General features: G+C 49.3%; 2 protein-coding genes across 3 annotated transcripts; one reads left to right on the top strand and one right to left on the bottom strand.

Annotated features, from left to right (window-relative positions):
• Positions 1–21,417: 21,417 nt before the first annotated feature.
• Positions 21,418–27,180, top strand: TMEM106C (transmembrane protein 106C). The gene is made up of 7 exons (XM_049783234.1): positions 21,418–21,604; positions 23,356–23,419; positions 23,854–24,013; positions 24,112–24,252; positions 24,701–24,750; positions 25,232–25,285; positions 26,480–27,180. Exons 1-7 carry the CDS (start codon positions 21,418–21,420, stop codon positions 26,574–26,576), a joined length of 753 nt encoding a protein of 250 aa, XP_049639191.1. The 3' UTR covers positions 26,577–27,180.
• Positions 27,181–32,104: 4,924 nt separating this feature from the next.
• Positions 32,105–65,498, bottom strand: COL2A1 (collagen type II alpha 1 chain). 2 transcript variants are annotated; one of them, XM_049783194.1, is made up of 54 exons: positions 65,414–65,498; positions 60,190–60,396; positions 58,792–58,808; positions 58,540–58,572; positions 58,412–58,444; positions 58,244–58,297; positions 58,017–58,118; positions 56,963–57,040; positions 56,140–56,184; positions 56,000–56,053; positions 55,604–55,657; positions 54,977–55,030; positions 54,551–54,604; positions 54,378–54,431; positions 54,107–54,151; positions 52,970–53,023; positions 50,571–50,615; positions 49,059–49,112; positions 47,273–47,371; positions 46,751–46,795; positions 46,564–46,662; positions 46,354–46,407; positions 46,015–46,122; positions 45,609–45,662; positions 45,429–45,527; positions 45,238–45,291; positions 44,757–44,855; positions 44,368–44,421; positions 43,936–43,989; positions 43,657–43,710; positions 43,413–43,466; positions 43,237–43,281; positions 42,955–43,053; positions 42,649–42,756; positions 42,469–42,522; positions 42,242–42,295; positions 41,833–41,886; positions 41,450–41,503; positions 40,692–40,799; positions 40,180–40,233; positions 39,551–39,604; positions 38,671–38,832; positions 38,260–38,367; positions 37,972–38,079; positions 37,591–37,644; positions 37,342–37,449; positions 37,173–37,226; positions 36,941–37,048; positions 36,641–36,694; positions 36,143–36,250; positions 35,509–35,797; positions 34,568–34,755; positions 32,912–33,154; positions 32,105–32,426 (listed from the first exon to the last, which is right to left on the bottom strand). In XM_049783194.1, exons 1-54 carry the CDS (start codon positions 65,496–65,498, stop codon positions 32,280–32,282), a joined length of 4,464 nt encoding a protein of 1,487 aa, XP_049639151.1. In that variant the 3' UTR covers positions 32,105–32,279. The 2 variants fall into 2 exon arrangements, with proteins under 2 accessions (XP_049639151.1, XP_049639152.1); XM_049783195.1 differs by lacking the exon at positions 60,190–60,396.
• Positions 65,499–69,654: the final 4,156 nt, after the last annotated feature.

Below are 69,654 nucleotides of genomic sequence, written 5' to 3'. Positions count from 1 at the left end.
GGACAGTTCAAAATGTAGTTATTTCTCTAACTAAACTCATCACTCTTTGTGGTGAGCTTCCTGAGGTGAGCTGGAACTTCCAGCTCTTTTCTCTTTTGTGTCTGAAAATTATTATTGCAAGAATGTCTTTCATTTTTCTTAAAACCCATAGATGAGACAATTCTGTGTTTCTCTCTCTCTCTCTCTCTCTCTCTCTCTCTCTCTCTCTCTCTCTGACTTATTTCACTCAGCATAATAGATTCCGTGTACATCCATGTATAGGAAAATTTCATGACTTCATCTCTCCTGACAGCTGCATAATATTCCATTGTGTATATGTACTACAGTTTCTTTAGCCATTCGTCTGTTGAAGGGCATCTTGGTTGTTTCCAGAGTCTTGCTATGGTAAATAGTGCTGCAATGAATATAGGTGTAAGGAAGGGGTTTTTGTATTGTATTTTTGTGTTCCTAGGGTATATTCCTAGGAGTGGTATAGCTGGATCGTATGGGAGCTCGATTTCCAGTTTTTGGAGGAATCTCCATATCGCTTTCCATAAGGGTTGAACTAGATGTCATTCCCACCAGCAGTGGATAAGAGTTCCTTTCTCTCCACATCCCCGCCAACACTGTTTATTCTCATTCTTTGTGATGTGTGCCATTCTCTGTGGTGTGAGGTGGTATCTCATCGTTGTTTTGATTTGCATCTCCCTGATGATTAGTGATGTGGAGCATTTTTTCATGTGTCAAACAAAGACATTTTCAAATAAACTAACTCTGAAGAAATTTGTTTCCAGAAACTACAGTCTAAGAAATACTAGCTCTTTAGGTAAAGAGAAATTATATAGGAGAAACTCCAAATTGAATAAAGCCTGAAATTACATGCCATTTACCATCTCTATTTGTAGATCTATATATACACTAAAATATGTGTTAAAATATATAGTAATATGCATGACTGTCTATATAAACTATCTTTGATTTATCATGGATTGTATCCTGTGGTATTTATTCACTTAATCAACAATTTTATTAAAAAGGAGGGTATCAAGCCTCCTTCCCCCTGGAGCCCTGAAAGCTCCTCTCCTCCAGGAACGGTATGAGTGGAAGAGGGCACGAGGTCAGGAGTCAGCTGGAGGCTCAACGCAGCACTATATTGGAGCCTGAATTCATCATCCTACACTGTACACTGGGTGGGGACTTGATGCACCACTTGCTCTGGGGGCTCACTGAATCTCATCCACAGCCATCACCAACATCAGGGTGGTTGTCAATGCTAGACATAATATATACATTTTTGGATATTATTTATTGAAATATTGATTTTAAAGCAAAAATACTATAGGCAGTCATTATATACATTAAGTTAGATTACATTAAGAAATGAGAAACAGGAGTAGTAAATAGAATATCAGTTTGTGACATAGTAAAACATTTGAAGGCATTAAAACATTTAAAATACACTTTATTTTTAGCTTCTGAAGAAACAACAGAAATAACATTAAAAAACACAGTTAAGAGCCCGGAGAGATAGCACAGCGGTGTTTGCCTTGCAAGCAGCCGATCCAGGACCTAAGGTGGTTGGTTTGAATCCCGGTGTTCCATATGGTCCCCCGTGCCTGCCAGGAGCTATTTCTGAGCAGACAGCCAGGAATGACCCCTGAGCACCGCCGGGTGTGGCCCAAAAACCAAAAAAAAAAAAAAAAAAAAAAAAAAGGCACAGTTAAAATGGCAATGGTAAAACTTGAATGAAATATTGAATTTATTTGCAGAATATAAAATATGGACAACCGAATAAAATACAAAAAGGCAGATCATCTTTTAATTTAATTTGCCAAATAAGTGTAATAGCTCTTTCTGTAGAATACAGAGATTGACAAGGATTCATAAGAAATCACAGGAGAAGAGGAGAGAAGTTGGGAGGAAAGAGGACAATGTATATATAAATAAAGAAATCAAAACAAAATAAAGGGGGCTGAGTAAAACATTTTTGTTTTGTTTTGTTTTAATTTTTTGGTCACACCCTGTGGCGCTCAGGGGTTACTTCTGACTCTGAGCTCAGAAATCGATCCTGGCAGGCTCAGGGAATCATAGGGGATACCAGGAATCAAACTACCATCAGTCCTGGGTCAGCCCTGTACAAGGCAAACACCCTACCGCTATGCTATCCCTCTGGCCCCTGGGTTAAACATTTTTTCTTACATCTGGCTGGCTGGAGTTTGATCCCCTGCATTGCATATGGTCCTCCAAGCTTGCCAGGAGTAATTTCTGAGCTCAGAGCCAAGAGCAACTCTTGACAGCTAGTAGGTGTGGCCCCCTCCCCCCAAATAAACAACCCCCCCAAAATATATATATACACAATCCTTTTACATCATTGAAATTTTTTAACAAGCTCATCTTGATTAGCAGTCATGTTTTTGTTAGTTTGTTTGTTTTGGGGTTTTGGGCCACACCCAGTGAAGCTCAGGGTTTACTTCTGGCTATGCGCTCAGAAATCGCTCCTGGCTTGGGGGACCATATGGGACGCCTGGGGTGGGGGGTGGGGGTGGGGAATTGAGCCCATTTCCATCCTGTGTCAGCCATGAGCAAGGCAAACGCCCTACTGCTGTGCTATGACTCGAGCCCCAGCAGTCATGCTTTTAAGAAATTAGTAAGACACACACACACACACACACACACACACACACACACACACACACACACACACACACACACGGAAAACACTAACATCTTGGTCAAAATTGTGTTTTAACCAATCCACTCAATTTCATCTAGTGTTTACAACATTGCAGAGTAAACCAACCTTAAAAAGAAAAAACAATCAGTTATTTCTGAACACAAACAAATTTTAAATCAACAAAAGAGAGTGTGTTTATGGTGAGACCCAGGTGCGCCTTCCTGCATCCAAGTCTTACACCATCTAAAATAACTTGGGGAGAGCCTCCCCCTCGAGTTTGCAGGAATGGGGATAAGCATCTTTCCTCTGGGAGATGCAGGCATGTTGAGTCCTGTGACTCACTGGCTTAAGCAAATGAGGGTAAGCTCCTCCCAGACTTCCAAACTCATGTAAAGTGGGTCCTACATCTTAATGTTTACAGTGCCATTGAACTAGATTTTCTCAAAAGTGTGGTCCATAAAATGACAAAATGAACTTGCGACTAGACAGACACAATCCTGGTATGCTCCGAGAGTTGGATTTAAACTTAACTAAGAGTTTTAAATAAAACATTTAACCTAGAAGCAAATAGGACCATCCAACTTGGAGGAGTGGTGAAATCAACACTACTTAGCTCAAAGGCAGTGTCAGCAACTCAGGAAGATCATGTATAATCCATTCTTCATTATTAAATAATAAATACCAAAATCTGTTCAGGAGAGTAAGAAAATTTGAAGAAAAATTTTGAAGAAAATATTTGAAGAAAAAAATAGTTGAAGAAAAGATATTTTCAGAAAAAAATTATTTTGAGTGGTTATATTTGAGTAAAATAAAGATTAGAAGAACATCTGTCATAAAAATATAGCTTTAGGGGCCGGAGAGATAGCATGGAGGTAAGGCGTTTGCCTTTCATGCAGGAGGTCATCGGTTCGAATCCCGGCGCCCCATATGGTCCCCTGTGCCTGTCAGGAGCAATTTCTGAGCCTGGAGCCAGGAATAACCCCTGAGCACTGCCAGGTGTGACCCAAAAACAAACAAACAAAAAAAAATATAGCTTTAGAAGCTTAATAAAAAAAAGACTAAATAAAATACAAAAATTGTTGAAGTGTCTCAAGGGGACCCTTCTTCAGAGCCCAAGGGTGGACACAATTAAAACATTTGGCAGGAACTTTTTACCAAAGAGACTCAGTGACAAGAGACTTTTTTGGGAAGGGTGCTCAAGCAGAGAGCAACCAACAGGGCAATGGAGCAAGGGAGCTTTCTCTGCCTTGTGGTATGATGAAAGGAAGTTTGGGGGTAATGGACTCTCCTGACTGGCATAAGTCTAACAATTGTGCCCAATATTGGTCTTATTGAGGTGGAGCAAATATCCCAGTCAGGACTGATGATAGATAGCATGGGAGTTTCCAGAAGGCTTGTCAGAATCCATTATGGAATGCTCCCTCTGCTTTTTTGAGCTTCTCTTAGTCCTTTCTAGGTAGTTTGTGTGGGCAGGTCTTGGTTCCAGAGTTAGCATCAGAATATCCATTTATGAAACAAGTCAGGCATGATGTTATTGGGTGCATGTCAGAGGTGGTTGATTTTGAACAGTAGTTCTCTAACAAGTCCCTCTCTGAAAAATTTTACACTCAGAGTGCTTCTTGGGAATCTGAGTGGCGGTCTCTTTCCTCCATAGCTACTTCCTGCTGGGAGTAGGTGCTGTCCTGCCTCTCTCCATCTGGTTTAGATCAGAAGAATCTGTGTCTGGGATAAGTTTTCATCCTTGTAAAACATTGATTTAGTTGAAAGTTTTTGAATCTGTCAGAGATTCAGTGAGTATTTAGAGTAAATGGGGACCAAAAGGAAACCCAATAGTCCAGTCATTTTGAACACCAGCAGGGAAAAATCCAAGAGAAGATTCTAAGCATCTGTTGGACTTAACTCTCAGTTTAGTTACCTGTTCCAGTAGACCTTTGATGGCTTCCTGAACTTGCCTGGATTGGTTATAATAAAACAATAGAAATAACATTCCTCCATTAAACAAGTGCCTTCCTGTCCTGCAGTTGACAGACCTAGTAGAGGCCTGCAATTTTGCAGAACTAGGACGGAAAGGGAATTCAAATGGGATTCAACTCACTGAAGGGCTTTAGAGCTCCCTTTCTTAACTGGGTGCAAAGTTTCTCTTGACAATTTATAGAACTTTTGCGAAGAGTACACTGAGTGGCTGCGCCAAACGTTACCTCTTGCTAGCCAAAGGTTATCCCCGAGACCAAATAATAAAGAAATAAGCATGACTGCCTGAGGCACCTGAAGGAGAGATAATACAGGAAAATAGGAAAGCATTATTTCTGGTAAAGTTTATGTGAAGTGAAAAATAGGATAGAATCAACTGATCTGGTGGAGAAAATATTTCCTACATTTCGAGTCCCTTCCATGAAAGCAGCATTTCCCTTAAGACATATTTGTGAGTAGCTTGTTAGTCCCATCTTTGAAATTTCTCCAGAAGTTCCATAAATCATTGATGTAGAATAAAAGACAATTCTACAGAGACAAATATGTGTGTGTAAATAAATGAAAAATTCAGTTGAGAGTTCTAAGAACTTCCAATGTAGGTGTCGAAGCATCTTAAAATGACAGTGTGTCCTTAGTTTGAGTAACTTGGATATGCTCAGTAATTCACTGAACTAACAAAGATTCTGTCCAAGTACAATATTGGTGGCCATAAGTTCTGCATTTTAATGTGCATAGTCTTAAGTAAAGGATGGGCTCAGTTGTAAGTCGATGCAAACTAACTCGCAAAAAGGAAATGTCAGTTCAGAAAGCCACAGTTATTTGAGATATTAGAGAAATTCACTTCAATTTAACAAAATCTTTTATAAATTATTTAAAGAGACTGAAGAGATGGTACCAAGGGTAGCATACGTAATCAGTTTTCCAACTATTTATTATAATGAGTAAAGTTTTTTCATGGATTTTATACAAACAAACACATTGCTTTAAAATATAAAAATTCTTACAAGATGGTGTTAGGAAGATAGTTCTACTCTGAGTAAGATGTGATCTACCAAGCTAAGATTGCTTCCAGGCACGAAAATATGAATCTCCTGCAATTTTATGTGTTCATTTTTTCCCATAGACTATGCAATTTTTATTTTCACTTCGCTGGCAAATCTGTACTTCCAAGTATTTGTCAAGGTCTTTTCCTGTCAAGTTCTCTGAACACAAAGTATTGCAACCATTGTGTATATGACAAAGGCTGTAAAATGACATAAATTTTTTAATATCTTTATTTAAACACAATTACAAACATGACTATGGTTGGGTTTCAGTCATGTAAAGAACACCTCCCTTCACCAGTGCAACATTCCCATCCCAATGTCCCAAATCTCCCCGCTCCTCACCCCAAAAATGTCATAATTAAAGATCTTATAATATGACTGACAAGGAATTTGATCCATTTTGTGAAGTACAACTTTCTATAATAAATCCCAGAATTGATCAGTTCATGTCTGATTTTCAGAAATTTTTTTTTTTGGCTTTTGGGCCACACCCGGTGACGCTCCAGGGTTACTCCTGGCTATGCACTCAGAAATCGCTCCTGGCTTGGGGGACCATATGGAACGCCTGGGGGATCGAACAGCGGTCTGTCCAAGGTAAGCCTGTACAAGGCAAACGCCCTACTGCTTGCACCACCGCTCTGGACCCTGATTTTACAGAAATTCTTATGTTGATATAGACACATTACTGGTCAGATGGGTGACAATTGGACTATACCCAGTTGCATTTGGGGCTCACTCCTGGTTTTGTGAGCAGGGGATACTTATGGATGTGGTCAAGGGACCATATGTAGTAACCAGAGATCGAACCTCAGTCAGCTGCATGCAAGACAAAAGTCTTACGCCTTGTACTATCTATTGGTCCCTCATAGTATTACCCAAATATGAATGAAAAAACTACATATTTCTCCTTACATTTTAAAGTTTCTCATAAAGATTCAACACATTAAATAGGTCTAATTCATATGCATTTTTCTTTCACAGGGTAGAGAACAATTATTATGAGATGCTTAGAGCTTCTTTTAAGATTTCCTAGATACTAATTTTTTTCTTGTAATCATTCAAGATTTTATTATTTTCTTAGAATTTTGGTTTCTAAGAAGTTTTGTCACAGCCATTAAAAGTGTGAAAGAAAACTTAATGACCCATTTAACCAAAGTAACAACGATTTTGAAACTAATATAAACACTTGCATGGTTCCAGTTCTTTTTGTTTTTGTTTTTGTTTTTGAGTCACATCCTGAGCTGCAGTGCTCCGGGGTTATTCCTGGCTCTACGCTCAGCAATCACTACTGGGAGGCTCGGGGGACCATATGGGATGCCGGAATTCGAACCACTGTCCTTTCGCATGCAAGGCAAACCCCTTACCTTCATGCTATCTCTCTGGCCCCAAGTTCCAGTTCTTTTTAAACCAAGGCTTAAGAAATGGAAAACTTGGTGATAAAAATTGACATATATAAAGTCATTTTAATAATGTAGCTGCATTTTCGAGACAGATTACTTAAACAATTAAGAGTCTATGTTTGAGAGTTTGATGCCTGTCACTTGTACAACCCATTTTTGAGTGTCTGGCACCTCATTTCTCATAAAGCCCATGTTTATTATTTCAGCATTAATTAGTCAAATGTTCATAGTAAGTCACCATAAATTAACATAATGAAGTTCAATCATATTAAATAGTATTAAATTAATGTCAAATAAAACTGTAATAATTGAATCATTGACTATTATAATTATCACAATTACTTTAGAAACAAATTGATAATTGAAAAATAAAAATGCAAAAATATTAAATGGCAATTATTTCTAAATTGGTATATATTAATAAAATAACAAAACTAGCACACTATTCATAAAATTACTTAAAATTCTCAATAAAATGGGGCTGGAGTGATGGCACAGTGTAGGGCGTTTGCCTTGCACACTGCTGACCCAGGAAGAACCGCGGTTTGATCCCCTGGCATCCCATATGGTCCCCAAACCAGAAGGGATTTCTGAGCACATAGCCAGGAGTAACACATAAGTGTCACCAGGTGTGGCCCCCCCCAAAAATCCTTCAATAAAATTACTATCTAATAATAATAGATTAATCACATAATTAATAATCATTAATAATGATGACTCCCTACTGAATGTACATGAAATGCTGCCCAAAATTCCCATTTATATATTTATATATGTATACACACACTTGAGAGTCTAGTATCTCTATCTCTCATCCATGCTGAGGTTTGTTTCCTAATAATTCCTCACAAGAGGCAGGGAAATAGTTGTGGAAATAACTTGGGTCTTCATATGATTTAGGGTTTTTAAGATCCAGTACGGAGCATAGCATTCAATATTTCTTGTTGGCTTGTTTGTTTGGGGGGGGGGGGAGGTTTGGGTCACATCGGCTGTGCTCAGAAATTGCTCCTGGCAGGCTCGGGGGACCATACGGGATGCTGGGATTCAAACCAGGGTCTGTCCTGTGTTGGCCGCATGCAAGGCAAACACCATACTGCTGTGCTATCACCCTGGCCCCAGCATTTCTAACGGTGTACATGCCACCTGGGGAGGCTGGAAAGAAGCTGAAGTCTTCTGCTCCCTCCTATATGAGGTAAGATGTTAGCCAGGCGCAGTCACCCCCTCTCTTAGGCGTGGGGCTTGCCATTGTGACTCTGTCCTGGTGGCGGTGAAATAACCTGTCTGTACAGTTTTTCCAGTTTCTGAGCTTCTGGAAAGAAACCATTTTCCAGAAAGAGGCCAGCGGTTGCTGCCAGATGTTTCTGCTCACGATCCAAACTCCTCAGTCAGACCAGACGGAGTATCCAGAAGAACTGATTTGACTTAAATTCAAGGAATAAGAATTTCTTTGTGTGTGTGTGTGTGTGTGTGTTTCAGCAAAACTTTATTTTTGATGTCATTTGTTGAATCCTCCAGAACAAATGCAGAATATTAACAGAGCATCTTCTTTTAGACCAGTAATATAGTCTTGCTTTTCTTTTTTTTTATTTTAGTTTATTTGAAACTTTTTTTCTTTATTTAAACATCTTGGTTACATATATGATTGTGATTAGATTTCAGTCCTGTAAAGAACACCCCCTTCACCAGTGCAACATTCCCACCACCAATGTCCCAAATCTCCCTCCATCCCACCCCACTGCCACCTGTACTCTAGATAGGCTTTCCAGTTCCCTCATTCATTCGCATGATTATGGTAGTTCTCTGTGTAGTTATTTCTATAACTGCACTCACCACTCTTTGTGGTGCTTCATGAAGAGAGCTTGAAGTTCCAGCCCTCCTCTCATTGTCTCTGAGGATTGTTGCAAAAATGACTTTTATTTTTCTTAAAACCCATAGATGAGTGGGACTATTCTGCATCTCTCTCTCCCTCTGACTTATTTCACTCAGCATGATAGATTCCATGTACATCCATGTATAAGAAAATTTCATGACTTCATCTCTCCTGAAGGCTGCATAATATTCCATTGTGTATATGTACCACCGTTTCTTTAGCCATTCATCTTAACCAAGGGCATCTTGGTTGTTTCCAGAGCCTGGCTATTGTGAATAGTGCTGCAATAAGTATAGGTGTGAGGAAGGGGTTTTTGTATTGTGTTCTTGTGTTCTTAGGGTATATCCCTAGGAGTGGAATAGCTGGGTCGAATGGGAGCTCAATTTCCAGATTTTGGAGGAATCTCCATATCGCTTTCCATAGAGGCTGTACTAGACGGCATTCCCCCCAGCAGTGGATAAGAGTTCCTTTCTCTCCACATCCCCACCAGCACTGATTGTTCTCATTCTTTGTGATGTGTGCCAATCTCTGTGGTGTGAGGTGGTATCTCATCATTATTATTATTATTTTTTTTTTTTTGGTTTTTGGTTTTTGGGCCACACCCGGCAGTGCTCAGGGGTCACTTCTGGCTGTCTGCTCAGAAATAGCTCCTGGCAGGCACAGGGGACCATATGGGACACCGGGATTCGAACCAACCACCTTAGGTACTGGATCGGCTGCTTGCAAGGCAAACACCACTATGCTATCTCTCCAGGCCCTCATCGTTGTTTTGATTTGCATCTCCCTGATGATTAGTGACGAGGAGCATTTTTTCATGTGCCTTTTGGCCATTTGTATTTCTTTTTTTATCAAAGCGTCTGTTCATTTCTTCTCCCCATTTTTTGATGGGATTAGATGTTTTTTTCTTGTAAAGTTCTGTCAGTGCCCTGTATATTTTGGATATTAGCCCCTTATCTGATGGGTGTTGGGTGAATAGTTTCTCCCACTTGGTGGGTGACTCTTGTATCCTGGGCACTATTTCTTTTGAGGTGCAGAAGCTTCTTAGTTTAATGTATTCCTATCTGTTGATCTCTGCTTCCACTTGTTTGGAAAGTGCAGTTTCCTCCTTGAAGATGCCTTTGGTCTCAATGCCATGGAGTGTTTTACTGACGTGTTGTTCTATATACCTTATGGTATCCGGTCTGATATCAAGGTCTTTAATCCATTTGAATTTTACCTTCATACATTATGTTAACTGGGGGGTCTATGTTCACTTTTTTGCAAGTGGCTAACCAGTTCTGCCAGCACCACTTGTTGAAGAGGTTTTTCCTGCTCCACTTAGGATTTCTTGCTCCTTTGTCAAAAATTAGGTAATTGTATGTCTGGGGGACAATGTCTGAGAACTCAAGCCTATTCCTCTGATCTGAGGGTCTGCCTTTATTCCAATATCATGCTGTTTTAATAACTATTCTTTGTAGTACAGTTGGGGAAAGTAATGCCTCCCATTTTCCTTTCCCTAGGAGTCCTTTAGCTATTCGAGGGTGTTTATTGATCCAGATGAACTTCATAAGTGTTAGATCCACTTCTTTGAAGAATGTCATGGGTATTTTTTTTTTTTTTTTGGTTTTTGGTTTTGGGGCCACACCCGGCGATGCTCAGGGGTTACTCCTGGCTGTCTGCTCAGAAATAGCTCCTGGCAGGCACGGGGGACCATATGGGACACCGGGATTTGAACCAACCACCTTTGGTCCTGGATCGGCTGCTTGCAAGGCAAACGCCGCTGAGCTATCTCTCCGGGCCCTGTCATGGGTATTTTTAAGGGGATCGCATTAAATCTGTATAATGCTTTGGGGTGTATTGCCATTTTAAGGATGTTAATCCTGCCAATCCATGAGCAGGTTATGTGTTTCCATTTCCGTGTGTCCTCTCTTATTTCTTGGAGCAGGGCTTTATAGTTTTCTTTGTATAGGTCCTTCACGTCTTTGGTCAAGTTGACTCCAAGATATTTGAGTTTGTGTGGCACTATTGTGAATGGGATTGCCTTCTTGACTTCCTTCTCTTCCCTATCATTATTGGAGTATAAAAAGGCAATTGATTTCTGTGTGTTAATTTTGTAGCCTGCTACCTTGCTATATGAGTTTATTGTTTCCAAAATCTTTTTGGTAGAGTCTTTAGGGTTTTCTAAGTAGAGTATCATGTCGTCAGCAAACAATGAGAGCTTGACTTCTTCCTTTCCTATCTGAATTCCCTTGATATCTTTTTATTGCCTGATTGCTATAGCAAGAACTTCCAGTACTATGTTGAAGAGGAGTGGTGAGAGCGGACAGCCTTGTCTTGTACCAAAATTTAGAGAAAAGGCTTTTAGTTTTTCTCCATTGAGGATAATATTTGCCATTGGCTTGTGGTAGATGGCTTCAACTAGATTGAGAAAGGTTCCTTCCATTCCCATCTTGCTGAGAGTTTTGATCAAGAATGGGTGTTGGACTTATCAAATGCTTTCTCTGCATCTATTGATATGATCATGTGATTTTTATTTTTCTTCTTGTTGATTTGTGTATGATGTTGATAGATTTACGGTTGTTAAACCATCCTTGCATTCCTGGGATGAAATCTACTAGATCGTAGTGTATGATCTTCTTGATAATGCATTGGATCCTATTTGCCAGGATTTTGTTGAAGATCTTTGCATCAGCATTCATCAGGGATATTGGTCTGTAATTTTCTTTTTTGGCAGCATCACTGGTTTTGGTATCAAGGTGATGCTGGCTTCATAAAAGCTGTTTGGGAGTGTTCCCGTTTTTTCAATTTTGTGGAAGAGCCTGGCTAGGATTGGTAGTAGTTCCTCTTGAAAGATTTGAAAAAATTCATTAGGAAATCCATCTGGGCCTGGGCTTTTCTTTTTGGGCAGATGTTTGATTACAGTTTCAATTTCCTCAGTAGTGATTGGGGTGTTTAGATATGCTACATCCTCCTTGCTTAATTGTGGAAGGTTATAAGTGTTCAAGAATTTTCCCATTTCTTCTAGGTTCTCATGTTTAGTAGCATAAAGTTTCTCAAAGTAGTCTCTGATTACCCTTTGGATCTCTGCAATATCTGTGGTGATCTCCCCCTTTTCATTTCTAATATGGGTTATCAGATTTCTCTCTCTCTTTCCTTGTGTGTTTTGCCAATGGCCTATCAATCTTGTTTATTTTTTCAAAGAACCAACTTCTGCTTTTGTTGATCTTTCGGATTGCTTTTTGAGTTCTTCATTGAGTTCTGCTTTCAGCTTTGTTATTTCCTTCTGTCTCCCTATTTTTGGTTTCTTTGGTTGGTCATTTTCTAATTTTGTGAGCTGCGTCATTAAGTTATTCAGGTATGCCCCTTCTTCCTTCCTGATGTGTGCTTGTAGAGCTATAAATTTTCCTGTCAGGACAACTTTTGCTGTGTCCCATAGATTCTGGCAGTTTGTGTCTTCATTATCATTTGTTTCCAGGAAAGTTTTTTTTTTTTTTTTTTTTTTGGTTTTTGGGCCACACCCTGTGACGCTCAGGGGTTACTCCTGGCTATGCGCTCAGAAGTTGCTCCTGGCTTCTTAGGGGACCATATGGGACACCGGGGGATCGAACCGCGGTCCGTCCTAGGTTAGCGCAGGCAAGGCAGGCACCTTACCTCCAGCGCCACCGCCCGGCCCCTTTTCCAGGAAAGTTTTAATTTCCTTTTTGATTTCATCTTAGACCCACTGGTTGTTCAGTAGCAGGGTGATTAATTTCCAATTGTTAAAGTTTTTTCTGTGTGGCTTTGTAGTTCACATTTAATTTCAGAGCCTTGTGGTCAGCAAAGGTAGCCTGCAAGATTTCTATCCTCTTGATTTTATGGAGGTATGTTTTATGTGTCAGCATGTAGTCTATCCTGGAGAATGACCCATGTACATTGGAGAAGAATGTGTATCCAGGTTTTTGGGGATGGAGTGTCCTGTATATATCTACAAGTCCTCTTCTTCCATTACTCTTTTCAGGGCCAGTATGTTTTTGTTGGGTTTCAGTCTGGTTGACCTATCAAGTGTTGATAGGGCCATGTTGAGATCTCCCACAATGATTGTGTTATTATTGATTTCTTCTTTCAGATTTGTCAGTAATTGTATTAGATAATTTTCTGGTCTCTCATTGGTTTAATAGTCTGATTTCTTCCTGTTGCACATATCCCTTGATTAGTACATAGTGTCCATCTTTGTTTTTTACCACTTTTCTGAGTATAAAGTTGGTGTCATCAGATATTAATATGGCCACCCCAGCTTTTTTGAGGGTGTTGTTTGCTTGAATGATTTTCCTCCAGCCTTCGATTTTGAGTCTATGTTTGTTCTGACTATTCAGATGTGTTTCTTGGAGGCAGCAGAAGGTTATATTCATCTTTTTGACCCATTTTGCCACTCTGTGTCTTTTAATTGGTGAATTTAGTCCATTGACATTGAGAGAGATGATTGTCATAGGATTTAATGTCACCTTTGTAGATAAGTTTGCTTTCTTTGTTGGTCTCTCTTGTCTTAGAGTAGACCTGTCAGTTTTTCCTTTAAGGCTGGTTTATCATCTGTGAAGTTTCTGAGCTGTTGTTTATCCATGAAGCTATGTATTCTTCCTTCAAACCTGAACGTGAGTCGGGCTGGGTGCAGTATTCTTGGTGAGGCATTCATTTCATTCAGTCTTGAATATCCCACCACTGTCTTCTGGCCTTGAGAGTTTCTTGTGATATGTCTGCTGTAAGTCTTAGGGAGGCTTCTTTGAATGTAATTTCCCTTTTTGATCTTGCTGCTTTCAGTATTCTATCTCTATCTATGGGATTTGTCATTGTAACGAGGATGTGTCTTGGGGTGTTTTTCTTTGGGTCTCTTTTAGCTGGTACTTTTCGGGCATGCAGGATTTGATTGCATGTAGTCTTTAACTCTGGGAGTATCTCTTTGATGATGTCTTTGACAGTTGATTCTTCCTGGAGATCTCCTACCTGGGCCTCTGGGACTCCAATGATTCTTATGTTGTTTCTGTTGAGTTTATCAAAGACTTCTATTTTCATCTGTTCGCATTCCTTGAGTACTTTTTCCATTGCCTGTTCGTTTTTCTTAAGGTTCTTTTCCAATTTCTTCTGCTGTGTTGAGTTTTTCTGCATCACATCTTCCAGTACTTCGATTCTCTCCTCAGCTGCTGTTACCTGCTGGCGAGACCATACATTGAGATTTTCAGTTGAGCTACTGTGCTTTTCAGATCTGTTATTTCAGTTTGGAGTTTTCTGATTTCTGTCTTTGTGTTCTGTTCAGATCTATTTATGCTTTCTTTGAGTTCTTCAAACATCTTCCATATTGCTATTTTAAGTTCCTTATCCAAGAGGTTAATCAGGTGGTTGGAACTTATTAGGTCATCCGAGCTTTCGTCTTCATTCTCTGTGCATGGTATTTGCCTGAGAGGTTTCCCCATTGTCACGCTTGTAGTGTGTTTTTTCCTGTGTGTTGTGGTGGGGTTCATTGGTTAGAAAGAGTGCGCGGCTGCGAAGCGAAGCGGCCGCACTCTTCTGCTGCCTCTAGTTAACAGTTTTTTGGGGGTGTGCTCCTTAGGCCTCTGAGGAGACCTTCAGGGATTCTGAAACACAGGCAGACAGGCGCAGGAGAAGTTTCCCTTGAAGTCCTCAGAGTGAACAAAGGCACAGCAGGGCAGAGCCTCCGAAGGCCAGAATGCTCAGCTTATTAATTGGCGACCCCGACAGCCAGAATTTACTCACTGGGCAGCTTCAAAATGCAGTTTTTTGGGGGTGCACTCCCTACGCCTCTGAGGAGACCTTTAGGGATTCAGAAACACAGGCAGACAGGCGCAGGGGCAGGAATAATAATTTCATGTTATGTAATGTGTGTGCGCGTGTGTGTGTGTGTGTGTGTGTGTGCGTGTGCATGTGTGTGTGTGCATGTGTGTGTGTGTGTGTGTGTGTGTGTATGAGTGATCCTGGATTAAGGCATTCTGGTTTCCTCTGGTTTTTGTTTGGGGGCCACTTCTGGTAGTACTCAGGGAATGATTTGCAGTATTAGGGAATCAAAACAGTGTCCTGGCTTATACGGTAGACAAGTACCCTAACCTTTGTACTATATCTCCAACGAATTTAGACCTTTCTGTATTTATCATAACACATTTTTGTGTTTTGGGCCACAGCTGGCTTACTCCTGGCTCTATACGCAGGGTTTGATTACTCCTGGTGAACTTGAGGGGACCATATGAGATACCAGGAATTGAACCTGGGTTGAATCTGTTCAAGGCAAGTGTCTTACCTGCAATACTATTTCTCCAGCCTCTAAAACATAAATTTTATCTCAGAATATACAACAAATTCTTCAGTATTTTAAAATAATACTTATTATACCCCTCTGTCTCTTTAGCTGGGATTTGATTCTTAGTCACTTGACTATAGCCACCTCCTTGGTTACACAGACCATAGCCATTTGGGGCCATGATTGGAGCCAACTTCTTCCTCAATGCTTTTTGGGATGCAAACTTCTGTTCTCTATTTACAAAGTGGATACAGATTTTTCCCTGGGAAACTCCTACCTCTTGAGTTTCTTCCAGACAATCGAGATCAGTCCCTGGAGAACTGCCAAGTACGTGGTACTTAGATATAAATTCATTTCATTCTGACTATCAATGTGGCTGGAAAATCAAACAGATAGAACATCATAGGAGGAAGGACAAGATTTTTGAAACTGTTCTACATTTCAAGGTGGACCAACCCCTCACTCTTGGAACACTCCTACTATTTCTGGTTTATCTTAGAGCCTTTGCAGTGCTTGCTTCATCCTTCTCCTCCATCTGTCAAATTTGCATCTTTTTCAAATAATCCCAGTTATTCAAAGAAAAATATCTCTTCCCTCTTTGATACAGACTTCAGAAATGTCAGGCTCTTTCTCCTCATGGGACATAACTCAAGTATCCCTGGGTTCTGCTGGAACTGGTCAAGGAACATTTATATCCCCAGCCCAACATCCCTAGACCTTGCCCAATACTCCATAGTTCTCTATGGACAGGAAGGAGAGAACATGACATCTGAGTGTGAGAGACTTGTGTTTCCTTTGCTTCTATAAACTATTAAACAATTCTTCAGAACTGGTAAATGACCTTGGGGAGGGGAAGGCAGCCAATCAGGATGGGACGAAATTAGACTTAGGTGCTTCTCCTTTTAAAATAGAACCTTTTCTGTCCACTGGGGTTTCTGGAGGAAAAGTATGTTCCCTACTGTCATTAGTAGTCACAGCACTTCACTGATGTTTCAGGAGGGCATCCTTGAGCCAGAGTAATGTGAGTCCCCTAATCAGCTTCCTTTATGCCCTCAAGAAGACCAGCCTTGGCTTGGCAAACCACCTTGGTGACTGCGGTTTCAGGGTCTCAGAAAATCAGTTGTGGTGGGTGTCAGTTCCTTAAACGCACAAGTCCCTACTATTTCCCCATCACATGACCTCTGACCTCTCTGAGCTCTGCTTAGATTTCTTTTTTTATTAATTAATTTATTTAAAGGAAGTGTATCACATAGTTGACATAACTGATCATAATACATTTGTTTCAGGTAACAGAAAATGAAGTTATTAAAAATAAAAATAAAATAAAAAACTAAAAAAAATAATAAAAATAAGATAATAATATGGAAAAATATATTTCTTTTGTTTAAATGTCCTCTCCTCTTCCTAGAATTTGTTGTGTCCATTCTTTTTTCCCCTTTTTTTGTTTTTTGGGCCACACCTGATTTGCTCTCAGGGGTTGATTACTTCTGGCTCTCTGCTCAGAAATCACTCCTGGCAGGCATGGGGGACCATATGGGATGCCGGGATTTGAACCACCATTGGTCCTGGGTTGGCCACTTGCAAGGCAAATGCCATACTGCTATGCTATCTCTTCAGCCCTGGACCCATTCTTGATAGGAGACAGCAGAGAAAAAAAAAAAAATAGAGGAAGAGGAACTTGGTACAGAAACCCATTATCCAGCCTGGCTTGTCTGCTATGGCTGAGACAATCAGTTCCCTTGTGTCTTCATGAAACTGGAAAAGCTGCTGCTTTTTCCCAAAGGAGAAGCTACTTTAAGGTAAGATGCTCAGTTGCCAGGAGATATTCAGAGACAAATGGTCCCTCCCCTTCCTCCTTCAGACCTTCTCCACAAAGAACTGAACTGCAGAGTAGCACCATTTTTCTCCTTAACTGAACAATACATAGGCCAGAGCTTGGCACCCTGAGAGTCCTGATCTCTGCTTAACTAAATACAGGATCAAATGAAGAAAAGGTTTGTCTGCCTCTGCCATCTGCACCGATGAATCAGGCCTGGCTGTGCCTCAAACCTCCAAGTACCTGCATGATCTCTTTGAAAAGTACGACAAGGAAACAAACAAATTTGGTTCTGGTCCCAGTTCTTTCCCTCACTGGATGTCTTTCCCTCATGCAAATTTTCTCAGCTATGGAACAAAGGCAGCAGAATGAAGACCATGAAGCGGAACATTAACTCTGACACTAATATTGCCTGACAACATAGAGAGACTGATGCCCCTGTGCCTAGGGGACAGATGCAGAGCCGAGCAGGTCAAGGCTCTGGCCTCCATGGACCCTTCAAGATCTTAAGAAACTAAGAAGACTGGGAGTTCAGGAATCCCCAATTGGCCCCACTCTACCCTGGCCCACCCGGAGAGTCCAGTGAGCTCATGTCTGCAGTAACCTCACTGCTCATGACCAGGATGGTGAGATAAACCTGGAAGCCAGGGGAAGCCAGGTCTGGGTGAGAAGTGATGGGTGTCTTCTCAGGAATGTGCTGCCCAATTAAAACTGCCTACCAGATGGCTCAAGGTGATGTGAGAATAGTCCCTGGGCAGTACTGGCTGGCCTCCATGCTGAGTCTTTTTGCAGGCATTGCAGTGGGCTTGCTATGTCACAGACATTACAGTAGATGCTGGGTGATAAGAGGCATGGTGAGAACAGCCTACATTCCAGAAATACTTTTGGAAGCAGATGGTCAGAAAGGATCCCTCAAGGATTTTGCCTGGGGAAGTCCCATCATATGTCCCATCAACCAAAGCCCTGCCATTTTGGTCCACACACACACACCCAAACCCTCAGCCTACTTCCTTTCCTTGCCAAAGCATTCACATCTGTCTTCCTCTGGCCTCCTCCTCCTCTTTCACTAGGTTGAGTCAGACTGCTGACTTCTCACTTTCCCTACTTGTAGGATTGTCTTAGCCGGGGTCATATGCACATTCCTTCCCCAGGAGATTTCAAGGGGGACACAGTGAGAATACAAGTACACATTCGCCTGGTACCAGACCTTCCATCTCCTCCTTCTGGGCCAGAAGATAGCGACACTATCTTTAACTTGAGTACAAATTCTTTTTTTTTTTTTTTGGGGGTCACACCCGGCAGTGCTCAGGGGTTACTCCTGGCTCCATGCTCAGAAATTGCTCCTGGCAGGCACGGGGGACCATATGGGACGCCGGGATTCGAACCGATGACCTTCTGCATGAAAGGCAAACGCCTTACCTCCATGCTATCTCTCTGGCCCCTTGAGTACAAATTCTAAGCAGGAAGGAAAGGTCAAAAAGACACTCCTTGAGTCCTCTGTTGAAAAATGTCTGTACAGCTTCTGCCTCCATTTCATGGGCTCAATTCTTACAAGGCAAGAAAGGCAGTTTTTTCCCACCCCTCTGTGTACATTCATGTAAAAACTACTTTTAGAAAGAGGGCCTGGAGGGATACGGTGTTTGCCTTGCAAGCAGCCGATCCAGGACCAACGGTGGTTGGTTCGAATCCCGGTGTCCCATATGGTCCCCCGTGCCTGCCACGAGCTATTTCTGAGCAGACGGCCAGGAGTAACCCCTGAGCAACGCCGGGTATGGCCCAAAAACCAAAAACCAAAAAAAAAAAAAAAAAAAAAAAAAAAAAAAAAGAACGAAATCTGCTCAGCAAGAACCAGATCCATGATATCTGATCAGATTCCTCATCTTTCTCTATCCTGGTAATGTTGAATTACCCTGGCTGTCTTCAACAAGAATCCTACTAGTTTTTGGCAGGATTTTTCCTACCTGAGGTTTCCTCTTTTGGGGATGGGGGCACATCAGGCGCACTACTGGCTCTGAGCTCAGAAATTGCTCCTGGCAGGCTCGGAGGACCATTTGGGATGCTTGGGAATTGAACCTGGCCCTGTCCCAGGTGGGCCAAGTGCAAGGTAAATGCCCTACTGCTGTACTATCATGTTGGAGACAGTGTCCTGTCAGAGATCAATTTTCTGTCTTCTGTCTTTATGCTGCCTGCTGCAGTTTCGGCCGTGCTCATGGAGCTAACAGGAAAGGTATTTCACAGCTGAAGGAGATTTTCTTTGAAGCCAAAGAGAAAAGTAAACACCCCAATGCCAGTTCCAGATTTAGGCCACTCCCTTTAGCTTCTTTCCGGAGTTAATGGTTACGCTTCAAAAACCTGCCCCTTCACAGACTGTTGTTAGCTCCAGATAAGCGAGCTGCAGAACCCACTTTGGAGACATAAGGCTATCCTTTAAAAGCTGCTGTCTTGGGAATGATTGTAAACTTGTCAATCCTTCTGGGATGATTTACTGCCTTTTGTTCCATAGCCTTCGCGCCAAAAAGTATGATTGACATGTCTTTTTTTCCTGCCCATTTCTCCTCCTCTATATAAGAGATGCTGGACCAATAAATTTGGCCTCTGACCGGATATTTCGCCTGAGGTCTTCATTACTAACCTCTCTCAGATTTTTTACAGGTGTGGTTATTCTTTTGACCCAGCAAAATAAAGGTGCGGACGTCCAAGAGCCTCCCAGCCGCTTCCCCGCTGGCCGGGCCCCTCCGGGGGGCTTTAGGACCCCGCACTATCACTCTGGCCTCAGGTGTCCTCTTTATAATTTTCCATCCACTGACCCTGATCTTCTACCTTGGCTATAAATTTCCATTTTCCCATTTGCCTATATTATATCTTTATCCCACAGTAAGACCCCATTGCAGGATGTCTACCAGCCCACTCTTGACTAACAAGGTGACCTGACTGTCTTCAACAAGTGCTATTGATGTATTTTTTTTAAAACATTTTCCTGTCAAGTCTCAGCAGATTTATGATGATCAAAGTTAGCAGGTGGCCCTACAACAGCCCTCCCCAGGAAAATGAGAAACCCCCTGGTTTGAGAAACCTTGGGAGTCTCGAACTGAGAGACCTTGGAAGTCTCCCACTTTGTTCCCCATAGCCAAGCAATGAAACCCTTCATGTACCCTGTTCATAAAACATTTCTCCTCCCCAAATATCATTTTCAGTAACTAAAACCTCCTCTTGCTTGTGCTGTCAGTGAAGGTCGAACTGGAAGCACAAAGTCAGCCTTTCTTTTTTTTTTCCTTTTTTTTGGGGGGGTCACACCAGGCAGCGCTCAGGGGACCACACGAGATGCCAGGATTCTAACCACTGTCCTTCTGCATGCAAGGCAAACGCCCTGCTTCCATGCTATCTCTCCAGCCCCTCAAAGTCAGCCTTTCGAGTGCTTCCTCCCCTCCCCTGCCCTGCCCTCTCCTTCCCTCCGTCCTCCTCTCCTCTCCCTTTTGCTCCTCTTCCTCCCTCTCTTCTTCCTCTCCTCTCCTCCTTTCCCCCTCTCCCTTATCCCTGCTGGGGAAATGGAGGCCCAGGGAGGGTGCGAGCAGCAGGTTGTGTGCTTTTGCCTCTTCCAGCCATTAAGCAAAGGCTGGGCAGGCCGACACTCTATTTTATTCTTGGAGGAGGGGGGTTCGATCCTGGCCAATTCGTTTACGTTGTCGGGGTGGGGGCGGAGAACCACCCCGTGCCACCCCATTTCCCTTCTCCTTCTCCTCCAACTGCCCCCAACTTCCTGGGGGGCGCTGCTCACCTGTCCCGCGCCTCCGCCGCCCCCTAGCGGCGCCCGCAGCAGCAGCAGCAGCAGCAGCAGCAGCAGCAGCAGCAGCGTGCTGAGCGCGCACACGCATGCGCCCTGCTGCCGGGCCCGGCCGGCCCTCGCCGTCCTGCGCACGCGCACTGAGCGCGCGCTGCTCGCAGGCCCCGGACAGGTAAGGGCGCGCAGGTGGGCGCGGGCAGGTCGCGCGCAGGTGGGCAGGACCGGGACGGCCCGGAGCACCCCTCTGGCCTGGAGCACCCCTCTGGCCGGAGCACCCCTCTGGCCTGGCATGGCCCGGCCGGCCTCCCGGGAGTGGAGGGGATCGGGGGGTCCCCTCGAGGCCCGCTGGTGGGCGCAGGGGGGATGTTTTGCAGAATTTGCACCTGGGGTCGGGGAGGGACGGAGCAGGCTGGCAGAAGTTTGGCTTCTGGCGTCGCAGGAGTTGGGGCCGCACAAGGGCGCACGCAGCGCTTTGCGCCTTCTGCCTCGTTTTTCTCCCCCCCAGAGCGAGAGCGAGAGGACGCTTCTTCTCCCCTGACACCGGGTCGGCACCGCCCACGCCCGCCCTCCCCGGCCTCGGCGTCCGGACCGTGAGCGCGGGCGCACGGCCCGGCCACCATGGGCTCCCACCACTCGGCCTCCGCTCGGCCCCCTGCTCCGAGGCGTCAGGCAGAAGGGCCCCGGGAGGACGACCCGGCGGAGCGAGCGCAGGAGGAAGCCATCGCCCGGTTTCCCTACGTGGAGTTCACCGGGAGGGACAGCGTCACCTGCCTCGCCTGCCAAGGCACGGGCTACATTCCCACAGGTGAGAAGAAGCAGCTCGGGGGCCGGCGGAGGGCTGCTTCCCCTTCCCCTGCAGACAGATCCCAGGTTCTGGGACTGGGGCCGTCGGAAGGTTGGGTAGTGCCCGTTTGTCTCGCACACCACCGACCCAGGTTCTGTATCCAGTATCCTTGAAGGTCCCCTGTCTCTCTCTCTCTCTCTCTCTCTCTCTCTCTCTCTCTCTCTCTCTCTCTCTCTCTCTCTCTCTCTCTCTCTCTCTCTCTCTCCTCTCTCTCTCTCTCTCTCTCTCTCTCACACACACACACACACACACACACACACACGTTCTGTATCCAGTATCCTTGAAGGTCCCCTGTCTCTCTCTCTCTCTCTCTCTCTCTCTCTCTCTCTCTCTCTCTCTCTCTCTCTCTCTCTCTCTCTCTCTCTCTCTCACACACACACACACACACACACACGTTCTGTATCCAGTATCCTTGAAGGTCCCCTGTCTCTCTCTCTCTCTCTCTCTCTCTCTCTCTCTCTCTCTCTCTCTCTCTCTCTCTCTCTCTCTCTCTCTCTCTCTCTCTCTCTCTCTCTCTCTCTCTCTCTCTCTCTCTCTCTCACACACACACACACACACACACACACACACGTTCTGTATCCAGTATCCTTGAAGGTCCCCTGTCTCTCTCTCTCTCTCTCTCTCTCTCTCTCTCTCTCTCTCTCTCTCTCTCTCTCTCTCTCTCTCACACACACACACACACACACACACACACACACGTTCTGTATCCAGTATCCTTGAAGGTCCCCTGTCTCTCTCTCTCTCTCTCTCTCTCTCTCTCTCTCTCTCTCTCTCTCTCTCTCTCACACACACACACACACACACACACGTTCTGTATCCAGTATCCTTGAAGGTCCCCTGTGTATCTCTCTCTCTCTCACACACAACCCCACACACACAACCACACACACACACACACACACACACACACACACACACACACACACACACACACACGAAACCCCAGGTACCCACAGCTTTTCCTACCTTCCAGACACAGTCACAGTGTCCTGGACAGAAACCAGCTCAGCTGACGTTGATAAAGCCAGGCAGGATGGCTCCTTGGATTCCAGAGCCTATCATTTTCCCATTTCCTTCCTTCTGTTCCCTGTGGTTTGGGAGCGTGGCCTTGCATCTGCTCTGCGTGATGGGATTGGTCGGCAAGTTCATTTCTTCCACCGCTCTCACTCTTAAGGAGGGGATGGGGCGCATACAATCTTACACATTCCCTCCCCAACACGCACCCACCAAGGAAGCAGCAAAGCCCTGAGAGCCCTAAATGAAATGTGTTGAAGAATAAAGCCTGGATTAGTCGTGGGATCGATGGCCTGTAGCTAACTTGGCACTCGGTCTTCACAGCCAGATGGAGTGTCAAAGGTTCAGAGCGGGCAAGAAACTTAGCAAACATCCACTCCAAAGCCTTCCTGTTAGAGACAGTCCAAAGTGGCCTAGAGGCCAAGCAGCAGCTTAAGACCTTGTTATCATGCCAAAACAAGAGCCTGAGTTTCTCAACTCCTGTGTCACTGCTCTTGCTACACTGATAAACGTTTGGTCATTTTGCAACTGCTCTGTTTTTACTTTCTGTCTTGTTTATTAGACTCAAATGTGAAACTAACCTCTGAGAAATGTTTCATTCCAAACAAGTTTACATTGTGTGATAGGGTGTGATAGGAAGAAAGTAGGCTAACACGTGGGATTTATCTTACTGGAATAACCCTTCGTTTCTTTTCTAGAGCAAGTGAATGAATTGGTGGCTTTGATCCCACACAGTGATCAGAGATTGCGCCCTCAGAAAACGTGAGTTCCCGTGCTCCCTTAAAGGGTTCCACTCATTTCTGCAGTAGTCCCTTTTATATGTGTTACTGTCCGCTTGTTGGAAGCTGTTTCTTCTTATATATTCCCCTTTAAATCCCCCGTTTCTTTTCGTAGTCTTTGTTCTAGCAATGCCTTCAGCATTAGAAACACGTTGAGGGCCATTTGGAGAGCCGGGGTGGGGTGCCCTAGGAGATGAGGAAATGCTTCTGTCAACACAGCTCCTCTTATCAGTCTCTCCTCTGAGGCAGCATTTACCTGGGTTGAGAAGGATTCCTCCCACTGCACTTAGGCTGCACTGGTTATGGACTTTATACTTTTATTTTCCCTCTCCCTCATTTCCAGTTTTGCATTTAATCTTGACTTGCAGATTTTATTACCTGGTTCACTGGGCCTTTCCTTTCCTTTGTCATGTGCAGGAAGCAGTATGTCGTCCTCTCCGTTCTGCTCTGCCTCCTGGCCTCTGGCTTGGTGGTTTTTTTCCTGTTCCCACATTCAGTTCTGGTGGATGATGGCGGCATCAAAGTGGTGAAAGTCACGTTTGATAGAGAGGACTCCCTTGTAATTCTCACCATCATGGTAAGGCCAAGGACTCGGTAACCTGAGTGTACTTACTTGTCTGGTAAAAATAAATATAAGGAAACCAACATTAGTCTCCTCTTGCCCTGCCTTTCCAGGCCACGCTGAGAATCAGAAACTCCAACTTCTACCCTGTGGCAGTCACCAGCCTGTCCAGCCAAGTTCAGTATATGAACACAGTGGTGGGCACACACACCACCACCAACACCTCCCTCATTCCTCCTCGGAGCGAGCACATGGTACGTTGTTCTTTTAAGATCCTTGCCCCATTTGTGAGAGAGAAGAGTAGGGTGTGGGAATGCTGCTGTCGCATTACTTCCTTTTCCTCTTCTCACTTCCAAGTCCATCAATTATTTGATGAGATCAGTCTGGAAAACTCTCATTGAGAGAAGCTGAATACTCACTCGTAGGTGGGTGGGCAGATCAGCTAACAGAAAAGTACAAGGTGGGGAAAGATTTGCCACAGGCAAGAAGAAGCAATAGAATAGTCTGAAATCCCTTGACCTCTTCTAAAAAAGAGGAAGCATGTGGAAGCATTTGTTAGTGGCCTAGAGATGGTATCTAGAGTCAATCAAGAGATAATATTTTGTGTATGATTTAAGAACGCTCCCAGATTTGGGGATTGACAGTAATAATACTATTTAGACTGTATTTCACCACAGATTGATTCGGATGTCTTATTTTCAGGTGAATTTTACCACGAAGGCTGAGATGGGAAGACAATACTCCTATGTGTAGTAAGGACAATGTTCTCTGCCTTTCTTCATAGTTGTAGTCGATGGCTGAAAGGGATTCTGAGTTGAACATACCTGCCTAGAACTTTTCCTGCCTAAGTCCTAGCATTTGTCCTGTGTGTCTTATACCTTTAGTTGTCTGGGGACATGCTTGAAGGATGTGTTCTTTGTCATTTAATGAGTTCCTAAGAACATTAAACCACTAGAAGCTTCCCTAAGTCCAGCTTATGCGATGGGTTTGGGGGGGGGGGGGTCAAAGGGGATTAGTATAGTGAATGGTAAGGGAGGATGAAAGACCACTTTCCCTGGTGCAGGACTAGTATACCCTGAGGTCAGAGGGCAGGAAGTACCTGGGGGAACGGGAGTAGCTCTAACATGCTGGTTGCTCTTCAGTGAGATGGTGTCCCTGAACACTCCTCTGCTGAACTTTTTCTTCTTCCAAACCCAAACCAAACTGATTGTTTTCATGTTTGCTCTTTGGTAGCTTCTTTTGCACGCTCCCTGATATCCTGGTGCACAACATAGTGATCTTCATGCAGTAAGTCTCTCCCTGTTCCCTTGGCCTTTGTGTTTGAGTGCAGGAAATCAGGCTATGTGAACTCACTGTCTTTGCCTAGGGCTCCTGGGTGAGCTAAAGGCAGAGGCTCTGAGCCCACCAGGGAATGCCCGATACTTTGCAAGCACAGTAGGACCCTGATGTTCTCTATCTAGTGTCTGTGTCTCCTTTACAAATCATGAGACGCACAGTAAATATGTAGACAGAACAATCTCTCCATGAGATGGAATCTAGTTTTGCTAAATACCTTCTTCCTTTAGAATCCTAAAACTTTCAAGGAATAAATATGTGGCACTTGCCTGAACTTATTCTCCAGCTACACAAATTACTGCCTGCCCCTTTGAGTTATTCCTGGAACCATGGTTGATAAATTTGCAGGTGACAGGGATCTACTGCATACGTTTGAATGATGAGGCTCTCGTGTCAAGCTGTCCAATCTCAGCACTGTTGACATTGTGAGCCCGACAGTTTTAATTGGGGGCATGGAGAGCTATCTTGTGCATAGTAGGGTGTTTTATATCATCCCTGGCTTCTTCACTAGAGGTCAGTATTGCTTGGTACACGGTCACCCCTTCAACAGAAACAGTCCAGATTGTCTGCAGACATTTTGATTTGTATTGTGGGGATCTTTTGGGGGGGATTGCCACGTATGCCTGTGCTCAGGGATTATTCCTGGCTCTGCCCTCCGCGGTCACTCCTAGTGAGGCTGGAGACCATATAGGGTGCTGGGGATTGAACCTGGTCAGTTGAATGCTGCTATATAGTCTCTGCCATGTGGCATAAAATGGGTCTGAGAACCTTCTTTAGAAGGTGGTCTCATGCCCCAGCATCTCCATGATTGTCTCCAAATCACTGGCCTCTTGGCGCTTCAGGAACCGGTTATTGTTGTCTATATTAGTAAGAAATTGTTTGGGTTGTTTTTTTTGGACTTATTTCCTAGCTAATCATGTCTCTTGGTTTCTTTTTTCTTTTCTTTTTTTTTTTTTTTTGGTTTTTGGGTCATACCCAGCAGAGTTTAGGGGTCACTCCTGGCTCTACGTTCAGAAATAGCTCCTGGCAGGCTCAGGGGACCATATGGGATGCCAGGTTTCAAACCACTATCCTTCTGCATGCAAAGCAAACGCCTTACCTCCATGCTATCTCTCTGGCCCCAATCTCTTGGTTTCTTTCCTTTAGAACGTCAGTGAAGATTTCCTACATCGGCCGTACGACCCAGAGTTCTTTGGAAACACATCACTATGTGGATTGTGGAACAAATTCGACAATTGTTTAAAAACTGCTCTTGGCACTTCCGTGGCATTGCCTGTCAGATGTGACCCACACAACGTCTGTGCCCAGGGTCTGGATTTCTGAACCTACCCAGGTGGTATCCGTGCGGAGAAATTGGATCCCTTACACTCCAGCTCGCATCCTCCTGCTCTCGGGAGGGCAGCTCCTCTCTGCAGCTCCACTGCCCAGTGCCTTGCCTCTTCCCAGCAAATAGTAGGCACTCGACGAATTTGAGTGTTTGAACCTGGATGAATTTCATGTCGATCGTTCAACTCTTCTTAAGGTGTTCTGAATGGAAATTGTTCCATGATCCTCTGTTGTCCACTCATTCATCCAGTTGCAGAATTGTTGGGGCCTCATATACACAGAAGGGCAACAGGAAGGGAACATTCGGAAGAAGAAAGCACAGAGCACTTACTGTGTGAATTTTTTCATCTGTTTCAAATGATCCAAGTTGCTTTGAAAGAAAAGTTTTGGGGGTTTTTTTTGGTAGAAAGATAATAGTTGTTTTTATCAAGAGTCTATCTAAGGCTTGATTTACCCTTCATCCATTGGCTGGAACATGGATTGGGGAATTTGGTAGAAAAATAAACCCTGCTTTTGATTCATGTGTGTCTCCTCTGATTGGGTGGATGCTTTAGTTGACACCTCGAGGAACTAAATACTTAGTTGCCAGCTTTGTAGTCCAGCACAGTACAGGCAGTAAGTAGAACTGTCGGTGAGTTCTGTCACTGAGATCAGCCTGCTTCTCTCAAGACCAGACCCTGTTGCCCTGTTCCTCATCCAGGATTGAGCATATAATACCCCCTGCAGGATCAAAGAGATAGGACAGGTGCCTAAAAGCTACTCTGAGGCGGAATGCCTTCCAACTTACTGTAGGCTTGACTAAAAAGATTTAATTTGAGATTGAAAGTTTCTTGAACTTTCTCCACCCTTTCAGCCTCTTCCATATCTCCAAAGAGCTCGCTAGCAAGCTTGAGACTAAAGTGAGCTCCATTTCCTTCATTCTGAGCTTTGGAAAACCCTGGCACATTTGCTCATAAATTTATTGAGCACCTGCTGTACACCATGGCTTATATCTGCTGCATTTTTTTCCTCAGCCATAGCTAGTTTTTTTAGGTTGTTTGTTTGTTTTTGGGTCACACCCGGCAGTGCTCAGGGGTTATTCCTGGCTCTATGCTCTGAAATCGCTCCTGGCAGGCTCAGGGCACCATATGGGATGCCGGGATTTGAACCACTGATCTGCATGCAAGGTAAACACCTTACCTCCATGCTATCTCTCCGGCCCCCATGGCTAGTTATTTTAAAAACAACGATCACAATTCTGTGAGTCACATCAGGTTTCATCTCGGCCAAATATATCTCTACTTACTGCTAAGAGAAGAGAGGGAATTTCCCCTTATTCTTCTGGGCTTTTCTCCGGCTGGTGGAATAATCAAATATATTAGTAGGAGAAAAGCCAAATTTAATTTCATACATGTAGCATATCTGCTTAAATCTGAGTTCTAAAGTCAGTGAGGAAAACTTGGGGACAAGTGAGCACATCTATTCATTTGAACTAAGGATCTGAAGTGTTGAGAAGTAAGGAGGGCATAACAAAAATGAGATATTCTGTGATTAGCTCTGTTGTACAGATAGCTTTTCTGATAGGCTTTTTTTTATTATTATTCTTTTTTATTTTTTTCCAAAAAGTTTCTTTATTCATTTCTTTTTTTTGTTTTTTGTTTTTTTGGGCCACACCTGGCGGTGCTCAGGGGTTACTCCTGGCTGTCTGCTCAGAAATAGCTCCTGGCAGGCACGGGGGACCATATGGGACACCGGGATTTGAACCAACCACCTTTGGTCCTGGATTGGCTGCTTGCTAGGCAAACGCCGCTGTGCTATCTCTCCGGGCCCCCCTTTTCATTCTTGAAGTTGAGTAGAAAGTGGTAAAAACTTGTTAGGAGCCAGCTCAAAACAGTGTATAATTTTTTGAAGTGACAAGACTAGAATCCTTATTTGGAGCACTCTGGGGAGGCCTTTCTATCCCTAATTTCTCCAGCGGAAGATCCCTGCTCTATGTCTGGGTCAGTGAACATTGGGATCCTGGTCCCAAGTGTGAAACAGTCTATTAATGAAAGCTCTATGAATCTGAGGGCCCAAAGTATTTTCCTCTGAGCAAAATTCCTTACTCTTTGCCTCTGTAATACTATTCATCATCTCCATAGTTAATTGTGTTCCTTGCTTAGAGGGGGAAATTATTTTTTAATTTTTTATTTAATTAAACCTAATTCTTTAATAAAAGAAAGTGACTGCAACTTTAGTTGAATTTAGGCATGTAATATTTCACCACCAATCCCACCACTGTTGTCAACTTCTCTCACCGGTGTTCCCATATCCCATTGCCCCCACCCCAACCAATGTCCCCTGCCTAGGACCTTGGCAGGCACAGTAAAATTCGGTGGTTGCAGCTTAGATTGCTTGTTCAGGGTTGTTGAGTCTGTGCTTTGGCTATATAGCTTACTACTTGCCCACATCCAAATATAACCAGTATAACCAAGGCCTCCCTACTCATCTTCTTCCTTCCCTCCTTGATTTCTTTCCTCCTCCGTTTGCGCCTCCCTAAGCCCTGAGGTCAACTATTTTAGAAGTTTTTTCATGACCAACCTAGGACAGTAGGGGACTTGAACCTTTCTTAGCTGGAGCTTAGATTCCTGACTCCCAGTTTAAGCTTTCTGGTGCCTGCCATTGAGATGGGGGTGCACAAGAGGAGACCTGACTGAAGCCATTCCCTAGGAAACCAGGTCTGGGTTTATTGAGCCTCATCTGCTTGGAGAGAACTGCTGTCTTTTCTAGGCATTGGGAGTCAGTGAACTAGTGATTAGCCTGGCTTGTGTGCACGTTCCTGCTGAGCTAGCTGGGAAAGAGGCAGCAGCTGTGGGTGCTCAGCCCTGCTGGCCTTGGTGGCGGCGTCTCGGTCTGACCACAGATCTCAGCAGGTGCAGAATTTCCTGCTGCATTTATTTCCGCTTTTCCCTCGAGCCTCTCCTTCTGTCTGGTCCCTTTACCCAGGGAGCAGCGATGATTATTTCTGGCATTTAGCTGAGGGTTGGAGCAATAAATAGTACAGTGGGTAGATCATTTGCCTGGCATGTGACCAACTCAGGTTCTGTTCCCAGCATCCCACATGGATTCCCAAGCATCCAAGGAAAAACAAATGTAGGTTTTAGCTGATATCCTGAAGTGTTTGGGGTAAAAGGAATCACTCTGATATCCTGGTCTAAAAGAGATTATGCTTTCAAAAAAATCTCCATGCTGATGGTTACAATCTCAGGAAATACTTGGTAAAAAAAGATTCTGGGATTAGAGAGATAGTACAGTGGTTATGGTGCTTGCCTTGCACACAGCAGACCCAGGTTTGCTCCCTGAAAACCACCAGGAGTGATTCCTGATTACAGAGCTAGAAGTAAATAAAGATAGAGTATTGTTATATGTGGCCCCCAAACCAAAACAATAACCACAACAAGTGGCTTTGTAGCCACAGGGAAAAATGAAATCAACTTGGGGACCCTAAGGGTTTTGTAGTCTACTCCACTCTTTAGTTCCAATTCTCGCCTAAAGAAAACTTTTACAACAGCCCTTTGCCTCCCTGCATCTCTTCCCTTTGCCCACCTGGTTCAATGGAAAAGCTGTTTATTTTTAAGTCATGATGCAGTTATTCTGAATATGTATTTTTATTTTTATTTTATTTTATTTTATTTGGTTTTTGGGTCATACCTGGCAGCGCTCTGGGGTTATTCCTGGCTCTATGCTCAGAAAGGCTCAGGGAACCATATGGGATGCCGGAATTCGAACCACCGTCCTGCATGCAAATGTCTTACCCTCCATGCTATCTCTCTGGCCCCTGAATATGTATTTTTAATAATCATGTTTTCATTTCACTCAAGTTGACATAAATCAGCCCTGATAAAATATACTTTCCTCCATAAAGACTTCATACCCTGGTTATTCATGCATGGGAACAAACACAACAACAAAAATATCTTTCATATAATAGCTTTGTTTTTCTTATTCACAGAAAAGCTACTTCCTAACTCGGAAGAGATAGGGTGGGAGAAAGAAGCAGAGATGGGTCTCTGGCTATGAGCCGTGACAAACAACTTTCTGAAATCTACTTTACTTTACAGATGACTAAATTCTCTTTTTTTTTTTTTTTTTTTTTTTTGGTTTTTGGGCCACACCCGGCGTTGCTCAGGGGTTACTCCTGGCTATCTGCTCAGAAATAGCTCCTGGCAGGCACTGGGGACCATATGGGACACCGGGATTCGAACCAACCACCTTTGGTCCTGGATCAGCTGCTTGCAAGGCAAACACCGCTGTGCTATCTCTCCGGGCCCAGATGACTAGATTCTCATGTTTTGTTTTTCCTGCCCACTTCAGTCTCTGCCATGACACCCTCTAGTGGAAAAGGTGATAACTTCCTTCTTTTGACCACACAGTTCAAGGGTTATTGATGGTGGGAGAAGTAAGGAGAAGCCTACATACAATTCAGAAGACATTCTTGGAAGCTTCTGTGCAGGCCCAGCACATAATGGGGGGCCAGCTGGGTGAAGGCTGGAAAGAGAGATAGCAGGGGATAGAAGGCTGAGGGGATAACATGTAATACACCCACCTCTTCTTGGGCATCCACCTCTCTTAGGGGAAAGACACAAGTAAGCATCACCTAGATTGACTGTGTTCACCAAAACCCCTGTGGGGTTCACTTTCCACCCCTCCCTGGTGCCTCTCTGATCTCTTGTCTAGTGAGGTGTGGCTTCGCTTTATCCCTCCTGAGCTCAGTATTTCCTTTCTCTTGCACTGATCTGCCCTAGAGCAGATCCATGTTTACTGTTTACTTCTTTCTGATTCTTTTTTCCATACTTGGCTTCCATGGGCCCTGGACTCCACACAATACTGAGGCTTACCAACAGGGCAGGTTTAGGTTTATGTTGGTGTCAAAACCTGGCAGTGTAGTCTCGGGATAGCTCTATAGGTGAAAAGTCATCAGACTTTGGATAATTGCTGGGCTATGTGTACAGAATCAAGGATTAATGGGTGAACTGGAGCAATAACGAAAGCTGATAAGGCACTTGCCTTGCACGTGGTTGGTCTGGATTCAATCATGCAGTCCCTTAGATCATGGCCAGAAGTGATCCCTGAGCACAGTAGGGTGTGACCCCAAAACCAAAATGGAAAAAACTAAAAAGAATGGGAAACGGACTAAAGGAACAAAGCACAGGTCAGCGTGGACTTTCCAATAATTTTTTTGTTTTTAATATCAATTGATGTTTTAAAAAATACAGAGCTGTTTGACACAGAATAGCACCATTTTTTAGGACACACAGTTCTTGCGCCAGCACCTGAAGGTGGGGGTCTTCTTGCCTGGGCTGGGGGCAGTTGCTGGGGGGAGGGAGATTTTGACTCACACCAGTTAGTTTCCTGCCTCTGCCTTGACCCAAAGGTCTTACAGGAAGACAATAAATAAATAGAACACCGAGATTTTATTTTGCAGTCTGCCCCATTGGGTCTCTTAGAGAGAGGGGAGTCAAGTCCAAACTGTTAGAGGGTGGGATGAATGGACATCAGGTCAGGTCGGCCATTCAGTGCAGAGTCCTAGAGTGACTGGGGTTGGAAAGTACTTGGGTCCTTGGGGTTTGCCATGAATGGTGATGTTTCTGGGTTCAGAGTTTTACAAGAAGCAGACAGGCCCTATGTCCACACCAAATTCCTGCTCAGGCCCTCCTATGTCCATAGGTGCAATGTCAATGATGGGGAGGCGGGATGTCTTCTGAGACCGGTACTCGATGATAGTCTTGCCCCACTTACCGGTGTGTTTCTAGGAGAGAAAGAGCAAGCATTGTTAGAAGGGGACTCTGAGACCCAGGGCCAGCCACACGGGACTCCGGACTGAACCACCAGCAAGCATCATAGGACCAAAGGACAGATCACACTGGAGCCTCCTGGACCTCTTCCTGGCTTATTAGGGCCTTGTTCACTTTGATCACTTGTTCACCTCCACTGCCCTCATCCTCCTGTCCCATACAAGTTACCTGTCCCGGGCAGACAGGCCCCCACACATTATGTGAGTACTGTAAGAGGCACTGGTCATGCCTGGATAAAGTCACATTTTATCCTGAGTCGAGGGCGTGGAGTGATGAGAATCAGACATCCCCTCCCTCCGCATCCCCTCACATTCACACTTCAGCTAATCCTTTCACTTTTGGTCTATACCACCTGCTGTGGATGCCCCTTGGTTCCTCTAGCGTTAGTCCCAGTTCCAGGAAGCTTAGTTTTCAGATGGCTCCTGCTGGCCTGACTCACCGTGCAGCCATCCCTCAGGACAGTATAGGTGAACCTGCTGTTGCCCTCAGCCCGGATCTCCACGTCATTGGAGCCCTGGATGAGCAGGGCCTTCTTGAGGTTGCCAGCGGCCTCATCCATGTAGGCAATGCTGTTCTTGCAGTGGTAGGTGATGTTCTGGGAACCCTCCGTGGACAGCAGCCGCAGGAAAGTCATCTGGACATTGGCAGTGTTGGGAGCCAGGTTGCCGTCGCCATAGCTGAACTGTTGGGACAGAGGGCAAGGGTGAGAGGCCTGGGAAAGGTATTCAAGGGGTGACTGTTGTGGGGTCTTCCTCCACTTCTAAATGGGAAAAAGAATAGTCCTACTCTTTCTTTTCTCTTTTTTTTTTTTTTTCTTTTTGGGTCACACCTGGCAGCACTCAGGTGTTACTCCTGGCAGGCTCAGGGGCCTATATGAGATGCCGAGGATTGAACCCGAGACAGCTGCATACAAGGCAAACCCCTATCATTGCGGAGTATCACTGGCTATCACTCTAGCACCACTCTGTTCTTTTTTAAATATATGTATATACACATCTTTATTTAAGAACCTTGATTACAGGTGGCACAAGGGTTAAGGAGTCTGCCTTGCCCGTGCTAGCCTAGGATAGACCACGGTTCGATCCACCAGCATCCCAAGCCAGGAGCGATTCCTGAGCACATAGCCAGGAGGAACCCCTGAGCATCACCGGGTATGGCCCAAAATCCAAAAAAGAAAAAAATTGCAGAACCATGATTACAAGCATGTTTATAGTTGGGTTTCAGTTATATATATATAGATAGATATTATATTATATATACCGTATATACTCAAGTATAAGCCAAGTTTTTCTGGCACAACATGTGTGCCTAAAAACCCAAACTCAGCTTATACGCAGGTCATACAGATTATTTGATTCAGTGCACATCTGAAGAGGTGGGCAGCTGAACTGAACTGTATGCCATTGATTCCTCAATTATTGTAATTGTTTTGGATATATATTTTTATTTTTTTTTTATTTTTTATTTTTTTTTGGTTTTTTTTTTGGGCCACACCCGGTGACGCTCAGGGGTTACTCCTGGCTATATGCGCTCAGAAGTCGCTCCTGGCTTGGGGGACAATATGGGACGCCGGGGGATCGAACCGCGGTCCGTCTCCTAGGCTAGCGCAGGTAAGGCAGGCACCTTACCTCCAGCGCCACCGCCCGGCCCATATTTTTATTTTTTTAAGTTTACTAAGGACTGCTGCATTTTCCACCTTGGCTTATACTTGAGTCACTAAGTTTTCCCATTTTTTTAATTTTTATTGTGAACAAAGCAAATTACGAGTCTTTCACAGTAATATTTATGATGAGTTTTCCCAGTTTTTAGGGTAAAATTAGGGGGGGGAGCTTATGCAGTATATAAAGAACATCCCCTTTACCAGTGCAACATTCCCATCATCAATGCCTTTTTTTTCTTTTAAGTCCCAAAGGAAAATAGTGAGAGTGTGGGAAAAAATACTTAAAGATTCCATAAAGAGGGGCCAGGACATAGTTCAGTCATAAGTACATGTCTCATATGTCTGAGGCCCCTTCCCCCCAAATAATGAAAAAAAAATTCAGGAAAAATTGAGCCTAAGAGCCACCTCAGACTCAAAACAGGTGGCAACACTCACGTGGAAGCCACCGTTGATGGTTTCTCCAAACCAAATATGCTTCTTCTCCCTGTTTTTGCTGCTCCACCAGTTCTTCTTGGGAACATTGGCTGGGTTGGGGTAGACGCAGGTCTCGCCAGTCTCCATGTTGCAGAAAACCTTCATGGCATCCAGAGTGCAGCCCTGGTTGGGGTCAATCCAGTAATCACCTGCAAAGAGAGAGACAGCCGCCCACCAGGAGGTGATTAGGCACAGGCAGATTTCTAAGAGAGTCAGACAGGCCTGGGAGAGATACAAAGAGATACAAAGAGGGGGGCAGAGTGATAGTACAGAGGTAGGGCGTTTGCCTTGCATGTGGTCGACCTGGGATGGTTCAATCCCTGGCATCCCCTATGGCCCCTCGAGCCTGCCAAGAGCAACTTCTGAGCACAGAGCCAGGAGTAACCCCTGAGCTGCCAGGTGTGGCTCAAAATCCAAAAACCAAAATAAACAAACAAACAAATAAATAAATAAATAAAAATAAGGGGGGACTAAAATAGAGGGGTTCTGGGGTGAGCAGAACAGCAGGGTAAGGTTCCAGGATGACCACAGGGGTTGGAGATACAGGCTCCAGGAACCAGGAATCTGTATGGACAATATCTTGTGTTAAACAGGGCATAAGCCAAAAGGGCAGGAGAAGGCCTGCCAGATGTCTACAATTGTGTCCAGAAGTCACTTCCGCTATGCAGCCATGGCAGAGCAGGAGCCGGTGTGGTTTCTCTGTTATGTAATGAGGAATGGGAGTACGAATTGCTGCTAGAACCTTGTAAATCCAGCTCTGCCCTGTCTATTGGATTGACTTCCTACCTACTGGACTGATTTCCTACCTTCTGGGCTGACTTCCTGCCCACTGGGTTTTTGACTTCCTGCTCATCCCACTGACTACCTGTCCTGTGGGCTGACTTCAATGCTCCCAAGCTCACCGCTTTTCCATTCTGGGTGACAGAGTTTCAGGTCCTGGCAGGTGCGAGCAGGGTTCTTGCGGGAGCCCTCAGGGCTGCGGATGCTCTCAATCTGGTTGTTGAGGGACTTGAGGGTGGCGTCCACCTCAGCGTCATGCTGCCTCAGGTTGCCAGCGGCCTGGTCTGCCCGCATGTACTGCAGGGGGTCAGGGCCCTTCTCCCTCTGGCTTAGGCCAGCAAAGGCAGACATATCGATGCCAGGGCCAGGGGGGCCAGGAGGGCCAGGAGGGCCAGGACTTCCAGGAGGACCCTGCGCAGAAAACAGAAATCAGCCAGGAATGGTGGGGTACAACCCTTCTGTGTGTGTGTGTGTGTGTGTGTGTGTGTGTGTGTTCCCATCTGCTAGAATGTACTAGAGGGGTTTTTCTTTCCAGTCCCATGCAGGGGGAAGGCAACACAGGAAGCCAGAACAAAGACCACCATAACACATTTCTCCCCTCATCAGCCCTCTCTTGTTTCTGGCCTCCAAGCATGTACCTTTGAGGAAACCCCCATATAAAAGATGCTGATTGGGGCCCTAACTAAGCACCAGAGGGCTGAAGCCTCCCAGAAGCTGGGGTCACCCGAACTATGGGGGAGAAATCAGGATACTTACAGCAGGGCCAGTTTCTCCTGAGCGTCCACGGGGACCAGGAGGTCCAATAGGGCCTGGGATGCCGTTAGAACCATCTTTGCCAGAGGGGCCAACAGGGCCAGGAGGACCCTGTGGGCCGGAAGAGAAGAAAAAAAGACTGTGAGAAAGGAGCCATCGTCACAGGAATGGGAAGGAAGGAGCTGGATTGGGGCCTGGCCATTGAGATGCCTCTTGGTCTCCAATTCACACAACTCAGCCCTGGGCCCAGCATCAGAGCTCTTTAACCCTCCTTAGCTCACATGGCAAACCCTCGCACCATTCACATCAAAGGCTCCAGAGGATGCCCCAAAGCAGCTCTCATCCACCCCACCTGTCATATCAGGAGCTTTCCATCCACTCATCACCCCCAGCTCTTCCCTCCTCCATAGTGGAGTGAGCCCCCCTGTGCTCCAAGCTTCCTCAGAAGCAGCAATATTGTCCTTCCAGCGCCTGAGCCCAGCTCTGCTCCCAACCACTTACTCTTGGGCCGGAAGGACCAGCAGGACCGGAAGCACCTTGGTCTCCAGAAGGACCCTGTGGAGAGGGAAGAGAGAAAGGTCAAAACTAAGCACAGACAGGCTCCCTGCTCTTCCAAGCTGAGAGTCCTTCTTGAACCTGGAAGTATCTTGCGATTTGGGGAGGGCAAGTGCGCTTCCTTCCCTCTTTCCCGTGTCACTTGCTTCTCCCTCTGACCAACTACCCCCCAGGAAATCTAGCAAATTTCTTAGCATCATAGGGAGCACAAGTGGGCTCTGGGCAGATATGGACAGTTAGACTCACAGGGGGGCCGGGCAGACCCTGCAGACCAGTGAAGCCACGGTGGCCCTTCAGACCCCTCTCGCCAGCCTCTCCAGTTTCTCCTTTGTCACCTCGGGGGCCTTGAGGGCCCTGAGAACCAAACAGACAGATGCAGGTTAGGGAAGGTCAGGCTGGGGCAAGAGTCCAGCATGCCTGGGGTCAGCTGCTGTCCAGATGGCCCCTATTGGAGGCCCCCATCACTTCAGACACTCACTGGGATTCCCCGGGCTCCAGCCGGTCCTGCAGGCCCCATGGGACCTTGTGCCCCCTGTGAGGAGAGAACAGGGACAGTCAGAAACTGGGAGGCCCTGATCCGGGGAAGGACGGATGGTGGAGTGCTCCCGCTCCTTCAGCATCCCTCCTCCACTTCAGTTTTCACTCACCGCTTCTCCTCTGTCTCCCTGTTTGCCGGTGGGGCCAGAGGGGCCAGGAGAGCCGGGGGGCCCAGGGGCTCCGGGGGCTCCCAGGGCACCAGTCTCGCCACGATCACCCTGTCGGGAGACAGATCTGTCTCAGAAAAGAATGTAGACAAGACGAGGAAGAGAAGATCCCCACGGAGGTAAGGCCAGCTGAGTTGTCTGACCAGAGGAATGGTGTCCTGTTTCCCCCAATAGAGAGACCCAGATAATCACCTTCACTCCAGCTGCGCCGTCTCTGCCAGGGGGGCCATCAGCACCAGGGGTTCCCTGGAAAAAGAAAGCAGATGCCATTAAAGCCGGCCCACTCAGTGGAGCCCCCCACTCTGCCTTCCTGTCCGGCCCTAAGGGTCCAGATTTGCTCTCTTCCCCCACTGAGCCAAGCTTTCTCACTGGGCCGCCTTCTGCCTTTCTCCCCAGGCCCTTAGTCCTGACATCCATGCCCTCTGCCCCCAAACCCTTCCCTGGTCTCTTCACTATGGGTCACTCAGCACCCCCAGCATTGGCCAGACTGTCAAGCCCAGACATGCATGTGTGAAATGTCACGTGTGAAAGCCTTTGGCTCCCTCACTCTTCTCATGGGGGTTCCCAGCTCACCTCTCGTCCAGGTTCACCAGCTGGACCAGTCAGGCCTGGAGGGCCCACAGGGCCAGGGGGACCACGGTCTCCAGATGACCCCGGAGCTCCCTGCTTGCCAGGCTCACCCTGCGGGACAGAGCAAAAACGATGAGCACTGAGGCTGAGTGCTCCCTGAGCCCCTTGGGAGGAGCCTGAGGAGGCTGCCGGCAGGTGAAAGCCTCCAGGTGAAGAGGCCACACTGCGCTTTCTGCTGGAGCCAAGTTGTGCCCAGCACACCCTGAAAATGGGCAATGGGCACTCACTCACCGATGGACCAGGCAAGCCGGGGAATCCTCTCTCGCCACGCTGTCCAGGCAGACCAACGATGCCCCTCTGCCCAGCCAGACCCTGAGGACCTGGAGGACCATCAGGACCCTGAGGAAGAAGGAGGGAGGTGCGATGAGGGGAGAGGCAAGGAGAGTGCAGACATGAGAAGAGGGAAGTGAGAAGAGGTGAGAGGTAACAAGAGGTGGGGATGAGAAGGGAGGGAAGAGGTTAGGAAGTAGGAAAGGAGATATGAGGACGGGGAGAGGTGAGGTGAGATGAGAGGTGGGTAGGAGATATGGGAGAGGAGGAGAAGGGAGAGTTGTAAAGGTGAGAGGGAAGGGAAGGGGCACGGCCTCTGAGAGCTTGTCCCTCAACACTGGCCCGCCTGGCTGGCCTGACAAAGGGACTTACCGAGGGACCGTCTTGTCCAGGCTCTCCCTTCTCGCCGGGGGCTCCGGCAGGACCTTGCAGACCAGGGTCACCAGCTCGGCCAGGAGGGCCACTGTCCCCTCGAACACCTTTGGGACCATCTTTTCCAGAAGGACCAGGAGGACCAGGTGGTCCAGGGTTTCCCTGGGAAGAGCAAATTCAGGAAGTCAGGACTCACCCGCTCCTCGCTCCTCCTTGTCTGACCAGGCAGCCGGAGCTAATGGGGTCCTAGGGCTCTCACTCTGCCTCTGGGAGGTCTGCTTGGACCCCCTCAACCCAGTCCATCCTCTGCTTCATTTCCTCCCATGGAGAGTCCGAGCAGCCGGCTGGTGTCTCCAACCCCTTTGCCCTCTCTGCTCTCCTGGGCTCGCCTCCTGCCTCCTCTGGACTCCTGGTTTCTCAAGGGAAAGCTCAGACATTGTTCTCTGACCCTGAGCCTCTGGACCCGCTCACTTTGGTGAACTGGGCACCTTCTCATCCCTTCTCCTGCTGCTGCTCACTCTCTAAGGCATATATATATATATATATATATATATATATATATATATATATATATATATATATATATATATATTCCTCGGGTCAGAAAGTAGATAAGTAGCGTGCTAAGAAGTGCGTGGCTGTGATGGAAGAACTGAGCAGACCAAGATCCACACGGAGGAGCCAGAGAGCTGAGCCAAAGAGGCTCCTCAGAGCCAAGAGGGGCACCAGCCATGCTGCCACCAGCTAGGGACCAGGGATCTGCTCCTCCTAAGACTGGGAATGGGCTAGAAGGTGAGGCCCAACCTCGGCTCACTGGCCAGCAGGGCCAGACTGCAGACTCTGCCTGTGGAGATGAGAAGGAGCCGGAAGCATCACTTACATTAGAGCCAGGAGGTCCCACGCGGCCAGCAGCTCCGGGGAATCCGGTAGCTCCCTGGGAGAGGAGGGGAAAACTCCTGAATATGTGGACCCAGCTGGACTCCTTGAAATCTCATGTGGGAGGCCTCAGGCCTTAGTTGGAAGGGGGCAGGGGTCACAGCACACAAGGGAGAGTGAGAGACGGGGGAGCATCTTGGAGTGTGATCAGGAGATCAGGCAGTGGCAGGGAGTCCAGGGCAGCTAGTGCTCCAGGAGCACTACGAGGAGTGCAGTCAGACCTGCCTCCCAGGGTCACATGTGCATTGGCAGAGCGAAAACAATCTCTTCACCCCAACACATACACACACACATTCTCTCTCTCTCTCTCTCTCTCTCTCTCTCTCTCTCTCTCTCTCTCTCTCTCTCTCTCTCTCTCTCTCTCTCTCTCTCTCTCTCTCTCTCCTGCTATGAGACAGGATCAGGCTTGTAATCGTAATTGGACTAAAATAAGGAGGAAATGGGTCAGTCCTCAGCCAGGCCATGCAGTTGCTCGGCTCAGGCCTTCTTTATGGAGCAGAGTGAGATGAAAGATCCCCCAACCACACCTACACCCCCCCCCCCTGGTGATGGTGAGAATGGGACCTCACTTACCGGAGGACCCTGAGCACCACGGGCTCCTTTAGGACCAGTCACACCAGTAGGACCCTGGGAGGAAGCAGGGAGACAGTAAGTTGCCTGAACCCTAACACTGGACCCCTAAGGGGCTAAAAAGCTAAAAAGGTTCCCAAAAGCAGTTCCTTGGCACTAAAACCCCAGTGGGTGAAGATGTCACAGATGGGCCTGGCACCACGGCCAACAGGTGACTTGAGTTGTAGGGTTCCCACGAGCACTTCTGCAGCTAATCCACAGGCTTCTCTGCCCCTCCCCAGGACCTTGCTGGCTCGATCCTAGGCTGCCTTCCTCAGAGAGACCCCCTAAATCTGAGTCTGTGCCCCAGCAATGACATGGCAGTGGGAGGGAGCCAGTTCCCGAAATCTCCTCCTGTAGCCTCTCCCTCCCCGACATGGGCAGGAGGTTGGGGGTGAGGGGCACCTAAGCTCAGGAGGAGAATTTTCTGCCCCCTCTGCCCACAGGAGCAATTCTGGGGACTCTGTGCTACCTACCTGAGGCCCAGGAGCTCCAGAGGGGCCTTGAGGACCGGGGGCACCAGCGTCACCCTTCTGGCCGGCCTCTCCCTGCTCACCCTTGGCTCCTGGCTGCCCATCTGCACCCTGTCCCAGGAGGGAGAAAGCGACGAGTCAGGGCAAACCAGATGCTCTGGGCTCTTCTCCAGTGGCCAGAGGGCCTCTGTGTGGGAGTGGGGAGCGAGTATATGTCCACATGTGTGTGTCCCTGTGTGTCTCTATGTGTCTGTGTGTGCGACTCCATCCCTGTATGTATCTTTGTGCGTGAGTGTTCGTCTCTGTGTGTTATGTGTCTGTGAGCGTGTGTCTTGTGTATTGTGTCTGTGTGTGAGACTGTGTGTCTCTGTATTATGTGTTATATATGTGTGTGATTCTATATTATAGGTCTCTGTGCATTACATGCATGCTAATCACATGTGTATTACATGCATGTTCTGTGTCCCTTTGTGCAAGACTGTGTGTCCCTGTCAAGTCTATGCGTCTGTGTGCGAAACTGTGTGTTTGTGAGTCCGTGTGTGTGTAGCTATGTGACTTTGTCTTCTGTATATACGTACATATGTGTGTGTCCCCACTGGGCCTCAGCGCCCGATATCAAAGGATTGTCCCGCAAGCCTGGTGCTTTCTCGGGAAAAGGAGGCAGTTTCCTTTCTTAAGCCTCCCTGTCCTTCCACCCTCCTGGCCACACAGTGCCCGCCAAGCCCGGGACAGAGCAGGATGGGGCAGTCCACAATACTCACGGGCGGGCCGGCGAACCCAGCAGGCCCAGGGGGTCCAGTCTCCCCACGTTCACCCTATGAGAGAAGGGGGTGCCGATAGAAGTCAGGTTCTGCTCCTGGACCCTCTTGCTGGTTCAGCACTCCCTCACCCCTGCCCAGCCCAGAGAATGCATCTGACAGGGGCCTGGGAAGTTCAGTCGTTCTAAATAAAGGCCCAAGGACCTTCCTCAGCCAGAGCTCTGGCAGCCCAGCCCTCCACGCTAACCACATCTTAGGGTTGACGGTCTTCCTCCCTCCCTGCCTTCTGGGTCTCGACCCCTCCCCCCAGGAACAGGGTGGGAACTGAGGGCCACATCGGGTCAAGAGGCGAAGTCCAGAGTCTGGGGGGTGGTTTAGATACTCACAGGGGCACCTCGGGCACCAGCTGTTCCTGAAGGGCCGGGAGGCCCGACTTCTCCCTAGACAGAGGAAGAGACAGAACAGTGATGGAGGGGATGGCTGGAGGAGCCTGTGAGCAAAGAGCAGGGAGGAGGCCCTGGCAACGGCCTGACTGTTCTAGGAACCTCCAAGGCCACCTGTTGCTTGGTCTTAGCCTGCACCCCCATTGGGCCTCAGCGGAATGCGCTTGAACCCCACAGTCCATCCACGCACTGACAGGGCACACAGCCAGCAGCCTTGCTCCCAGAAGTGCCCCCTTCAGTCGTGACAGCCCCCAGGTGGGAAGATGAGGAACAGCAGCCTTTGGCCCTTGGTCGGAGATGAGAAAGGAGGAGCAGGGGAGGCGAGCAGAGAGCAGGAAGGACCTGGGCTCACCTTCTCGCCGTTGGCACCAGCAGGGCCAGGGGGGCCGATGGGACCAGTCAGACCCTGAGGAGAGAAGGCGGGTGCGTGGGGCAGGGCCTCGGGGATTCCCGGCTCCCATCCCCGGAGCCACCAGAGTGCCCTGTCACCCTCTGGCCCCCAGTTTGAACAGGGCGGAGCCCACACTGCCCTCCCTCTGTCCAGGGGTCCCCTCCGTGATCCCACCAAAGCCCACTTACTCTTCCACCGTCTTTCCCGGGAGCTCCCTCGGGGCCTTTCTCGCCAACATCTCCCTGTGGGGTAGAGAAAAGGAGCTTCCTCAGGGGAAGGAAAGCCGAAGCACAACAGCCACTAGAGTGAAGAAGAGGGGGGACCGGAAGTGCCCCTTTGTGGGAGACCAGATTCAGCCTGGACCTTACCCTGTCTCCCTTGGGTCCAGCAATACCAGCTGCTCCCCTTTCGCCCGGCATGCCCTGCAGTCCTGGGGGGCCCTGAGCCCCAGGGGGGCCAGCTGGGCCAGAGGCACCCTGGATAGGAGGTGAGAGGAAATGTGTGAGGGCAGCGCCTTCCCCTGGGGATCCCAGCACCTCAACACCCCAACCTTCTTTGCCTCTTCTGCCCTGTCTCTACTGCTGCTGCTTCCTTCTACGCTTCATTCCCCCCATTATTCCACCCCCTCAATAGTGCTCAGACAGACCCCTGACACCAGGCCTAGCTTCACTTACTTTGGGTCCATCAGTGCCAGGAGTACCTGGGAGGCCGCGGCCCCCCTGGAGACCCTGGGAACCAGGAGCTCCTCGTTCACCCGGGAACCCGCGTTCACCCTGTAGCAGAGACACCAAGTTGCAACTAGGAGCAAACAATGGGGTCTGGGGAAGAGGAAAGCCAGGAGAAACAACAGGTGGGAACAGGGGGCATCCCTGCACCCAGGGTGGGTTGCATTGCTGGGGGATTTGGGCACAGGACACAGGAAAGTGCAGGCTGGGGACACTGTGAGGGCTACTCACTCGGGGCCCCACGAGGCCAGGAGCTCCAGCTTCACCGGGAATGCCCTGGGAGCGAAGAAGAGAAGCAGAGGAAATGAGGGAGGTGAGTTTTGCTCCCAAGAGCTCAGACCACCTCCCCATGCCTCTGCCTGGTCTCCCAGGACAAGGCTGCAAGGTTCAGAGAGCCCCTTACTCACCTGGTCACCTGGTTTTCCACCTTCACCAGGGGGACCAGGAGGGCCAGGAAGTCCCTAGAAACCAAAGTGAAGTGTGTTTTTTAAAAGGGGGTGTGAGGCAGACCCAAAGGAGGCAGCTGCTTCCTTGCCCGGCCTCCCCTCCAGAAAGGTCATGGGTCCTTTGGGCCGCTGGCCACAGAGCCTTGCTGCGGGGAGGGATTGTGTAGAAGGCAGGAGCAGAGGGATCATAGATCCGGCCACGTACCTGGAACCCAGAGGGCCCTGGAGCGCCCTGCTCGCCTCGCTCACCAGCCGGCCCCTGCAGAGGAAAGCAAGACTGAGAAACAGCACTGAGGGACCCTCAGGCCGGGGACACCTGATGAGCAGGCTAGACACCTTCCGGAACCCTGTCCTGGCTCAAAAGGACAGAGGGAGTGTCTGGTGTCCCTGGCCAGCCCAGATCCACAGCTGACGGTCCCATCACTGGGCGAGTCTGAGGGGCCCCTTCCCACAAGTCACCTGGAATGACTGCGCAGGTACTTACGGCAGGCCCAGGGGGTCCGGCAGCACCTGTCTCCCCATCTTTGCCAGGAAGACCCTAGAGGGGAGAGACAGGTGATCTAAGGATGCATTTCCTCAGTTCTGCTGCCCTTCCGGCTAGGCAGATACACGGGGGACTAGCGGGTCCCCATCAACCCCTACAACCAAACCCAGCTCCTCCCCTCCTTTCCTGTCTTTCTGCCCCCCACTTCAACACCTCATCTCTCAACATGGGTCCCCACAACTTGGAAGGTTGATTAACAATCTCAGGGTTCCCTGTGCAGATTTCCAAGAGGCACACACACGTAGCTTGGGTTCTGTCATAGAAACTCTCACAGCTAACTTGGGATCCAAGATGATGGGGACCCTTCCCTCCCACTCCTCTGGGGAGTGCCTAGCCAATACCAAGGTGCAGGTGGCAGGGAGGGGCACTTACTCTCAGACCAGGAGCTCCAGCCAGTCCCTTCTCGCCAGCTTTGCCCGGCTCACCCTGGAGGACAGAGCAGAACCATGAGGTGGAAGTTTGCGGTGAGTGAGCGGTGGAGCAGGCAGGAAACCGGACTAAAACCCAGCACCTTGCCGCATCTCCTGTTCTGAGATGTCCAAGATGCCCACTGTCCAAGGAATCATGTTGTGCTTCTGAGAAGCCCTTGCTGCCCCCAGAATAAAAGCACTCCTGCAGGGCCTAGAGGCCAGTGCCGGCCTTGCCAGGGATCCAACTCGCCACTCCCCGTGGGTTAAATGCCCAGAAGCCAGCCTTTCCCTGGGATGTCACAAGGGAGCAGCACCTTGGGGAAGCCCAAGGAGGGACCACTTGCTACTTACATTAGCACCTTTGGGGCCAGGAAATCCCATGACACCGGGCTGCCCTCGGGCCCCCTGAGGACCTGGAGGTCCAGGGCGGCCATCTTCACCAGGGGCCCCCTGAAAGAGAGGACATCGTTCTCAGCACCCAGTCCTCACCACGGCTGCACTGTGTATCTGATCCCGACAGTTGCCTGCGTGTGCCAGGCACCTGGCCTCTGGGAGTGGCCAGGGTCTGAGCAGGAACCACAGATCACCTGGCATGGTATGGCTTGAACATTTTGCCCCTGAATGTGCTCATGAGACTGTCTTGCTCCAAGGAAAGGGCCAAATGGCCACCTCTCCTAGAGGTGACTTTTCAGAGCTCACAAGCCTGGACCTGACCCATGTACGTAGTCCCCTGCCTAGTTCACAGAATTCAGTCTCCCACAGACTCTTGTCTCTTCCCAACCATCCCCCCAACACACATGGTCCCCAGCAGCAAGCCAGAGGCTGGACTTACAGAAGGGCCAACTTTGCCTTGAGGACCAGCATCACCAGGACGGCCAGTGAGACCCTTTGTTGGGGAGAGAGAAGAGGAAGTGTCTGCGGTGGCCCAGACCCTCAGAGCTGGCAGCACAGGGTTAGTGAGTGGAGCAGGAAGGGCGCTCAGAAAGAGTCCGAAGCGGGGTGTCAGGCAGGTCTGGTGCTTACCCGGGCTCCAGGCAGGCCAGGCTCTCCGGGTCGGCCAGGGTCGCCATTAGCTCCCTTGGGGCCGGCAAGGCCGCTGGGCCCCCGCTCTCCAGGGGCTCCCTAGCAGGAGCAAATGGGAGTCACGGGAGCCCCACGACACAGGGATACGGGGAGGGATCCCCGCGCCTCTTTCCCGCTCACCTTGGGACCAGCCAGACCATCCTGACCGGGGAAACCACGGTTGCCAGGAGCGCCCTAAGACAGAGAGGGAGACGAGACAGGGAGTCAGGCCCTGCTTTCCCCCACACGTCGCAGAGTGCTCAGAGAGCTCACGCGTCCACCCACCATTACTGGGGAGCAGCTGCTTCCACCTGTCACACTCGCTTCCTGTCAGACACTCACTTCCAGACCTGCCCTACCTTTCTGGAAGAGGCTCCAACCGCCCAGTGTCATTCTGGGGGCTTGGGGACAGGAAGAAGAAATGCCCCCTCTCCCCAAGGTGACGGTGGGAGATAAGGAAAGCATGAAGTCCAGGGAGGCTACGTGACTGGCCTTCCTGGGGCGAGTCTCAAGGCTTGGTGACAGTGGGGCCCCCTCACATACTTACTCTCTCTCCAGGGGGGCCAATGGGACCGGCACCACCAGGCTCGCCACGACCGCCTCTTTTGCCTTCTTCGCCCGCTGGACCTGGGGCTCCTTGGGGACCGGCAGGACCCTGGAAAGCAGCACCAGAGAAGAGAGAATGAGTCGAGCCTCGTCTCGTCCAGTCAGGGGCAGGTGGAGAGGCCGTGGCTCTCGTCTCAGGGCTGGACCATTAGGGGACGGGGATAGGGAAGAGCAGCAGTGGCCCCCATGGGAACAGCGGTGGTAAAGGTCCAACTGGGTAAGTGGAGGCTGAGTCCAGCCAGGCATGGGGATGTTCCCGGCACCCCACAGCAAAACTCACCGGCTCTCCCTTGGGGCCTGGTTCGCCTTTGAAGCCAGCAATTCCGGGTTCACCCTGTGAGACAGAGAGAGGCAGGCTCTCACGGGTGCCTAAACCCACCTCCAGAACTCCTTCAAGGACCCACCGAAGGATGCGAGTGTGAGGAAAGGAGGAGGGGTGGGAGGCGGCTTCAGGGTGCCATGAGACTTGGGGTTCGTGCCAGGTTCTTACCGCCTGCCCTTTGGGGCCCAGAGGCCCAGTTGCACCTTGGGGGCCGGGTGGGCCCCGGGGTCCGGGAAAGCCAGGAGCACCAGCAATGCCAGGAGCACCCTGTCAGGTGAGCAGAACGAAGAGTGTGAGGAGAGGGCGAGGGAGGAGCACCCCACCGCCAGAGGCCAGATTCCGGAAGAGCACTCACAGCCGAGCCTTTGGCTCCAGGGATTCCGTCCGTTCCAGGGTTCCCCTGAAAAAGAGAAGGGGTCATTCTCAGATAAACAGCCGAGGGTAAGTCCCAGAGACACCCCCCCCAGCTCTCCTCAGCCCTAGTTTGGGGGAACAGGGCATAACTGTCTAGACTCTTTTTCTTTTTTTTGAGGGGGGGTCACACCCAGCAGTACTCAGGGGTTCCTCCTGGTTCTGCTCAGAAATCGCCCCTGGCAGGCTCGGGGGACCTTATGGGATGCCGGGATTTGAACTACCGTCCATCCTTGGTCGGCGGCATACAAGGCAAACGCTCTACCGCTGTGCTATCACTCCAGCCCCTGCCTAGACTCTTGAGCCAGGCTGGGTACTGGAACAGGAGGTGAACAGAGGAGGGTGTCTCCTGACGTGGGCTGAGGGTTTGAGGAGTGCGGCTCCACTCCCCACAGCCGCAGACACCCCACGGTTGCAGGTTGAAGGCCTGGGCCCTTCCTTCAGGCAGAAGAGAAGCAGAACTTACAGAAGCCCCAGCCGGTCCGGGGGACCCAGGAGTGCCAGGTTCGCCGCGAGATCCTTGAGCACCTTCAGGGCCACGAGCACCAGTGGGACCAGCTTCTCCCTAGGAAGAGGCGGCAGGTGTGGAATGAGGAATTGGGGCCACTGTCGTGGACCTGTAGCTGGACACACGCACACCCCCTGCCTGAGTTCCCACCTGGCGCCTCTGCCCGCTGCCTCTCCTCCCTTCCATTCCCATCACTGGAAGCTGGACACCAACCAGCAGCTACTGGCCTGGATTCAGCCTGCACCCCTGGTTCTAAACATGATGCAAAGTCAGTTGAGACGGCGGCAGCATGTCCTGCTGACCCCGCCATCTCTTTTTCTCTTCCATCCAGGAAGCTCAGGCCAGGGCACTGTGGGACCTGACTGTGGTGTCCTCGCTGCCGCCCATGCCTGATGCTCACTCTGCCCTGAACCAGAATGTTCTTGAGGGTTTGCAAGGATGGCTCCACATTCCTGGCTAATTCTCCTCGCTCTAATACTTCTCAGCTCCTGGCTGATGCCTTTCTCTCACCCCAACACTACCCCCCCACCTCACCCCACACCCCGCCGCCCCATGGCCTTTGCTTTTACTTTCTTTTTTCCTGAAAGTGACAATTGGCTGTGCTCTGGATGGCAGAGGCCCTGGGGAAGGAGGAGGACCTCTGGCCTGGCCAGGAGCAAATAGCAAGCCTGCTCAGGTTTCTTCTCCGAGAGAACATTCTTGCTTCACTCTAGTAATTATTATTTTCTAAAGGTCAGGCCCCTCACCTTCTGCTGTCCCTTTTCACAATGGGTCCCCTTCACTGGCTCCAGGGCCTCAGACACTGTCTGGTTGCCATGGAAACCCCCAGGAGGGGAAAAGCAACCTGATGCCAGCGACCACTCTGGAGGCTCCTTATTCATCTCACACCCCAGAGGGTTCCAGGCACATGCGCACGGGGCCCAGGGCCTTCCCCAACTCTGGCTGGCCTCCCACTGGCCTCTAACAATCCTTGGAAGAGCTGGCTTTGCATGATCTGGAGAGCCAGCCCCCCACCATATACCCCACCCCGTAAAGCAGACATGCCAAGCACCCTCTTCCATTTCTCTTGTTTCCAAGCTTGGATCTTCTCCTTCTGCCTCTGCTGTTTATTTATTTAGGTTTGTTTATTTATTTAGGTTTGTGGGCCACACCAGGCAGTGCTCAGGGGTTACTCCCAACTCTGGCTCAAGAATCATTTCTGACAGTGCTCAGGGGACCATATGGAATGCCAGGGATCAAACTTGGGTCGGCTGGGTGCAAGGCAAGATATCTATCTGCTATCCTATCTCTCTGGCCCCTCTGCTTTGATCTTCTGCTTCCTCCCAGCTCTCTGGGGCTTCTTTTCTTTTCTTTGTTTTTGTTTTTGTTTTTTGTTTGTTTTGGGGGGGCCACACCCGGTGACGCTAAGGGTTACTCCTGGCCTTGAGCTTAGAAATCGCTCCTGGCTTGGGAGACCGCATGGGACACTGGGGGATCAAACTGCATTCCATCCTAGGCTAGTGCTGGCAAGGCAGATAGATGCCTTACCGCTCCACACCACTGCTCCAGCCCCTCTCTGGGGCTTCTTTGTCTGCTTTTGCGTGTCCCTAATCCATAGCTGTACCACCCCTGCTTTTACCTCCTCTTCTGATTCCCCCTTCCAGCTGGTGACTGTGAGCTGTCTTCCCTTGGGAACACAGCAGGGTGGGAGTAGACTGGTCCAGGGAAAGGGGTTCTTAATTCAATAAACAGGGCAGGCACGTACCTTGGCACCAGGGGCACCAGGAAAACCAGGACCTCCGGCAGGACCCACAGGACCCTGGAGGAAGAAAGGGGTAGAGAGGTGAAGGCTGTTTCTGTGCAAAATCTTCCAAGCCTGCAGTGAGCCCCTTCTTGCACCTCACATTCCATCCCCACCACCATATTGACTTTGCTAAACAGTCCTTGAGGCTGAAAACAAGGTCAAAACTGTGTCTCTGCTATTGTCCAAGGCCTTGACTCAGAAGAAAAGTAAGTTCCCTCCCCCCCTTGTTTTTGCAGTGGAGAAAGCTACACCAGGCAATGCTCAGGGGTTGCTCCTGGCCCTGGCTCTACATTCAGAAAATACTCCTGGTAGGACTCAGGGACCATAGAGGTTGCCAGGGATCAAACCCAGGTCCGGCTCTTTCGAGGTAAATGCAACGAAATGCCTTAGTGGCTGTTATTAAAGAGGCCAACCATTCTTTTACCCCTGAAAAGCCCTCTGAAAACTGGGGAAATTGGTGGTGAGAAATAAACATGTGTGAAGGAACAGATGTTGGAACATTGTATGACTGAAAGAACCCTGTATCTCACAGTGATTTAAGTTCAAAAAAGGAAGGAAGGAAGGAAGGAAGGAAGGAAGGAAGGAAGGAAGGAAGGAAGGAAGGAAGGAAGGAAGGAAGGGAGGGAGGGAGGGAGGGAGGGAGGAAGGAAGGAAGGAAGGAAGGAAGGAAGGAAGGAAGGAAGGAAGGAAGGAGAGAGAAAGAAAGAAAGAAAGAAAGAAAGAAAGAAAGAAAGAAAGAAAGAAAGAAAGAAAGAAAGAAAGAAAGAAAGAAAGAAAGAAAGAAAGAAAGAAAGAAAAAAAAGAAGGAGTAAAGGGGAAGGAAGGAATGAAGGAGGGAAGGAAAGAATAAAGGAAGCAAGGAATGAAGGAGGGAAGGAAGGAAGGAAGAAGAAAGAAAGAAAGAAAGAAAGAAAGAAAGAAAGAAAGAAAGAAAGAAAGAAAGAAAGAAAGAAAGAAAGAAAGAAAGAAAGAAAGAAAGAAAGAAAGAAAGAAAGAAAGAAAGAAAGAAAGAAAGAAGGAAGGAAGGAAGGAAGGAAGAAAGAAAGAAAGAAAGAAAGAAAGAAAGAGAGAGAGAGAGAGAGAGAGGGAGGAAGGAAGGAAGGAAGGAAGGAAGGAAGGAAGGAAGGAAGGAAGGAAGGAAGGAAGAAAGAAAGAAAAGAAGGAGTAAAGGGGAAGGAAGGAATGAAGGAGGGAAGGAAAGAATAAAGGAAGCAAGGAATGAAGGAGGGAAGGAAGGAGGGAGGGAGGGAAGGAAGATAGGAGGGAAGGAAAGAAAGGGAAAGGAAAAGAAAGAAAACAAAACCTGCTATGAGCTGTTCTGCTCAGGGACCCACCCTCCTGTGTACGCTAGAAAGGCTGAGACTCAAGTGTCCTGCTCTGCGGCAGAAGCCAGGGAACCGCTGAGACTGTATTGAACTTTGGCCACCCAGCGGGACTCAAGAAGAACCTGGGAAGCAGCAAGAAGGCACTTACCGGAGGCCCTGCGGGGCCAGGCTGGCCGTCATTGCCCCGTGCACCCTGTGAACGAGGAGAAGACGTTAGGAGAGGCGCCTGGTGTCATTGCTGTCCCACCGCCTCCCACAGAGCCTCCTTGGTTAGCCACACCAAATTTGATGTGGGTTTGGCCAGGCGGTTCCTTGGTCAACCCTGCCCTCTAGACAGGCAGCCCCAGAGGAACAGAGATGCCTGCAGGCACCTGCCACCACCTGCCCCAACAAAGGTCCTACGAAAGGAACAGGATGGCAGGAATTCTGAGACTTGATAGAAAACTGTCAGAGGGCCTCCGCATAGGGCCTCCACATAGCCTGGTGACTTGGGGAAGCTGTAAAGCCAACTCCCCTCCAGGGTGAGAAGGAGCCAAGGGGACAAAGATGCTGGCATCCAGGGCCAGGAACAGGGCCAGTCTGGCCCAAGGGGGCACATGATCATAGAAGTCAACCCAGCCTGCTTCCTGCCCAACCTTGACACCCTACATTGTGTCAGCCTCTAGCACGAAATTCTGTTCCCACTTGGATTCGTTAAGACCCAGCAAGGAGGGCCCGGAGAGATAGCACAGCGGTGTTTGCCTTGCAAGCAGCCGATCCAGGATCAAAGGTGGTTGGTTCGAATCCCGGTGTCCCATAGGGTCCCCCGTGCCTGCCAGGAGCTATTTCTGAGCAGACAGCCAGGAGTAACCCCTGAGCACCGCCGGGTGTGGCCCCCCCCCCCCCCAAAAAAAAGACCCAGCCAAGAAGCAGGTCCTTGGTGCCCGGGAAGGCAGACGGGCACAGGGGCTTGCTCCACCTCCAGGGACCAGCCACCAGGGCTCCAAGCCTGACCAAAAACCCAAGCCTGTTAGTCTACAGAGGCCACACTCTGATGCCCTCCCACCTCCATTGGGACCGAGGGAAAAGGCATTCCAGCAGCTCCAGCTGACACGGGTCAGGACTTGGCAAGCTACACTGAGGCTGCTAGCTATTTCACCAATCTGCTTTTGAGGGAAATTGCTGCTCGATAGACACATTCTCTGGAAAGCTGCACAAACACTGACAGTGAGGATGACTTAGCCTGCCCAGCCCTAGAGTGCCCTGCGAGGCAGGAAGGCTGGGCATACAATGAACCCAAAACATGATTTCTCTGAAGCATGGTTCTTGTTACATCAGTCACTGCTAGGGCTCTTGACTGCTACGGGGGTCAGAGTTAAATACCTCCACCTCTGCCACTGAAAACCCACTCCTCGTTTTAGCAAGAGATCCCTGGGGTGTGAGGCTACAAAGCATATAGCATATCATCTTTTCTTTTCTTTTTGTTTTTTTTTTTTGGGGGGGGTCACACCTGGCAGGGCTCAGGGGTTACTCCTGGCTCTGTGCTCAGAAATCGCCCCTGGCAGGCACGGGGGACCATATGGGATGCTGGGATTCGAACCACTGTCCTTTAGGATGTGAGGCAAATGCCCTACCTCCAGGCTATCTCTCTGGCCTTGGATTTTCATCTTAAGCTAGTTCACTCTTCCATGTCTCCACTTTTTTTTTTTTTTTTTTTTTTTTTTGGTTTTTGGGTCACACCCGGCAGCGCTCAGGGATTACTCCTGGCTCCATGCTCAGAAATTGCTCCTGGCAGGCTCGGGGGACTATATGAGATGCCAGGATTCAAGCCACTGTCCTTCTGAAAGCAAGGCAAAAGCCCTACCTCCATGCTATCTCTCTGGCCCCTCCACTTCTTTATCAATACACAAAGAACAATAGACTCTACCTCACAGGATGTGAGGAAAACAAGGGGTTTTTGTGTGATTGGTTTATTTTGCTTTTTGGCAAATCCACCTGTCCTCAGCACCCACTTTTCCTCCTAACTCTGCACTCAGAGATCACTCCTGGAAGGTGTGATTTTGGATACTAGGACTCAAACCCAAGTTAGTCTAGTGTAAGGCAAGGGCCCTATCACTGCTATACCATCTCTGCAGTCCCAAAAGATATTACAAATAACCAGTGCCATGAAATCATGGCCACTAGGATAGTGTCACCAGCAGCGGCAGTGTTGAGTGTCCAACAAACCCCATGTGCTGCTGGCTAGAATGCTAGGAATTCTCTAGAACAGTCTCTGGGCAACCAAGAAGGACAAAAAGTAGCACCGGACAAGCATCAATCTTAGTCTGTATAAATTCAGACTGGGCAGCACTGAGGAAATTGACTGCAAAGTCCAGTCCTGTGTTCACTGATTAGTCCCCCTAGGTGCCATCAGCAACACCTTTCCACTGCACAGACCCAGCATAGGAGTATGCGATGGGCACACAGAGGGAATGATGACATTTTCCCACTTTCAAAGGCTTGTGTGGAGGATCCAGAGAGATAAAGCTCTCAAGTTCTGAGCACAGGGAAGCCTTGTCCACTACTCACCGCAGCCCCGGCAGGGCCAGTCCGTCCTCTCTCACCAGGCAGGCCGCGAGGACCCTGTAACACACATCAGCAAGGACAGACATGAGTTTGTGTAAGGTCACTCTCTCTCTCTCTGCACATTGTTCTTCTTGCAGGCTCTTGCCACACTCTTCCAGAGGCCAAAGGTGTGGGTACCCTGCTCCCACCTTCCAGAACATTCCAGGGCTCCTTAAACCACACCCAGGAACACACAGATGCTCCCTCAGTTGACTATTGGGAGTTGCATTACAAGCACAACTTGAATTTCACAATAGTTGAACACCCAAAAATGTTGACTATTTTTTTTCTTTTTTACTGTTTTGTTTTGAAGAGTTGGTCCCATCCAACAGTTCTCAGGACTTACTCCTGGTTCTGTGCTTAGGGCACCATAGGCAGGATCAGGATTTACCCAGAATCATCCCAAGCCACTGTCCTATCTGAGGCGAAGGGCTCAGGAATAAGCAAAATCTTTCAGCTCTTCCTTAGCCTTAAGTTCTCATCCCCATTCCATCAGAAATTGTGATAGAAAGGAGCACACATCTCTCTCTTGCTCTCTGTTTCTCTCTCTGTCTCTGATTCGCTATCTCTGTCTCAATGTCTCTGTCTCTCTGTCTCTGGTTTTCTAGTCAAATTCAGCAGGATTCGATGACTACTCCAGACTCTGTGCTCAGGAGTTACCTCAAAGGACCACATGTGGGGTCAGGGATTCAAACCAAACTAGATCAGTGGGATACCAGGGCAGTACTCTAGCCCCTGTACTATCTTTCAAGTCCCAACTGGGAATTTTTTTCTCTGGGCCACTCCCAACAGTGCTCAGGAATTACTCCTAGCTGTGCTCAAGGGCCACTCCTAGTGATACTTGGGGCATCTTCTGTGTGTGGGCCTGAAATTTACAAGGGTCAGCCATATGATAAAAATAAAAAAAATTAAAAAAAAAAACTTTCTTTAGGTCAGCCATTAAGAGTGTTCACAGAACTATCCCCAGGAAAAGTTTGTTGAGAAAGCCTTGAACAAAACATCTACGTAACTGCTTGTTTTTGCTCATAATGAGTTCAGATCTACAAGACTGAGCATCTACTTTGCACAGAGGAGCAAAGGAGCCCTCACTCAGTGACTCACCATCGGGCCTGGAGAACCATTCTCTCCGGGGGCGCCACTCTCACCCTGGAAAACAAACACACCATCAGGACCCTGCAAAGCCCAGTGAATTAGCCAAAGCGCTATAACAATCCTGTCACAAGCTCTATAACAACTTCTCATGCCTTCTCCTCCCATCGGGAGCCAGACTGGGGGTTTGCAACCAAAGCTGTGCAGACATCCCTGCCCCACTGCCTTCAATGGGGTCTCCAGTGGGGGGCCCTTTCCCACCCCAGGGTGCCCTGCTTCTTACCTTCACACCCGGAGCACCAGCTTCTCCCTTAGCACCATCTAGGCCTGGGTAACCCTAGTGGACAAGAGAAATCATTCTATCTCTCCACTGAGGAACCCACACATGCCCCAAATGGTTTTTCTCTTCTTTTGAGAAATCCCTTTCTTCCAACACCCCCCAACCTTCATACTTACTCTGTGACCTTTGACACCGGGAAGGCCTGGAGTTCCAGGGAAGCCGCGAGCACCCTATAAGTGGGAGGAGATGTTAGGGGCACTGAACTGGGAAAAGGGTGACCTGAGCTGCTAGACAGCCTTCCCAGCCAGATCACAAGGGCTTCCAGGAAGCGGAAGAGAAGCCCAGCCTAAAACAGTTCATGGGGTGCCTTTCAGATGCCCCCCGCCCCCGGCTGTACTGGGCCCCTCCTTATACAAAGTGGGTATGCACGACTATCCAGGACCCCTATCCACCATGAGCCAATGCTAGGTAAGACCACAGCCATGGAAGCTGCAGGCACTGCTGGAATTCGGTTTCAGATCAAACTGACTGAACTGAGTCGACTGGAGAGAAGTTCCTGTCAGAACTGGGGAGGAGGCAAGAGGCTGGAAGGCCGGCTTTACCTGAGGACCGGGAGGGCCTCTTTCACCAGACTTCCCAGGCTTTCCAGCTTCACCCTGCAGGGACGAGACATACCTCAGCTTCCCCGGATGACACACCAACCAGGTTACTGAACACTGCACGTTGTCACCTGAGCAAGCCCCCTGTCCCCACTGACCCCTTGCTTCCCCTGGCAGGCACTGGCTCCTGCCTGAGCCAGCACTCTAACCCCCCGAGACATGGGCCATGGCTGCCTAATGAGATTCCTGACGGAGGAGCTGCAGCTCTTGGCCCTTCCTTCGTCCTTTGCAGACATCCTGACTCAGGGCTGAGCTTGTCCCAACTGATTTACAATTAAGATCACCTAGGGCTGTGGAGACTGTCTTTTTTCCCTTTGTTTATGTCTTTCCCTTTTGTGTTTTCCTTTCTCCCCTTTCTCAATTTCCTTCCTGGAGCTAATTATTTTTTCATTATTTCTCTTTCCCGTGGCTAGGTCCGAGACCGTCTTCAGAACACTGGCAGTCTAAGCCACTAGACTAAGTCCCCGGTGGCCCAGTCCTGCCCCTGAAAATAGCAAGACATCCAAGTTACTGCCCCTCTTCAGGCCTTTCCAAAGGCCACCACCAGCCTTGCCACTCAGGTCTACTCACATCATCACCGGGTTTTCCTGGAGGGCCGGGGGGACCACGCGGGCCCATGGGACCCTGCCAACAAAGGAAAAGAGTTTCAGACCTACCAAGATGATGACCCCTGATCAAAGGACAAACTTCTGGGACTGGAGCTTTGGGAAATAAGTCACTGTAGGAAGAAAAAGAAGGAAAAGCCCCAACCCCCATTCGCTCTTTTAGAAAGCAGCAATGGCCACAGGCCAGGGAGTTTGAGAGAGAAGCTAGCTCCCAGGGGAATCCTGGTCACAGATGCTTCTCTGTCAGATAAGACGTGACACTGGATTCCCACCACCAGCACCACTACCAGAGAGTTCTAGGCAAGTGGGACCTCGCTGGAAGCTCCCCAGGAGTAAGACAGGGGCCCATGCTGGGACTCACAGAGACACCGGGTTCCCCAGGTTCTCCAGGGTTGCCTTGAAATCCTTGAGGTCCCTGAAACATTCAAGCAAAGGCAAATTGGCCTCGGAGAACGGGAACACGTTGGCAACCCCCCTGATAGAACAAGGCCCTGGACTTACAGGAGAGCCAGCGGGGCCTGGTGGTCCTCGGGGTCCCATGGGGCCCTGCATTGGAAAGGAAAGTGAGGTGAACTGTCAAAGACTCCCTCCCCCATCTCAAAGTCCAGACAAAGGACAAGGAGCTACTCTGTGGGCAGGGGGCCTCCCGAGGCTGCTCCTTCTCACCTCCCACTCCCCATGCGGCCCTCTATTTTTTATTTATAGGCACCATTTAGACGAGAAGCTGGCCTCGCTTTCTCCTGGACAGCAGCCATGTTTACTAACGTCTGAATTTCATTTAGCAAGTGCCAAGTCAGAGCTGCAGGATTGAGATTTCCTGCTGGAAGTCTGGTGCATGCTGGAGAACAGTGGCTGCTGTCTGCATTCTTCAGTTCTCATGCCAAGAGAAATAGCAACTGGCCTTCTAACACATCAGTCTCTATCCATCTCTTCATCCTCATTCCTCTTAGTCACTTCCAGGCATCATTAAAATGCATCCTTGATCATTAAAAAGGCATTGGGCTAACTGAGAGGGGGTTGCGTAAGGATGGCAAAGAGCTGCTGTAAGGAATGATCCATAGTGTGAGGTTGTCAGAAACTCTGGCTGGCTGCAAAGAACGGGTGTCTTTTCTTTTTTTTTTTTTTTTTTTATGGTTTTTGGGCCACACCCGGCAGTGCTCAGGGGTTATTCCTGGCTCCAGGCTCAGAAATTGCCCCTGGCAGGCACGGGGGTGGGGGTGGGGGGGGCATATGGGGCGCCGGGATTCGAACCGATGACCTCCTGCATGAAAGGCAAACGCCTTACCTCCATGCTATCTCTCCAGCCCCGGGTGTCTCTTCTTACCATGGGTCCTTGCATTACTCCCATCTGGGCACCACCAGCCTTCTCGTCAAATCCTGTCGCCATCTGGGCAGCAAAAGTCTGCAAATGAACCCAACAGCATGAGGAATTTGAAGGGTCCAAGGTTTTTCCTGCTTGGCGAGGTCAGCTTCAGCTGCATAAAAACTATGGAGACCAATTCAAATTGTTGGCGATTAACCTCACATTCATCAGAATTCCCAAGGACTCCCGAGCCACAGTTATGGAGCTGATAGTGGCATAAACATTGCCCTGAGAGACGAAGCCATGCTTGCTGCAGTGTCAAGGACTGGCATCTCAGTTTCTAAAACGATTTCTAGTTCTAAAACATGAAGTGACTTTAGCAAAAATTGGAAAGTGCTATGAAAAGCATCGCATTGAAAGGTGTCTCTGTTCTGTTTTTAAAGTACCTTAGGGCCAGCAAAAGGCTAACAATCAACAGTCTTGAAATATTTTAGCACGGAATGTAGTAGGCGTCTGTGAGCCATTTAATTGAAAAATTCAAAGGAGAGCAAACATCGGGATGGCAAACCCACACAAACCGGGCAATAAAATAATTTGTTGATTGGTTGGAGTCCAAAAACGACTTCAGCCCCACACCTTCACTCAGTGGGGCTCTTTCATGAGAATGAATGGCTGCTTGGAATGTACTTGGCAAGGACCGAGAATAAACGTCTTCCAAGGACAGTGGTCACTCTTCTTCCAGGGAAGTACAAGTACCTAGTCATCCTCTCCCCCAGCCTCCACAGCCCACTCCCCAAACTCAAGCACATGGTGCAGACGCCAAGGAACCAGGTAACTGAAGACCTCCTTTACAGAAACCCAGTGAGTAAGAAGAAGTCAGCCCCAAGCCCCACAGTCTCAAGCCTAATCTGTGATTGCACTAAATTACAGGCCTGGGGGAGAAGCCCGGGGCCAGGCTCTGTACACAATGCTGGCAGTCCTGGGAGCTGGCCAGGTGAGTGCGAATAGCAATTTAGAAGCCGCATTTGCATTTCGGGAGGGACAGCCCAAAGGAAGGGGATATAAGGATACTTACTCCGGCAAGGCCAGGGCGGCCAGGGGGGCCAGGAGGACCGGGGAGGCCAGGGTTTCCAGGTGTTCCAGGCTCTCCGTCTCTGCCACGAGGACCAGGCACACCCTTGATAGGTATGAGAAAAGGGGTCACTGTGGGGCAGTGTTGCTGCAAGAGCCGGCTACCCCTGAGGAGGTCGGGAGGCTGGAGCCTGTGCTTTGGAGGCCGGGCAGCATCCTTGCTCTACTCACTTTGTCACCTTTTTCACCACGATCACCTCTGGGTCCTTGTTCACCTGCAGGACCCTGAAGGTACAGAAAAGGCTGTGATCTCAGCAAGATGGGAGGGGTGGGGGAGACTGCATCCGTGTCACTCAGAGGAGGGATGGGGAAAAGAGAGTGGAAGTGCTCCCTATTTACCTGTGGTCCTGGAGGTCCTTTCGGTCCTACAATCTGTGAGAGAGAACCAGAGGATGTTAGTGGGGTGCCCAAGAAAAGGAACCAGTTAGAACAAGCTATGCAGCTAGGCGTGAATAATTTGTACTTACTTCCTTGATATCTCCAGGTTCTCCTTTCTGTCCCTGGAATGTCAACAAGGAACCCATGAAATAAGATTGCATCCATGAAGACTACTACATCCCCCCAAAAGAAAGCCCTGCTCAGCCCTGTGCTGGCAGTTCAAACGCCACAGGCTACAGTAGCATGGCATTATTTTTTTTAAAAGAAGGGTATAATAATGGCAAATGTCTAAACAAAGCAAGCAAAAAGATATTTAAAAAAAATCAACCACAAAGCCTCACCTTTGGTCCTGGTTTTCCTGCAAGTGGAAAAAAAATAGAGAAGGAGAAAGTGAACTTCATGATGGAAGGAACAAGTTCTTGTCACTCAAATATTCTTTAGGGGATCAAACAAAGACAGGAGCATAACCAGGGCAGGAGGCAGTTTCCTATTATTCCACTGGACCCTTCAGTTGGGGTGTTAGGGTCACTGGGGTCCTAGAGTGGCTGAGGTCCCATGAAAAATGAGGATGACTCAGACTTGGTTATTCAAAAGGCAGTTGGCATGCAAAAGAATGGAGCAGGGGTGGCAGAGAGAACACGAACTGCATGAGATCTAATCAGTCCTGAAGAAAGAAAGCACTAAACCCACAGAAGGGTCAGTCTCTTCTTTCCCCCACTGGCTAGGCAGCCCTTCCTGGAAGCCCAGGCCCTCCCAGGAAAGAGAGTTAGTAGTTAGGAAGGTCTTACATTTGAGCTGGGTCTCCTGGAAGCAAGCACACAAGGGGAAAAAAAGAGAAAGAAAACACTCAGCAGAGCACAGGAATTAGAGAGGGCATTGCAGCCAGTGCCGTCCCATATCAGTCCCCGGTCCCCCTCGGCCAGCGGCAGCGAATCAACACTTCACTCACAATGGCCCCTCAGAAAGGGTCTGGAAATCCGGGCCATAGAAGCCGTGCCCGGAATGGGCGAAGTGTTAAGAAAAGGCGACTTCTCGCTCCCCTGTCATCTGTCCTCACACTGGGGGCCACTCTGTTTTAATCCACCCCTTGGGCCATCACCACAGGGATGTGGGAGATGGGTCATGGAGGAAACGGCCACCAAGCTGGGAGCTAAAAACTCCAAGGCAGAATGCAGGCGTGGGGCCCTGTCCTAGCTCTGTCTGCAGCCTGCACCATACAAACTCCCAGAGCCCAGCTCCTCCTCGGACTGAATAACTTGCTTCTTAACTGGCAGTGAACCCCCAAGAGAGCAAGAGACAAAAGCCACACATCTCTAACCAGGGCTCTGCCATGTCCATTCTGTCTGCCCTGTGGCCACAGACATATCTCGACCTCTGGAAGGTGCTGTATTTGCCAGTCCTCCACAGGGAAGTCAGTGTGTGGCACTAGAAAACTTTGGATTTGCCAAATTTGGATGGCAGGGCTGATTCCAGAGAGGATGCTTTTGTATCGGTCCTTCCATGTGTCTTGGAATCAAGTTTTGGGGAGTCACTGGATGAGGAGAGGCCCTCGAAAGAGCCCTCGGGCTCAGTTTCTATCTGCAAGCGAGAAGTGGCCTTTCCCTTTTCAGCCTGGGCAGCTGGGGTCCCATGGATCGCCAGTCCTTCGTTTAGCAGAGGCGACCAGCATCCATGGGCAGGCATTTGCTGCCCCTGCAAGTAATTTATTTATGTGGAACAGGAAATAAATAAATTACGACCACTGGCAGCGGAGAGGTCAGTTGAGCAGACGGGGCAGCATTCTCCGAAGGGGATCTCAAAACTGAGGCAGTCTTTCACATCTTCACAGCGTATATCATCGCAGAGGATATCTCCAGTGTCACAGACACAGATTTGACAGGGCTCAGGCTTCCACACGTCCTTATCATTATACCTCTGCCCATTCTGCACGCAGCTGCCAGCCTCCTCTGCACCCAGAGTGGGGCAGGAGAAGCAGAGGGCAGAAGGGTTGAGGGCATGAAGAGCCAGATTGGGGCAGGCAGAGAGAGAGAAAGAGAGATTGCAGTCAACTTTGAAGTCATTCAAACATGGCAGACAATGGGTATTGGTCCTGGGAACAGAGGAAACGTTGAGATTCTTTATCTAAGATAGAGTTTATTCTTCCATGGATCCAACAAGTATTGTGTGTGTGTTTTCATCACCATGCTGCCTTTCATCAATGACAACCCTGAGCCCTCAATGAAGGACCATGGGGACCATATTCTTTTCACTTAAGGGAGGAGATTATGGCTGCTGATGGGGTGGATCTGGGAGGATGGGAACTTGGTGTCACCTCTCAAGGTAAAGAAAAGGGAAAGTAGAAGATCATTTTTAGGACAGCAATGGAGGCCTTCTTTTCCTTGCCTTCATTCTTAGAAGTATGGAACTTATGAACTACAACTGACAGCTCCAATTCAGAAAGTATGTTGAAAATTCTACCCATGACTTCAGAATTTATGACGAGCCAGGCTCTGAGAGTGCAAATGTGGGGCGGGGGTGGTGAAAGGAGTTACTTCAATTAGGATCCTACCCCCAATCTTTAAATCTGATTAAAATTGGACCTATTGGGGCCCGGAGAGATAGCACAGCGGCATTTGCCTTGCAAGCAGCCGATCCAGGACCAAAGGTGGTTGGTTCGAATCCTGGTGTCCCATATGGTCCCCCGTGCCTGCCAGGAGCTATTTCTGAGCAGACAGCCAGGAATAACCCCTGAGCACCGCCAGGTGTGGCCCAGTGCAACCCCCCCCCTAAAAAATTGGGCCTACAGAGGGTAGGATGTTTGCCTTACATGTAGCCAATACACGGTTGATCCTTTTTTTTTTTTTTTTTTTTTGGTCACACCCAGCAGCACTCAGGGTTTCCTCTTGGCTCTACACTCAGAAATCGCTCCTGGCAGGCTCGGAAGACCATATAGGATGCCAAGATTCGAACCACTGTCCTTCTGCATGCAAGGCAAACGCCCTACCTCCATGCTATCTCTCCGGCCCCGAATTTGATCCTTAATGCCACATATGGTTCTCTAAGCAGGACTAGGAGTGATCCCTGAGTAGAGCCAGGAGCAGCCCTGAACACATTTGAAAGTGGTCCAAAAGCAAACAAACAAACAATAAAAAACAAACATGGGCCAGAGGGATAGTACAGTGGGTAGGGCATTTACCTTGCACATGGCCGACCTGAGTTAATCCCCAGAATCCTAGATGGTTCCAAAGCCTGCCAGGAGTGATTTCTGAGCTCAGAGCCGGGAATAACCCCTGAGTGCCATCGGGTGTGGCCCCAAATCAACAAGAAGGCATTTGAACCCCAGATCTGCACTACAATGTCTTGGGAGGTGAACAGCCCTCATCTTTGCGAGCCACCCCCTCCCCACCACACACACACACACACACACAATTTGCCTGTCAAAGGTTACCCTTCTTGGAAAGCCAGACACACTAAAATCAACATAGAAAATGTCCGTGTGTGTGTGTGTGTGTGTGTGTGTGTGTGTGTGTGTGTGTGCACAAGGACGCCTCTTTGGGGCACCAATCTTTCAAGAATGCGCGGGCCAAGAACTGAAGGATTCTTTCTCTGCACTGCGACCTGCTCTCAGGAATTCACCCTGCAGATGAAACCAGTGCTGACAAGAGGGAGAGGCCCTCTGCCAGGGCCTGCAGAGCCCGCACCACGTGCCCGGGAGCGCCCAGCACTGTTTTTCTCATCAAAATCTCCAGAGCAAAGGCAGGGGCAGGGACTGGCTCACGCTCCAGAGCCACCGACCCCGGCGGCAGAGGAGGCAGCTTTCTGCTGCCCCTTTGCTCCTTACGGAGACTGAGAAGCTCCAAAGGCTTTTCCCCTCTTCTCTCCCCCCCACCCCATCAACCTTCAGGCGAGACCACCACGGCCCGTCCTGGCGTCTGGCCACCCCCAGTCCTATCCTGAAGCGCCCTGGGGCTCGCCCAGCGCTAAAATAGCAGCGACTGTCGAAAGCCAACGTCGGGGTAGGAGAAAGAGGAGAAGTAAATGACTGGCCTGTGGTCCAGACCGTGCGCACCCCACCCGCCCGCCCTCCAAGATAGCCCAGGCTGGGGGGAAAGAAGGGGAAACGCCCGGAGAGGGGTGCGCCCCGCGGTCGGATCCGGTTTCCCTGAAAGCCCAGGGCGAGCGCAGGGTGCTGCCTTGGGGACTCCGGCCCAGGCTCCGGCTCGCCCACGACACCGGGAGGGCGAGGAGGGGATTGGATGACGGCCGCAGCCGGAGCCGGCCCCGTAACCGGATCCCCGAGGTGTGGACCGAGGAGCCCAGCACCACTGGGAACTGCAACCGGGCCGATAGCGTCCCGGCGCGCCCGATCGGGTTGCGCGCATTCCCGCCACGCGGATAAGCGGCTCTTTGTGGCAGGCGATTAATGGGAAAGTCACCTCTTTCGGGGAACTGGCTGTGTGTGTGTGTGTGTGTGTGTGTGTGTGTGTGTGTGTGTCTGTGTCTGTGGCTGTGGCTGCGTGTGTCTCTGTGTGCGTGTGTGCGTCTTTGCGCACGGCTGGAGCCCTGGAAGAGGAGGCGGAGGCTGAAGAGCACAGGAGACCATTGTGGAACAGGGGGGTCGAAACAGAGGTGCTCGGGGGAGCCCACCGGCCCTGGCCTCCCTCATGAATGGAGCTTTTCTCGAGCGCACACAGAGCCCGATTCACGGGTCTCCGCAAGGAACCCGTCTCCATAAATACGGGCAGCGTTTCAGCCCCATCTGGAAGCCATCGCTGCCAATCCCAACGCAAACAAGCCTCACAAAGGAGGATTGACTCGAGGTGCTCGCCCCCCAGAGCCGAGGGGGCGCTTTCGGGGACCAGGGCTGGGAAATGCCAATGTGGGTCCAACGAGACGCCCAGCCAAGAAGAGTCTCCAGCTCTTGGAAAGATGGAAAGGGGTGTGTGTGTGTGTGTGTCTGTGTGTGTCTGTGTCTGTGTGTGTGTGTCTGTGTGTGTCTGTGTGTGTGTGTGCGTGCATGCTAGTTCTAGATTTGTGACTTTCTTCCCCCCCCCCATTTGTGACTTTCTTGACGTCCCTGCAACTGCGTCTTTCCCCCCACGTCACATCTACATCTTCTCTTCTGGCTCGGCTGTCCCAAGGGAGGGGGTGACTTATCCGGAAGGTGCCAGGGCAAAAAAAAAGAAACGCTGTGAGTGGCTCAGGAGGCAAAGCCCCCTGAGGAGAGGAGGCGCTATTGGAAAGTTTGGGCCGAAGGAAGAAAAAAAGAAAAAAGAAAAAGGAAAAAAAAAACTGTGGAATTCACTCCCGCCCTCCAGGGAAAGTTGGGACTGAGCGAGCGCTTGGCCACTTAAGAGAGAGCGTCTCCTAGCAGATGGGGAATCTGGGAGTTGTTATGGAATCGCATAGCAAATGCCGTCGCTCTCCAAGGCATAGGCCGGTGGAGAAGAGGACAGAGGGCAGAGCTTGGGGAAGCGCAAATTCGGGACAAAAATAGCGTCGGTCCGAACTGTAGGCCACTCACTAATAACTGGATGCCAACAAGTGCCCGGAGCGCACAGCCAGTTTCTAAGCGCCACCTTTCACCGGGCCAGAATCTCGCCTTCCGGCCCCAGTGGGCTGTCTGGGGTGCCAGCCTTGCTCCCTCCCTGGTCAGCCAACACTAGCTAGGAACGGAAAGTCTTCTGGAGGCCGCACCCTTCGGAGCTTTTTCTCTGGAGACAGCCTTATGGCGAGGGAGAAGGCGCAGAGTCGCCTGGGCAAGAGAGGCTTTGACCCCCCCTCCCAATTCTTTCCCCTTGCGATTGATTTACAATCTGCAGCCTACAAAGCCGGGGCTAGAATCCCAGCCGTCGGAAACGTGCCCAAACACGTGGAAAAAAGTCCTCTCTACCTAATCCACTTTCCAGGCTTCGCTGGTTCGTTCCTGAGTGTGATCCCAGACAGGGAGACTTGGGCAAAGGAGGCGATGGAAAGAAAGGTCCGGTCCGAAACGCCTTTGGGCCTGACCTGTAAAACTTGCCTTCTCTGAAAAATGGTCAATTCGACTGCTGGAGCGCCTGAGCCAACGGGGCAGCAGACGCGCTCGCGCCTACGCGCACGGCTCGGTGCGTAACGGAGACAAAAGTATTTCACGGAAGGACCACGACAGGAGGGTCAGCGGGGAAGACCGCAAAGAGGGGGCGCTCCTCACCGGGGTGTCTGCAAAGGCACCTCCGGTTGGGATAACAGCGCCTTTCAGATGGCTTCTCCTGCGGGAAATGCCTGCGCCTCTGAGGCACCGGGCTAGGGTGGGATTTGGAGAGGAGGGAGGGATGGAGGCTGCGCTTGCCTGCAGGGCCGAATCTTGGGGAGAAGGGCACGGGCAGATGATCAGAGCGCCTCATCATGGCCTTCTTTGTGGCCTCGAGTTTCAGCCCACAGTTTCAGAGCATCTCCTTTGTCTAACCGCCCTTGGAACGCCACCAGCCCCCTCGCCCACCCTGGGCCAATCCCCCAAGCCCTGGACACGTCTTGAATGCAGCCCCTGGGGCTGGCTCTCCCCTGGGCTCCCCGATCTCTCTGGAGGTCGAGGAGCCACGACCCGGTTTGGCTGGCCAGGAGCACTGGGGCTACGCGAGCGGAGTGCGAGCGAGGGCGCACAATGCACCGACCTAGTGAGAAAGGAAGGCGCAAACCTCTCCATCTCACTTTACACTTGCAGGCTCAACCGAGGGCTTTGGGAAAAGGGCCCCAACTGCCCCTGCAGAGGAAGGACCTGGCATCTGCCTCGCAAAGCAGAACCCCGAGTGGCTCAGGAGTTCCCGCGCATCTGTGCGCAAAAGTCTGGCGCGCCTTGGAGCCTGGGGGACTCAGCCCCGGACCCGCTGGCGGGCTCCAAAGCTCCAGAGGGCCACGGGAGTGGGGCTCCGGCCCCGGGATAGGAGGAGGAGGAGGAGGAGAAGGAGAAGGAGGAGGGGGGGGCGAGGAAGGTGGGAGACTTACGGAGATCCTGGCCCTGGCACCGGAGGACCGCGGCCACGAGCAGCGTCAGCAGCACCAGCGTCTGGGTCGCCCCGAGGCGCGCCATGGCTCACTCCCCGCGGGGCCTGGAGGAGCCGGAGCGAGGTGGCAGGAGCTCGGCGTGGGTCTGGGGTCTCTACCGCGCCCTCATGCAGGAGGCCTTGGGAGCAGGGGGAGTGGCAGGAGACCCGGCAGCCCCGCAGCTCTCTGCGTCCTCTCCAGGCCCCGGCGCCACTTATATGCGCTCGGCCCCTCTGAGGCTGGCCACGGTGCCCAAACCGCGGGCCGCCCCTGGCCCCCGGCCGGACTGTAACCTGAGCCCCCACCCCCGGAGCCCGCACCTGCCCGGGCCGGACCCCCCTCTCCCTTGCCCTCTCCCTCTCCGCTAGGCCTGCTGCCCGCCCCCCAGCACCGGAGCGCAAGTGGCCTGATCGGGCGGGACCTGATCTCCACCGCCCCCACCCAAACCCGGGGCTTCAGCACTACCCCCTCGGACCACCCTCCTTCCCTCCCTCCCTCCCTCCCTCTCGGACCTCTGCCCGGATTGGAGGGGCGGGGGGTGTTTGGAGAGGCCCTAGACGGTGGACTGAAAGAACTTGGGGAGGGAGGAGGGTGGGTGCGCGGTGGAAAGGAGAAGCTTGGGGTAGGAACCTCGTGGGACCTCGTGGACGTGGAGAGGGGGGTGTAGTCGAAGGGGGAGCCCTAAATCCTGCAGACTAGAGACCACACCGGCCTTGGTGTGCCCCCAGCCCCCACATCCGGTCTCATTGAGGAGATTCTGAAAAAGCAGACACCCCCATGGACACGCCATCGGCCCCTCTCTCCCAGCTTTGCCAGCAGCAAGCAACTGGGTAGACCCCAGGCAGGTGTTCCAGGCCAGGGTGTAGCCAGATGTGCTGAGGGAGACCTGTGGGAAGGGGTGTGGGGAGACAGGGAGCAGGCCCTGTGCAGGACAAGAGAGGATGCTGGACGCAGGACACAGGGAGCCATGCAGCCTAAGGTGGGGGGCTGTCTGGTTCCAGGCTCAGACAGTGGTGTCTGGGCTTCCTGGCCCAGTCCGGGAGTCCCAGGGGGAACTGGGCGCTGCCAGCCAGGGTTGAGCAACTCTTGCCAGGGATGGTTGGTCACTGCGGCCTCCCTGTCCAGGGAGTGAGGAAGGACTCCAGCTGGAGTGAGTTCTGTGAGACAGTAGAGATGCCAAAATGCCCTAGTTGCCCCCTCCTAGCCCTACCAAATCTACCCTTGGTTCAGAGTTTGCTTTCTAACTGGGGCTCAGTTGAAAACCCTTTGCCATTGGTGTCCGGTTCCTTCGGCTCCAGGAGGCAAAGCCCCCAACAGGCCTTCTTGAAGTGGTTTTCAGTCCCGGAGGCTGTAAAGTCTCCTAAAGAACTTTACGCAAAGGGTAAATTCTCATGAAGTTCAGAACGTGGTGTCTCCGCTTAAAAAATCGCCCCCTCTCCAGACAGCATAGAGCTTTCCTTCTAGAAGCCAGGAGCCCTTGGAAGAAAGTTCTCCCACCATCCTCACCTTAGGCTTCTACAGGTTTGGCGACTCTCCCCTGCCACGTTCTTACGAACCTAACAGATCCTGTATTCCAAGAATATAGAACTTGATTTCTCTGCAAGCCAGATGACCAGAAAAACAATGCCATGAGATATCCATGTGTATATGTACATATTTTTCAAAATGGCTTGTCCATGTTGTGTCTGCCCCAGTTGCAGGTAGAGTACCGAACCAATGATTTCATCTTCCCGACCTGCATGGTCTTTCCTTTGTTCATTTCTCATCCTCCTCTTCAAGTCTTGCAAGAGCAGCTGAATCTCTGTCCAACTCCATCTTGCCAGAAGAAAGTTGGTCTCACTCCCTCCATTTCCTGAACAGACCCTTCCCTTCCTCCTTCTCCATCCCTGCCTGAGATACACAGTTACAAAGTTGGTCACGATTGAGTTTCAGTCATACAATGTTCCAGCATCCTTCCTTAGTGCCACCAATGTCCCCAGTTGCCCTCCCAACTTCCCCACCCTCTCCCCTGCCTGCCTTTCTATGGCAATTTTCTTCTCTCTCTCTCTCTCTCTCTCTCTCTCTCTCTCTCTCTCTCTCTCTCTCTCTTCTCTCTCTCTTTCCTCTCTTGCTCAGATCTCTCTCTCATACACTGTGGTTTGTGATCTTGTTGCTGAAGGGATATCATGCAGATCACTTTACCTCCTTTCAGCACCCAGTTCTTGTCCAGAGTGATCGTTTCCAACTGGCATTGTCATAGTGGTCCCTTCTCTGCCCTAACTGCTCTCCCCACTATTAAGGGCAAGCTACCCCGCATAGACTGGTCCTCTTTTCTATTGTCTTTGGATATTCTTACCATACTGTCTTGTTTTTTAATATCTCACAAATGAGTAAGATCACTCTATGTCTATCCCTCTCACTCTGACTCATTTTGCTCAGCATAATATTCTCCATATTTATCCATGTATAAGAACTTTCATGGCTTCATTTTTTTCTGACAGCTGCTTAGTATGCCATTGTGTAGATGCACCATACTTTCATTATCCACTTGTATCTGTGGATAAAGAAAAAGTGTTAGGAAAAAATCCACTTTTTTTTCTAGGGCACTTGGGTTGTTTTCAGATTCTGGCTGTGAATAGTGCTGCAATGAACATTGGAGGAGGCACATTTCTTAAGCCCACCACGGTTAAGACATTGAGAAGCCTTCCCTGATATCTCTAGAATAATGGACTTGGCCTTCTGGTTTACTTTCTTGCTTGTTTGTACATTGTGGGCCGTAGCTGGGGATAGTCAGAACTTACTCCTAGCACTGCTCTCACAGACAACTTCTGGTGGGGCTTGGGTCCCCTATGGGGTTCTGGGGATCAAGCCCAGGTTAGCCCATACAAGGCAAGAGCTCTACCCACTGTACTAACACTTCAGGGCCCTCTCTGTTTTTCTGAATTCCCTTGGTAACAATCACCTCTACACACAATTATAATCTATGCTCCCTACTTTTAGGTGTGGTTTTTATTTATATCTACCTTTAATTAATTGATTTCACCTTACCAGTGAGTCTGAAAAAAACAACAGGGAAACAGTCTTAGGATAATTAGAACAGAGCCCAACACTTTTTCAGCACATAGGTGGATTTACGTTAACCCCTTGGAGACTCATGCACTTACATACAAAATACGATTTACAGAATGCAGAAGTAGCTGTATGCTTAGGTATTTAATACAATGGACTTTAATAGAAATGGCCATAATTCAATCCAATTAAAGTTTGGGTGCAAACACTAAAAGACAATAAAAATAAAGGCCACTTTAAAGTGGTCTGGTTCCTTTGACAGCAAAGGCATATAGAATTCTGTTGCTCAGTTGCTCTTGGTTTCATTCTCTGACTCTGTGACTGGGTCTGGCAGTGAATTGTGCTACATAAAAGAGCTCTGGAGAATTCCCAGTAATCACGGTTGATCTGTGAATATACAGTTTCATTCTCCACTCACTCCCTGTGGTAGGAAAGAAGCTTTTCCTCTGAGATGAAAGCTGAAAAGGGCAAAATAAAGTTTAAATTTTAAACTGACAAAGTCAAAATAAACTCTGTAAATTCTTTTAATTCTAAAGTTAATAGCCATGAATCCAAGCAATAACTATTGTAGACTCTCTCGTTGGTGACTCAGACTGAGATGGAACCTATGAAATGGGTGGGGGATACAGTGGCAGCGGGAAGGGGGAGAGAGAATCACTGACCTGGAGATTATTGTTCAGCAATCTCATTATTCAGAATTTAGCAAAGAAGTAAACAAACAAAGGGGCCCACGAGTATAGCTCAGAGGTAGACATTTACCTTGTGAGCATGAGGTCCTGGGTTCAAGCTCTAGATCTACTACATATATAATTTATATATCTCGGACTTTTTATCTAGAACTCACGTTTCTAAAGCTAATACATTTTATGTATTGTAGCATCCCTCATACGCTCTATTAATTAATTCATTATTGACATATATTAAGGTAGCGTCATCCAAACTCACCAATGGGATACAGAACACTGGATATAAGAAAGAATATAGTTGTTGGAAACATAATTTTAAGAAGGGGCCCGGAGATATAGCACAGCGGCATTTGCCTTGCAAGCAGCCGATCCAGGAACAAAGGTGGTTGGTTTGAATCCCAGTGTCCCATATGGTCCCCCAGGCCTGCCAGGAGCTATTTCTGAGCAGACAGCCAGAAGTAGCCCCTG

This window comes from Suncus etruscus, chromosome 11, assembly GCF_024139225.1.
Source record: "Suncus etruscus isolate mSunEtr1 chromosome 11, mSunEtr1.pri.cur, whole genome shotgun sequence".
Taxonomy (NCBI): domain Eukaryota; kingdom Metazoa; phylum Chordata; class Mammalia; order Eulipotyphla; family Soricidae; genus Suncus; species Suncus etruscus.
The sequence above is the reverse complement of the archived record's forward strand: the minus strand, read 5'-3'. Positions and strand labels throughout refer to the sequence as shown.

Bases quoted from the DNA above. Each gene is read 5' to 3' on its own strand.
- TMEM106C (XM_049783234.1), top strand. From the start codon at position 21,418: ATGGGCTCCCACCACTCGGCCTCCGCTCGGCCCCCTGCTCCGAGGCGT. The intron at 24,014-24,111 runs GTAAGGCCAAGG...CTGCCTTTCCAG, and splicing joins TTGTAATTCTCACCATCATG to GCCACGCTGAGAATCAGAAA. The intron at 24,751-25,231 runs GTAAGGACAATG...GCTCTTTGGTAG, and splicing joins AGACAATACTCCTATGTGTA to CTTCTTTTGCACGCTCCCTG.
- COL2A1 (XM_049783194.1), bottom strand. From the start codon at position 65,498: ATGGCGCGCCTCGGGGCGACCCAGACGCTGGTGCTGCTGACGCTGCTC. The intron at 43,054-43,236 runs GTGAGTAGCCCT...TCTCTGCTACAG, and splicing joins CTGGCCTCGTGGGGCCCCGA to GGTGAACGCGGGTTCCCGGG. The intron at 42,757-42,954 runs GTAAGTGAAGCT...CCTCCTATCCAG, and splicing joins CTGGCACTGATGGACCCAAA to GGTGCCTCTGGCCCAGCTGG.